At 31.8% G+C, this 53,446-nt stretch overlaps 1 protein-coding gene and 3 long non-coding RNA genes across 4 annotated transcripts; all 4 read right to left on the reverse strand.

Moving 5' to 3' along the window:
- Positions 1-3,798: 3,798 nt before the first annotated feature.
- LOC131172467 (uncharacterized) lies at positions 3,799-5,448 on the reverse strand. The gene is made up of 2 exons (XR_009142939.1): positions 4,686-5,448; positions 3,799-4,107 (listed from the first exon to the last, which is right to left on the reverse strand). It is a non-coding gene; the product is annotated as an uncharacterized LOC131172467 (long non-coding RNA).
- Positions 5,449-12,759: 7,311 nt separating this feature from the next.
- LOC131172466 (uncharacterized) lies at positions 12,760-13,504 on the reverse strand. The gene is made up of 2 exons (XR_009142938.1): positions 13,318-13,504; positions 12,760-13,183 (listed from the first exon to the last, which is right to left on the reverse strand). It is a non-coding gene; the product is annotated as an uncharacterized LOC131172466 (long non-coding RNA).
- A 75-nt stretch (positions 13,505-13,579) lies between these two features.
- Positions 13,580-18,139, reverse strand: LOC131172679 (putative disease resistance RPP13-like protein 1). Its single transcript, XM_058134182.1, has 3 exons — positions 13,792-18,139; positions 13,691-13,693; positions 13,580-13,605 (listed from the first exon to the last, which is right to left on the reverse strand). Exons 1-3 carry the CDS (start codon positions 17,933-17,935, stop codon positions 13,580-13,582), a joined length of 4,173 nt encoding a protein of 1,390 aa, XP_057990165.1. The 5' UTR covers positions 17,936-18,139.
- A 10,499-nt stretch (positions 18,140-28,638) lies between these two features.
- LOC131172465 (uncharacterized) lies at positions 28,639-29,790 on the reverse strand. The gene is made up of 2 exons (XR_009142937.1): positions 29,412-29,790; positions 28,639-28,832 (listed from the first exon to the last, which is right to left on the reverse strand). It is a non-coding gene; the product is annotated as an uncharacterized LOC131172465 (long non-coding RNA).
- Positions 29,791-53,446: the final 23,656 nt, after the last annotated feature.

Consider the following 53,446-nt stretch of genomic DNA (forward strand, 5'->3'; position numbering starts at 1 on the left):
CTGCCCACAATTTAATACTAGCATATTTCATTAATAAACTACATATTCACACACAAATTCATGATTTAATAGGCTGCCAAACATGGCAGTTTGCCAAAGCTTCAAGACCCATATTCAAACCCTTAATTCAAGCACTAACATGCACATCATTGGATATTAACTTACTACCACTTCCATTTAAGTTAATCAACCTTAATTTCCATCCATTAGAGGTAAGAAAAACTCAACTACAATAAACTTTCATGGCTGTCCAAAATTGAATATATCAATAACTCATCGAATCCTTCAAATTTCTTCACCATCCAACTCATCTCAACCTTAATGCAAACTTTAATGAAGCAAGGGATGAAAAACTAGCAATAACCTTTTTTGAGCTTCACCAAAACTTCATCAAATCCTCTTCTTTTTGCTTCTAACATACTGCCCAAGGTGTGTGTGCAAGCTTTAATGTAGGAACTAAGTAGAAATGGTGGCTTGATCATGCACCCATGGAGGTTGCATGTGGGGCATCCATGGTGATTTGCATGGTGAACTTCATTTCTCTTGGCTGGTTATTTCTCAAGGTGGAAGATGATGGTTCTGTTGTCCCAAAAGAATATTTAAGTGTCCCAAATTAAGAGTTAGTGGAGCACTAACTTGGATTTTAATGTTAATTATTCAAAGTTTCATAAATTGGATTTTATCCCCCATTTCTTTCACTATTCTTATAATGTATCACAATTTAATTTTTCATGACATCCTCTAAGTGTAATATCATTTATTTTTAATGGACATTGAGTTCAAAAGGCAACTCTAGGTGTCAAATGACCAAAATGCCCCACTTCAGGTTATATTCTCGATTTTTCGGTAACATCGATTTTTGTCTGTTTCTTGATTTTTTGTTTTTCTTTGTACTAATTTATTAATTTTTCTTTAATAATTCTAGTGTCAATTATATTTCAATAGACCTTTACTTACGTCCCGGAATTAAATTTTGAGGGTTTCCCGCGGTCCTGGGATCGGCAACGGCCTTCCCAGTGCGGTCACCCATCGCTGCGGTGTCGGCTCGTTTAACTTAGCTTCATTTTCTCTCTTTCATTTGTCTTTGATTTTTCTTGCATTTTCTTCTTATTCATTTCATCATTATATGTCTGTTCATTATCACCGAAGTGTAGTTTCAGACATTCCGACTTTCCGGGGCAGACATTAACCGTCGGAACAGTAGAATGTACGAACTACAAAAATGAGGATGTTACACCTGCCGTGTGGATTATCACGATATTATATTGTATTGTTGAGTCATGCATCATTGCAATTCATGGTTTGCATTAGTATCATGTGCATTGATATCTGTGAAGGATGAGGAAGGTATCTAATATCTGGTAGCGCATTTACTATCTGGCCTTTGGTGATTTGGGATATCATCACCCTGGTGTACTGTACCATAAAAATTTTTTTGAATGAATTTCTTTTATATATATATTTTATGAAATTATTTTACTAATGATTTTGATAGCATAAGCATGATTTTATTGAATAGAAAATTTATTGTCAAATTAATCAAGCGTCTGTCTGTTCCTGTTTTGTTGTGTGCTATAATTATCATTCATTAAGCATTAGCTCAAACCACGTTTTCTATGTCTGTTATCTGTTTCAAATCAGTAAAATTCTGCAGCTGATCCAAATATTCAGCCCATTTTTTGGAGAGGGACAATCTTTGATTTGTTCTCATGGTATACCCGAATTCATGTTTTCTTGGGCTAATAATTAATTTAGTTTATTGAACAGTTTAAGTTTTTATTTGAAATCTGTAGAGACTTCGCAGTTTACTTATGTGATATTTATGATGTTTATTCAGTATTTTGTTTATTTGGATTTGATCTATTTTTTTGGGATTAGTAAGTGACAATATATTTATTCAAGATACTCTGATAAGGCTTGCATGATTTAAGAATACTTAAATTATGCGCCGATTACGACACAAAATTTTGGGTCATGACAAAGTTGGTATCAGAGCCCAGTTGAGGTCTAGTAAACTTGCGAAGCATAGGATCCTTAACATATTTTCAGTTTATTATTGCTTTAGATATCTGCGCCTTTCATACTTTTTCACCTGTCTTAATTTGGCTAACATTTTCAGATTTAATACTTGTTTATTAAAATGAATAGGTGCCTGGGTCTATTAAACATAAGAGGAGAGCTAGGGCCAAGGGTTCTAATAGTGCAAACCTTGATCCAACAAGGGAAGTACCACCTCATACTATTGATCAAATATCTGAATAGACGCCTATGGCTAAGACTGGGACACAACCATTCCAATTAGCTACTGCAGCTCAAGCATCTAGAGCTGGTCAGGTTATTGTGGCAGATCTGGCAGCGGGATTGCATGCAGTGAATTATGCTGTTAATACTATAACTGAGTACCTTACAACTCAATCACAGCAACCAATGGTTGGCCCTATTTCAGCACCAGCTCAGGATAGGGCTCGATTCCTTGACTGTACAAACTTTGCCAAGCTAAAACAAAAGGAATTCACTAGAGAGGATGCATTAGCTGATCCCTTATATTTTCTAGATGACATGGAGAGGTGTTATGACACTATGGGTTGCAGTAGTACTAGGATGGTAATGTTGGTAGGAAATCAACTTAAAGGAGTTGCTCATGAGTGGTATCTCTCTAAGAAGAATGGGCGACCCGAAGGTTCTATTCTCTGGCCTGAGTTTCACTCGCTCTTCTTAGAGCGATTTGTCCCTCCTAGTGTTCAAGAGGCTAAGGCTTTGGAGTTTGAAACCTTGAAGCAAGGCAACATGACAGTTACAGAGTATGAGATGAAGTTTACCAAATTATCCCACTTTGGTAAACACTTGATTCCAAATGAGGAGAAGAAGGCTCGCAGGTTTGAAAGGGGCTTACAAGACAGGCTAATTGATCATGTAGCTCCTTTATGACTACCTAAATATGAGGAGGTGGTTGATCGAGCTAGACAGATGGAGATTATGATGATGAACGTTGGGCTCATGAGCAGCGCAAGCGGTTTAAGAAAGATAGTCAAGGTAATCAGTTTAATAGAGGACAGAGTTATCAGGGTTCTTATCAGGGTAATAAGCAGGGTTCTCAGTCTACAGTTGGTAATAGGGCACATCAATCTGGAGTTAGTCAAGGACTTGAGCAGAGGACTCATGCAAGGAATGCTCAGTATAGTCAAATTAGCACTGGGCCCATTTCCACTCCTTGTCAGCATTGTGGTAAGCTGCATAAGGGCACTTGTCATTGGGTCACTGGAGCATGCTTTGGTTATGGATAGCTGGGACACCATAGACAAGACTGTCCTACTAGTGGGACAACTCAGGGTGCTAGTCAGGCAGCACATTCTGCTCCCTCTCAGGTTCAGCCAGTTTCACAGTATAGTGGTAGAAGTCAGGGTTCTGGTGGTTGTGGTCAAGGTGGTAGAGGTTCTGGTGGTAGAGGATCTGCTCAAACTCAGGGATAGACATTTGGTGGTAGAAGTCAAGCCAAGGTTTTTACTTTGACTCAGCAGGATGCTCAAACATCTAATGCAGTAGTGACAAGTACACTTTCTATTTGTTCATTTGATGTTAGAGTACTATTTGATCCCGGTTCCACTCATTCCTTTGTTTCTCCATACTTTTCCATGAGATTTAGCACACCACCTACTTTGTTAGTGTCACGACCCAACCTATGGGCCGGACCGGCACTAGGACCTGGGCCAGCTTAAAGCCCCCGAGGCCCGTAGTAAGCCTAACTATTCCTAAAATCCATAACCAGGCCCACAATTTAGGTCCAATATGCATATAAAATAATTTAAATCAAACTGTTATAATTTCATTTCGAGCCAACTTAGCCCAGAAATTTTCAGAAACTAAAATCAGGGGAGCCCAGCTCAACCCTGTTACCTCATTTACAAACTGTTTAAATACCATACAAATCTTCATTTATTAATCTTAAAAATTTAAGTTCACACAACCTCTACCAAGGTCCACACTATTTCTAACACATGCGGAGTTCTAGATTTTTAATTTAGAAAAGATAGTAAAACAATTAAATAATTGACGTTAAACCTGCGATGAAGAAAACAGGTTGCTCTGTAAAATAACTCCTCCTGTGGCCTGTAAAAATTTTTGAACAGGAGTGAGCGTTCGACTCAGAGAGTAAAATATCAATTTTAACCATAATCTCTATAACTATCTGAAACTAATGCACCCTGTAGAGTGAAATGCAACATACACAACATTTTCACATCATAACATCAAAAAGGTAATTTGGAGCACTCACGCACCCTGTAGCATCAATCATAACATATTGGGATCTGATCCCCTATACAGCTCTCTTAAATCCAACCTGGTGCCAGCGAAGAACTCAAGCCGGACTTTCGCTTAATAAACCAAATCGAGGGTCCCAGCGAAGAACTCAAGCCGTGACTACCCCTCGAAGGATCGGGTTCCCAGCGAAGAACTCAAGCCGTGACTACTCGTCCTATCCATAGTCCACACCACATCACACGCACGCCAACGCACGCACACTGCTCCAAATTACCACAACAACATCATGGCACTTTAACATTTATCAATGCATCATAAATCGTGCCTAGAGTTTAACTACGTAAATATATGCATATAAGTGATGCATGGGCATGCTGAACATATAATAATATCGAAATTTCAATTAAAATTAATATTTTACTCACAGTACACCGATAACTATTGTGGCTGCTGGATGCAGGAAAATAGTTGATCTCGATCACCTAATAATTAAATTATAAATTTATTAGTACTAACTCAAAATAAAACTCTAAAGAGGCAATAGACAGCCTAATTCATGCCGGAAATCCGGCAGAGTTTCCCCTGTACCTGGGACCTACCCAACCTGCAAAGAGGCTCAAATAACACTTCTAAATTATCAATTTCCACAATCACATCTCATTAATATCACATGGCCCCTCCTGGGCCCTCCAAATCAGACTATACTCAAAATTTTAAAAATTACGTTTTAGTCCATATAATTGACATTTTTCAAAAATCCACTCAAACAAGCTCTAAAAATTCTAAAATTTTACCCCGGGGTCCTTAATAATATTATAAGGCTATTGCAAAATGAATTGTAATTTTCTAATCACCCATGAATATTTTATTCAAGAATTTTACTCGATTCCATAAGTTTCCAACAGCTAACATATTCCTAATTCAACCCAATTAAATATTCACATATTTAAACCTCCATCCTCAAGCTTCAATCAATTATATAAAATTTAATTATCTTAATTTCAATTAATCTTATATGCCTACATGCTAAAAATATAACTAAAATCCATCCATATTTCTCAAAAATATTCTACGATCACCCAAAAATTCAACTAACACCATAGAATATCTCCAAATAATTTTACTTTCATCATATATTTTTCTTAGAATTTTTCTCCAATTTTTCCTGTTTAAGAAACACTGTATTTATGCTCCATGCAGAGAAATAATAAAAATTGTCTTACCCAAGTTTATCTCGTGTCTCAAAATTCCAAAATTTATGAGGAAGCCTCGGAAGTTGAACCATCTCCATAGCTCACTGCCATCACGCACCATCACAGACGGGTGGCGCCACCGTCGCCGGCGACATTTGCCGAATCTGATCATACCACCATGTTCCTCTCCTCTTCCTCAGTCCATATGTGGTCTCGGATCGTCGATCCAACGGTCGGATCGTCGTAGATCCGAAAAAAGCTTGAAAACCCAAACTTCTCTCCTCCATATCTCACTCATCCGACCTCCATTTGCTTCAAAATTGGTATCAAAAGAAAGCTCTCGAACAAGCTTTCCAACGCCACCGAATAGCCTCGATCGGACGTCGGACGGTTTAATCGCTACGAAAGCCGCGCCCATCGCGGCGCGTTTCTCTCTCCTCTTCCTCTCTTGCCACCGCTTCGGTGGTCCCGACGCCGCCGAGGGTCGCCGCCGGTGGGGAGCTGCTTGGGACGTCGCCCGCCGGTCACCGGAGAAAGGAAGAAGAAGAAGAAAGGGAAGGAGAGGGAAAGAAGAGAAATGGGGGGGGGGGGTTTTCCTCCTCCCATTTTTGAAATTTTTTTTTTTTTTTTTTTATATATAAAAGGCTGCTGTGACAGTGGGAAACCCACTGTCACACGCCAATCCCATTTTTCAATTTAATTTTTTTTTTTTTTTTTTTTTTTTTTTAAGGGTTGTTACAGTTAGAGTATCCTTTATCTATATCAACACTTATGGGGAATGCAATAGACACTAATATGGTGTATAGGGGATGTATAGTTCACATTGGAGATAGGGAATTAGCTGCAGATCTTGTTTCTTTGGATATGTTTGGGTTTGATGTGATTTTAGGCATAGATTTGTTAGCCACTTATCACATTTCATTGGATTGTCATAATAAAGTTATACTCTTTAAAATTCCTGGGGAGGCAGAATTTCAATTTCAGCTAGATCGCAGTATAGCCTCTAGTAATCTTATCTCAGTAGTGAGTGCTAGCCGATTATTACGAAAGAGGTGTAAGGGGTATCTAGCTTATGTTAGAGACATTTAGGTAGAAGGTGCAGGTTTGGAGAATGTTGCAGTGGTTAAGGAGTTTCCTTATGTGTTTTCAGAAGATTTATCAGGTTTACCCCTGGAGTGAGAGGTAGAGTTTGGTATAGACTTAGTTCCTGGAACTGAGCCCATATCTATGCCACCTTATCTTATGGCACTCGCAGAACTTAAGGAGTTGAAGGAGCAACTACAGGACCTACTAGATAAGGGGTTTATTCGCCCTAGTGTTTCTCCATGGGGTGCTCCTGTGTTATTTGTGCGGAAGAAGGATGGGTCTTTGAGAATGTGCATTCATTATAGGCAATTGAATAAGGTGACTGTGTGTAATAAGTATCCTCTTCCATGCATAGATGACCTGTTTAACCAACTTCAAGGTGCAAAGTGTTTTTCCAATATTGATCTTCGATCTGAGTATCATCAATTGAGGGTCAAGAAAGAAGACATACTCAAGACAGCCTTTAGGACTAGATATGGACACTATGAATTTCTTGTAATGTCTTTTGGTCTTACCAATGCTCCAGCCGCTTTTATGGATCTCATGAATAGAGTTTTCAAGCCTTTCTTAGATCAATTTGTTATAGTGTTCATCGATGACATTCTGGTGTACTCAAAGAGTAAAGAGGAGCAAGAGCAGCATTTGAGAATTGTCCTTCAGACCTTACGAGAATATAAGCTATATGCCAAGTTCTCAAAATGTGAGTTCTGGCTAGATAGTGTGGCTTTCCTAGGCCATACAGTATCTAAGAATGGGGTGTGTGTTGATAAGAAGAAAGTTGAGGTAGTGCTTCATTGGCCTAGACCCATAACTGTGTCAGAAATTTGTAGTTTCTTGGGTTTAGCAGGGTATTATAGATGATTTGTTCAAGACTTCTCTCGTATTGTAGCACCTTTAACTAAGTTGACACAGAAGAATGTGAAATTTCAGTGGTCTGAGGCTTGTGAAAAAAGTTTTCAGGAGCTTAAGACTCATTTAACTACAGCACTAGTGTTAGCCCTTCCGTCTGGATCAGGGGGTTATGCAGTGTATTGTGATGCTTCTAGGATTGGTTTAGGATGTGTTTTGATGCAGCATGGACTGGTTATTGCATATGCTTCTCGTCAGTTGAAAAAGCACCAGCAAAATTATCCAACTCATGATTTGGAAATGGCTACAGTAATTTTTACATTGAAAATCTGGAGGCACTATCTGTATGGTGAGACTTGTGAAATCTTCACTGATCACAAAAGTCTTCAATACATCTTTGACCAACATGATCTTAATCTTAGGCAAAGGAGATGGATAGAATTGCTTAAAGATTATGATTGCACCATACAGTATCATCCTGAAAAAGCTAATGTGGTGGCTGATGCTCTAAGCAGGAAGTCTTCTGGTAGTTTAGCCCATATATCTACCAAGAGGAGGCCTCTGATTGGTGAATTACATAAGTTGTTAGATCAGGGAGTAGAGTTTGAAATCATAGCTGGATCATTTTTAGCACATTTTTTAGTTAGGCCTATCTTGATTGATCAAATTAAGGCTGCTCAGAAGAGGGATTCTCAGCTGTGTGAGATTACAGATAGTATTCATCAAGGCCAAGCTCAAGGGTCATGTTAAATGATGATGGCGTTCTTCGTTATGGCACTAGACTTTGTGTCCCCAATGTTGATGAGTTGAGAAGAGAAGTCATGGAGGAGGCATACCATTCTGCTTACGCAGTACACCTAGGTTCAACTAAGATGTACCGTGATTTAAAGGAGCATTATTGGTGGGGTGGCATGAAGAGGGATGTTGCGGACTTTGTTGCTAAATGTTTGACTTGTCAACAGGTTAAGGTAGAACATCAGAGACCATCTGGGTTACTTCAGCCATTACCTATTCCCGAGTGGAAGTAGAAGCACATTACTATGAACTTTATTGTGGGTTTACCTAGTACACGAGGTGGTTACAATGCAATTTGAGTAATAGTGGATAGATTGACAAAATCTACTCATTTCCTTCCTGTGAAGACTACATATGACTTTGCTAAACTTGCACAGTTGTATATAGACAAGATTGTTAGTCTTCATGGTGTTCCAATTTCCATTATCTCTGATCGTGGTACTCAGTTTACTTCTCGATTTTGGAAGAAATTCCAAGAAGCTTTAGGAACATGAATAGACTTTAGTACTGCTTTTCACCCTCAGACAGATGGATAGTCAGAAAGGAGCATACAGACATTGGAGGACATGCTTCGTGCATGTGTTATGGATTTTAGTGGCTATTGGGATCATCATTTGCCTTTAGTAGAGTTTGCTTATAATAATAGTTATTAGGCAAATATAAAGATGGCTCCATACGAGGCATTATATGGTCGAAGGTCACCAATTTGTTGGGATGAAATTGGAGAAAGAAGGCTTACTAGACCAGAGTTGACACAATTAACTTCAAAGAAGGTTCGACTAATTCGTGATAGACTTTTGACTGCTCAAAGTCGACAGAGAAGTTATGCTGACCCTAAGCGTAAAGATGTAGAGCTTTATGGTTGGTGATCATGTATTTCTGAGAGTTTCACCTATAAAAGGAATCATGGGGTTTGGAAAGAAAGGGAAGCTTAGCCCTCGTTTTGTTGGTCCATTTGAAATTTTGGAAAGAATTGGAGCAGTTGCTTACCATTTAGCCCTTCCACCTGGTTTTGCGCATGTACATCCAGTTTTCTATATTTCTATGCTTAGGAAGTATGTATCAGATCCATCTCATATTTTGCAACCTCAGACCATACAATTTAGGGATGATATGTCATATGAGGAGTAACCAGTAAAGATTTTAGATCGACAAATTAGGAAACTCTGGTCTAAGAAAGTAGCTTTGGTCAAAGTCTTGTGGCATAATCACTCAAGTAGTGAGGCCACATGGGAGGCAGAATCTAAAATACGAGCCAAATATCCTCACTTATTTGATTCTTCAGAAATTCGGGGACTGAATTTCTTTTAAGGGCGGAAGTATGTGGAAACCTAATATTTTATCTATTTATTTATTTATTTTAATTAGCTAACAATAATTTAATATAATTATAAAAAAAAGAATATTTTATTGGATGGCCTACTTATTTATATATATATATATATATATATATATATTATTTTTGAAATTAAATATATATCTGTAATCTAAACAACCCAGTTCAATAATAACTCTTATCTCATTCTACACCTAATGAAACTCTTGAAATATATATACCCTAATAATCTCTTTCTGCTAAACTTTGCTCTCAAAGTCTGTTTATCACCTCCTTTTTTTACCAAATACTCTCAACAGGTATTTTCATCATCTTTCATTATTTTTATATGTGTATGTATATATATATATATATATATATATATATATATATATATATATATATATATATATATATATATATATATATATATTAAAGTTATTTTGTTTTATTATTATCTGATATTTTTCTTTTATATTTTGGGTGTGTAGAAGATTCGAATATTCAATCTGTTAGTTGAAATTGTCTCTCTTCCATTGAAAATAACCATTATCTTGGAGATTCCATGTGAGTGGTAATTATAGTACATGGTATCGTTTTAGTCCATTTTAAAATTTCTTAGCATTAAAATTGTTATTAAATAAAATTTTAAATCAATATTTTAATAATTATTTTACATGTGATTTTCTAGAGTTTTATTTTATTATTGAATTTCATTTCGATTTTGATTAAATAATTGATTTTATCAATTATCTCTGCATTAGAGCCATTAGGATTCTAGGAACAGGCCTTTAATGTCTTTTATATTGATTGATATCTAATTGTGGAATTTATAGATGTGTTACGCGGAATTGATTTGAAATTGATTTGATCTTGTTGACTCTCTGAAATTATTGAAATAAACTATTGGAATTACACTATCAGTTATTGTTTATTATTTGAAATCTTTAGGTTGATTTTGATTGATTTTTGGCAATTGATTTTCTGTTTTGGATTGGTACCTGTACCCAGTATCTGTATCTGCTATCTGGCTCCGCTATATGGACTATCACGGTATTAGGTTGCATTGTTGAGTCATGCATCATTGCAATTCATGGTTTGCATTAGTATCATATGCATTAAAATCTCTAAAGGAGGAGGAAGGTATCTAATATCAGGTAACGCGTTTACCATCTGGCCTTTGGTGATGTGGGGTATCATCACCCTGGTGTACTGTACCATAAAAATTTTATTGAATGAATTTCTTTTATATATATGTTTTATGAAATTATTTTACTAATGATTTTGATAGCATAAGCATGATTTTATTGAATAGAAAATTTATTGTCAAATTAATCAAGCGTCTGCCTGTTCCTGTTCTATTGTGTGCTATAATTATCATTTACTGAGTATTAGCTCAAACTACATTTTCTCTTTCTGTTATCTATTTCAGATCAGTAGAATTCTACCGCTGATCCAAATATTCAGCCCATTTTCTAGAGATGGGCAATTTTTTATTTGTTCTCATGGTATACCCGAATTCATGTTTACTCAGGCTAGTTTATTGAACAGTTTAAGTTTTTATTTGAAATCTGTAGAAACTTCGCAGTTTACTTATGGGATATTCATGATGTTTATTCAGTATTTTGTTTATTTGGATTTTATCTATTTTTTTGGGATTAACAAGTGATAATATATTTATTCAAGATATTCTGATAAGGCTTGCATAATTTAAGAATACTTAAATTATGTGCCGGTCACGATACAAAATTTTGAGTCGTGACACAATTAAGCTCTCACCTGCAAATCCAATGATAAGCAATGTCTTCCTTAAATCTCCAACTTCTTCATTTTCGCTTGCTTTTGCTTCTCTTTCAACTTTGCTATCAACTGTAGTCACTTTCTTTAAATTTCATGATTTATCACGATGGCTATTTGGGAAGTTTAATTTAGTTATTTTAAATTATCTTTTCCAAAATAATTTAAAGTTTAATTTATGCTTAATATAATCTAAAAATTAAAATTTAAGAGTTAGATTTTTTGATTTAAATAAAAAAATTAAAAAGTTTACTTTTTTGGTTTTAGGGTTACATTTATTGCTTTCTTAATTTAAACAAAAAAAAATAAGAATATTGATTTTCTTGAGTTAGGATTAAATTGAGTTTAAATTGAAATTTCTAAATTAATTTAGACAAAAAAATTAAAAAGACGCTAAATTTTGATCTTTCTGGATAGGTGCAATGGTAAAATTAAGTTTTAAGCTTTTATCATAATAGCCAATTCTCTGATTTCGTTTGCCTTCTTAATGTACTCTCTAATGGAAAAAGAAAATATTTTAGCAATTAATTAATTAGTTAATTCCAACATTTTAGCAATAGTTCATTCAAAATCAAGTGCCCAGCTTATACTTCAGGGACCCTTGACTCAACCTAGTCATTAACCTCTACCCTTCAATTCAATTAAGTAATACTTTGATTTCAAATCGAATTTTTAGTGGTGCATAACTTCTTGATGATAAGGATACATATAGGTGGACAACCCGTTAATTTGAAGGGCTAGATTGTGTAAGCTACACAAATGAAGGACATCAAACAGAACAAAATACAAATCAGGTATAGAAAGTTCTCCAGAGGAAATTTCTAGTGTTGCCTCACCAAGAGACTGGTGGGAAAGGTACAATTCCACATCTGAATTTTCTTGATCTTGGCACCGTTTAATAAAGACCTAACAGGTATGAAGTTCACAACTTGATATTCTATATTCTGTGTGCATTTTTTAGTTAAAATGATGAATGGCCTTAGGTGAAAACTTACAACCAAGAAATTATATGATGCCTTTTATTTGCTGGCACCAAATGCCATGATAGCATAGATCTTAAATTTTCGCTGCATGTTCTGCAACTCTGCTGAATTCTTGAATCTGCTTCATCAAAAAACCAGAATAGGCAATGTCTTAAATGCTTAAATCTCCACCTTCTTCATTTATCAGAAATGAATGACAAAATATTAAAAAGTTTATAGTTAGCTATCACTGATAAATAAATATGAAAAATTATTCACTTCAATTATGCACAGAATGCATATTAAAGTTTTTCAAGCATCAATTTTGACTTGGGAGCATTTTGGTGCAGAAGCTGAGGATGTGCGTATAATATCTACCAGTGTTGCGTTGGTGTCTATATGGCAGTATTTAGCAACCTAAGGTAATCTTTACACAATTCCTTATTTTTGACGCTAAAGATAGGATTTGTATACCAATGAACTTAGTGGTACCGGAGACCAATTGAGAGCAAAAGGCACAAATAATTTTACATTGTCATACGAGAAATTTTGTACAAAGCACTGTAGAAAGGAGAAAATTTTGCTTTCAATGAAAGTGATCACTGAGTGTTGAACAGTAGCAAAAGGGTAAACTTCAGCCACAAAAGCGACCAGTGTGACAATACGCTTTGCAGTGGAGCAACAAAGCATGACAGAGGAATCCATATGAATTCAGCAACATATACAATTCACCAGTCTTGATATGGTACTTTTTGATCTATCCATATGACTCTTGATGAGAAGAGATGATGCTGGGATGACTTGTTATTTTCAAGTCTTTGGTCAGGCCTTGAGCTTGCTGGCCCTGGAGTTTGGAGTATCAAAACTCTAAAGCTTTCTTAACTGTGTAGATATGAAAATAACCTTTGGCCAGTCCTTCAATTGGTCTGCACAAAACAAAGGAAAATTTCAGTTAATAATCATGAAAGATTAGACTACATTGCAAACCGAATCACTTTTTGGCTCCATAAGTCCAATGTATGAAAGCTAAATGGTAACTAAGTTGAACAGTACAAAATACCTGGGTCATATGCTGCCATTCTTTGGACTTGAACCTGTTTTCCACTTTTTTCAGCCATTTGTCAGAATCGTGTAAAGATGTTTCTGAGAATTAATATGAACATAGGTGATAAAATCAGATGCAGAAGCTATGTTATTCTGACTTGCATATATGACATTACTGAAATATAAATTGCATATATGACTCGCATATGTGATATCATTGAAACATAAATTGAGTGTTGAGAAATCAAACAATAGTTTACATTTTTCGGTTCCACTTTTTATATGTCAGCCTGTGAGGAGGTACCTGGATTAAGCACAATCCATAAAACCATAATTCCTCATCTTGAATGCAGGATAATCTTTCTTCTTTTTTTTTTTTTTTTAACTACCTTCTGCAACATTAAAGAAATAAATTAAAAAGAAAAATAAAAAAAAGAGGCATACATCATGAAAATAGATAATATAGCTTAAGTTCTTTAAAATTGATTACCTATAATTTCCACAAATGGAATGCGAGCTAATTCCTGCAACTCTCGCCCTTTACCCTTCTGGCAGCTTTGTTGAAGTAGAGGGCAGTTATAGATCTGCAATTGCAAAAGAGAGGGAGGCAGACCATTCTTTGGAAAGGAGGCAAGTTTAGGGCATCTCACGATCCTCATATATTCAAGTGATGTGAGGCTTTTAAAACCCTTGCTGGAAAGGTATTTCAGGTCTTGGAATTCTTCAATGATAAGGCTAGTAAGAGAGGTAGGCAACTTCATATCTATCTCATCCTGTGGAAAGGACAACACACCAGGACATCCGCCTATACTGAGGTTCTTGAGAGAGGTGAGTCTGTGCAAACCCCAAGCAAACAGAGGGGTATAAATCTCGACATTATGAATACAAAGTGATGTCAAGTTGGTGGGGAAGCCTTCTTCTGGAAAGGATATAATGCCTGGACAATGTTGTATAGCTAATTCTTGAAGTGAAGTGAGATTGTGCATATTATCCGGAAGGACTTTGAGCTTATCACAGTGACTTATCTTAATGTGGTGGAGATTGGTGAGCATGTGCAGATTCTTGGGTAAGGATTTAAGATAAGGAAGATATCTGATTTTAATAGATTCAAGAAATGTGTTGTTGTCAAACCTTTCAGCTATTGACTCTATCTTTGCATTTGTGCTGTGAAATGAGAAACAATCCAAAACCAGATATTTAAGAGAAGCAGGTAACTCCCCTAAGAATGTAAGAGAGCTGCAGCCATCAATTTCCAAATTCTGGAGATTAGATAAGTTAGTGTCGCAGCTGATACTATCCTCATCAGTAACCCTAGAAGAGGAATAAGCCTCTCCCACATCCAGCAGCCTCTGCAATTCGGTGCAGCGACTGATCTTTAGCCTTTTTAGAGTTGGAGGCAGCTGATGTCTTCCAATGGAAATCAAAGAATGACAATAATCAATTGTCAACTCTTCAAGACACAAACTGCTGTAAACTACTGCATCTGGCAAAGAAATAAGTCTAAAGCAACCTTCAATAGATAGCTTTCTCAGCGACTTAAAACTGTGAAGCCATGGCAGTAGTCTCTCAAGCCTTTCACAACGATGAAATTGTAAAATTCTTATTTCACTATCAGCGACGCCCTTTTGCAACAACTCTTCAGTTTCAGCGATGCCCTCATCAGGCTCCCAACGTAGATGATTGAAACGTGGGATATAAACATCAGAACCAATAGTTAATGTTTCTAACTTTCTTAAGCCTTGCATCAACTCTTCTGGTCGAAATAAAGATGGTCCCGTTACATTCAAGACGTTTGCCGAGCTAAAGCCTCCACCCAGTTCAACCTTTCTGCATCCATTGATTACTAAGCGTAAGCGAGATATCACCGGAAGGCTTGCAAATGAAACCACCAATTCACAACATTCTATAATATCAAGCTTTTGCAATGAAGACAAATGGCTGGGCAATTTTCCCAACAGTTTGGGACACCTAACAATAGAAAGTTCGCGCAGATGAGGGAATTCATACCCACAAATCTTCCACTCTTCCCATTCATACATGTCCTCAAAGTGCAACGTCTTAAGAGCCGGAAAAGGATTTGAATTGCTCATACCCTCACCATAAAACTCACGATCAACCACTTTTACATTGGGAAACTCTTTGATAACCAAGTACTTGAGAGAGGAAAGCAGCCCAAGTTGCGGCAAGGTTGTGCACTTGAAGCAATTCTCCAACTTTAGGCTCACCAAATTGCTAAATAAAGGATCCCCTACCCACGATGGAAATTGAATACCACCATAACGAATTATGGTGAGCTTTTTCAGATTTCCGTGAGGTTTCATCTTCTCAATTACTTCCCTATGGCAAATTTCATTTGGAATATTTTGAAATTTCAATCCACTCCAAAAATAAAAAATTCCCCAATCCATCACCAAATCGTCCACTTTCTCCTTGTCTAATAGAATGGCTCCCCTTACATCTGAATCATTAGCCACATTCTCCAGCCTTGAAATGCGGAGTGACCCTTGAAGAAATTTTAAATTCGTCAAAGCTGTTATACTGACTTCGTTCCCTTCCCCCACAACAAAATCAGACAATGTCCGAAGACTTTTTAATTCTTCTATTCCCTGTGGCATCCCTTCCACACATGTGTCTTGGATATCAAGATGACGCAGGTTGATCAGATTTTGCATTTCTAAAGGCAATTTCTTGAGATGCCAACAGCCTCTCAGCAGCATAGTCTGTAAGTTGCATAGAAAGGTTGTTGTCTCAGGTAAAGTTCTAACAGAGGTGTATGAAAGGTCAAGATACCTTAGATGCTTCAAGGCACCTATTGAATCTGGTAGTTCAGTGATATTATAACCATGGAAGGATAGCACCCTTAAACACCGTAACATTGATAACAAATAAGAAGGGACACAATTTGCTAAGGAGTTATATGGACAACCATAACGGTGTAGTGATAAAGGCAGGAAGGTTCGCATACACTTGATATTTTCAAACAACTCAAATCTTTCACAGCGATCATAGGGGCTAGGGATGTAAGAAGAGTGGCGAGATTTTTCTTGCTTGCGTGGAGTCACTTTATCCTCCAATCTGAAACATGCATCTCCAGCAACCACTTGTGCTAGGTCATTCACCAGGTCATGCATTATGAATCCACCAGTGCTTGAAGATTGAAAAAATGATCTAGAGAATAGATCTTGAAAATACTCTTCTCCCACATCCTCCATATGTTGACCGTCTCGTTGCTCAATTAGACCTTCTGCCATCCATAGAAGGACTAGCTCTTTCTCTTCAAATACATAATCCTTGGGGAATATTGCACAATAAGCGAAACACCTCTTTAAATGGGAAGGGAGATGATAATAGCTTAATTTTAACACAGGAAGAATGTTGTTGACATCGTCTTGTAAATTCCAGATTTTGCTGTTCATTACATTTTCCCAATCCTCCCATGGTTTTGAGCGTAGAAGGCCACCCAAAGTCCTTGCCGCCAAAGGCAAGCCACCACACTTCTCGATGACCTTGTCGCGGATGACTTCCAATTTTGGATCTGCAACTCTTCTACTAGCAAAGGCATGGTAAAGAAACAATTTCCAGCAATTTTCATCTGAAATACAATTCAAATTGTGAGATTCAATTGTTTCCATCATCCGTGCAATAGCTTCATCACGTGTTGTCACAATCACTCTGCTTCCCGGAGCTCCATGCATCAATGGAGAACACAAGGCATTCCACTCATCATAATTCTTGTTCCAGACATCGTCTAAAACAATCAAAAACTTCTTTCCTTCTAATTTTTCACACAACTCCAGTTGAACTTGATTGAGCTCGTTTAGATAACACGACTGTCGAGTGATCGACTCAAGAATGCTCTTTGTTATCTTCAAAATGTCAAACTCATCAGACACACAAACCCATCCTTTTAGATGAAATTGTTGTTGTGATGACTTATCATTGCAGTTGTAGACAAGCCGGGCGAGCGTTGTTTTACCCACCCCTCCCATCCCAAAAATGGGTATTACTCCAACTTTCACATCACTTGTATTTGAAATCAAATCAAGTATCTTCCTTTTATCTTCATCTCTGCCATACACTTCAGGTTCATTATCCAAACATGTACTGGGCGGTCGCACACATACCTTGCTAGAGGACGTCCCACCAACATTTCTCTTTATCAAATCCAAGTCGTTTTGCTGGTCTACGATCTGCTGAAATCTGATAGTGATCTCCTTCATCTTGAACAACATCGTTGAATTGAACATGACTGCCCCTGGATTGATGGTAATTGACACAGTATGAAAGAGTTTCCGAAGCTTACTTGAACCAGCTTCAGTTTCTCCCTTCAACTGGCGTTGCAAATATTCAGTTTGAAACTCGTCCAAGATGTCCTCCACATCATAAGCCAAATCTTTGAGCTCGTCCAGCCACATCTTCACCGACTGGTTAGACATCTGCTTCTCCTCTGCATCTTCAAGCATGGCTTGGATCGTCCTCAATCTTTTCTCCCACTCGTTAATTTCAGCACTTACTTGCCTCTCACGAGCAAACTTTAGAAACTCAGGGCACTCAATCCTCTCAAACAAGGCCTGAATGAATGATGACAGAGCAGACTCTGCAATGAAAGACACGGCCTGTCCAACAAAAGACATGATTTTTTCTTAGAACAGAGTAACTATGAAAGAGATGGATAGACAGCGAGGACAGATAGGTGTTTCGGGAAGGCGGATTTGCAAAGGGCTAGTCGTGTTTATCAGGACGCTTATGTTCTCCATCAGAGAGAGGAAACTGGAACTGAAAGAGGTGAGAGGCAGGGAGGGAGCAGAAAACACTTTTATGTTTATGCTCACAAATGTAACAACTCTTGTCTCTTAAAATTTTAGTCAACTACTTATAAATATATTAATTAAGAGATTTTTTTATCTTATGATTTATTATTGTAAAGGTTACTTATGATATTAGAATTTTCGAGTTTTAACATAAAAAATATAATCAAATAAAAATTTAAATTTATGAAATGTGAAATAATACAATTAATTTTTTTATCAATTAAAATTTAATAATACAAATTTGTAAATATTAAGAACAATTAAAAAATAAAGTAGTGAAAGTGAAATTTAATATTTAAATTTTATTAATTTTATTATAATAAATTAAATAATTTTTAATAAATTAATAATACTTATAGGAATATAATTATAAATTTATATAATTTTAAAATTAGAAATTGTAATACAATTTTTTACAATAGAATTATTATTCAAAGAAATTTATAATTTTAATTTATATTAATTATAATAATATCATAATTAAATTTTTTTTATAAATTTAGTTTTTTGCATTAATTTCCTTGATAAAAGTCATTTTGATAAAATATCTAAACAGTAAATTTATTTTTAATATTTTATTAGCAGTGAATTTATTTATTGCTAATAGTTTAAAACTAATAGCGAGATGCAAAATATATTCTTAAAGATTTTAGAAGTATTTACTTTAGGAAAAATATAGAAAATATAAATTTTAGAAATTCTATTATTGTCTATCCTAATTAGATAAGGTTCTTAATGAGATTAGGATTCTTCATTTTGTAATTAGGATTGAATTAACTTCCTAAAATTTTAATGTGATTGGGATTCTTAATCCTAGAAATAAGATCTAATTTTTCATTATTAAAAATTTGTTATGATAATTTTACGAGATCAATAAAAATTGAGAATTAGTTCTTTACGGATACTTAATTTTTTTTTTTTTATTCTTTTTTGCTAGAAATTGTTAGTAACAAATTTGTTGTCGTTAAGCTATATTAATAGCGATAAATTTATATATATATATCGTTAAAAAATATTATTTTTAACGGTGTTTTTATAGATAATATAAATAATGAAAAGTGTTTATTGCTAACTTTTTACTAATTTTTCATACATAATATAATATTATCATAACATACTAATTTTTAGTATACTTTATTCTTAATTAAAATTAATTTATATTTTTTAAATTTTATATATTTTATTTAATAATCGTAAATAAAATTGAACTATAATTCCATACTATATTACATGGAGTTATTATTTTATTTTAAAAATAAAATCATATAATTTGAAAAAATTTTATTCAAATATATTTTTTAGTTTTAATATCAAAACTATTATCTTTTCATAAAATAAATAAATAAATAAAACTGTAGGTAAACATCAACATTTTTTTTTCTAGTATTAATTTTATTTTTTATTTTTCATTTTAATTTTTATTCTTATAATTTTAAAAACTAATATCAAACACCTCTTAATTGCTAATAGACAACTTTTTTTTTATTATTGTTAAGGCTAATTACAAGTATGATGAATAAAAACCAGTAAATTAAAGCAATTAATTATCATATATAGTTATTTTTAATGTATAAATTTCATTTATTATATGATAATTCATATGCATTTAATTATAATTGCATAAATATGAAAGGAAACAATTTTATTATGATTAGGACAGTTAATAATATTTTCAATCCAATAAAAAAATATTAATTAGCTAGCATCCTTATTAAATCATCTAATTCGATGCTAAAAATAAAAAAAGTTACTAAAACTTTAATAATTATTTTTCTTCCCAAATTTTATATATCTAAAAATTGATTGTAATCATAGGAAAAAAAAAATCATAATCCTATAAAAAAGACTATTTAATATTTACAATTCTATTTATATATCAAAATCTAATTTTAAAAACAATATTCACACTTCTCTCTCTCTCTCTCTCTCTCTCTCTCTCTCTCTCTCTCTATATATATATATATATATATATTTCAAAATTTATAATTTTATTGGCAATAGGGTATTTTAATTACATTTAAAATTTGAGTAGTATTAGAATTTTTGGGTTTAGGATATTTTTGATAAAATCAATGCCCTTTTACACATTTATATATATAACATAAATTATATATTATAGATTAATTATATTTTTTATAATTAATTTCTTATTTTAATTAATTATTTCGTATAAAATTTATATTTAATTAAAGTTAAATATATTAAGCATTTTAAATTTATATATACATTAAAAATTAATTTAAATAACAAAAATATAATTATAATTAACTTAAAGTTTGAAGTGCATTTTTGAAAAAGCAAATGTTCCCGCTCCCTTCCTACAAATAACACAAGTTACTCTTCTTGAAAACACTTACCAAGTATCATTTTTCATAAGTACTATCGTTTATATTAATTATTATTTAATTTTTTATTTTTCTTTTAATTATCATTATTATTTACAATATTACCTTAACACTTATTATTTACAATATTACCTTAACACTTATGTTTTAAATTATTATTTACCTTAAAATTTAATTTTTAAATAATTAAAACTTTTTGTAATTAAATGTAATATTTAAAAATTATTTATATTATTTTATACCTATTAATTATTATTTAATTTTTTATTTATCTTTTAATTATCGTTATTGTTTACAATATTATCTTAACATTTATGATTTAAATTATTATTTTCTTTAAAATTTGATTTTAAAAATTAATACATTTTATGATTAAATATAATATTTAAAAATTATTTTTATTATTTTTTTATAAATTTATTTATATAAAAATATTATTTGCCATATGTTACCCTTCATAATAGTAATAATAGTTTAAAATAAAAAAAATAAAAGATAATAATAATAATAAGTCATTGATGGCCATTAGTTTAAAAAATTTTGACCATTAATTTGTGATCTCATAATTAATTATCATATAATTTACTCAACCTTAAATTAGTTCATATCTTTAATAAATATTTTTATTACATTACTATATTTTTTATTATTTTTATTATAAAATCATTGTTAAAAAAATTTAAAAGATAAAAAATGTAATATACGTAAGAAGTTATAAAAATAAAATATAGAGATTTGATTTATTTATAATTAATATGTATTATTTTGTATATTAATAATTTAATATTATTTTTATTTCACATTTTTAAAATTAATTAATTCTTATTATTATTATTATCATTATGGTAAACTTATGGCAATTTAATTAAAACGGCCATGAAAATAGAAAATATTTTACTGTATAAAAACTGAATTTGAATATTTTTATTATATTTTTTAATTAAATAATATTTAATTATAAATTATTTTTTTATTTGAATAGTTTTTATTTATTTGTTTATATATAATATGTCATATAAAACATTTGATACATATCAAATACTCTCATTTCGTAAAGTATTTTTATTTCACTTAAATACAGTCAAATCTTTTTTTTATTTGCTCTATTTTTTATTATTTATTTGAAAAGTTATTAGTTATCATTTTAAAATTTTATTTATTTAAATATAATTAATTAATATTTATTTAATTATTAATTTTTTTTATAAATTTATTATTTAATATTTCTTAAACTTTTGAATATCTTATTTCATTATAATTATATGTCAAATGTAATTATAACTAATATTTTGATTATTCATATTTTATTATCATTAATTCTTAATAGAATTATTTTTTATTTTATTTAAATATCTATATTTTTATATATAAATTATCTCCCAATTATATTTTTATATAAGAATAAAATTTCAAAGATAAATTATAAATATAATTACATAAAAAATTTGACTATAAATAAAGATGATTAAAAAAAATTAAAGTTACGATATCAAAATTCTGAAATCTGTCTTTTTAAAATAATATGTATTTTTAATATTTATTATATTAATAAAAAATGATGCTATTTTAAAATTTTAATTTTTATTAAATGTATTTATTTTATATTATAAATTTATGTATGGTGATAACAATTTTTGTCAAATAATTATTTTACAAAATATATATTAGAGTAATGAAAAATTTACACTTAGATATAATATTTTTAAAAAATAATATAATAAAATATTATTTTTAATTAATAATAATATTTTATATTTTCATTATTATTAGAATTAAATAATTCAATTCATTATTAGTAATTTAATATTTTTATTATAAAAATAATAAAAAAATATTATATTTATATAATTTTTGAAATAATATTATTTTCTCATTAATTTAATATATTTTTATAATATATACAAAATAAATCTCGATTTACATAAATTATGAGATAAAATATAAAAATTTCATAAAATTTAAGTTATTTTTTGAACAAGTAATTTTATTACATTTTACACAAAATAAGTATGGAAACTATGCTCTCTCTCTATATATATAACGAATTAAGTAGATATTTTAATTAATTATACTATAAATTAATTAAAAATTTATTATTATAACAAGTAAAATTTTATTCAAATTAAATTAGATAAGAGAGAAATTTTAATTGAAAATTAATTTAATAGTAATAATTTATCATATTTAAAATGTAATTATAAATTAAATTAAAAAATATAAATTATAAAATATTCACGCATAGTATTGACATTATGCTAGTCTATATATATATATATAATAGGGAGATTTTCCCTTGCCACAGTCACGTGACATTTTAAATTTTGATACTATCACATGGCATTATAAAAGCAATAAGATTTTTTTTTACTATTACCATATGACATTTTAAATTTTAGTGTTGTCACGTAGCATTTACCATATATAAATTATTATATTTAATAATTATAGTAATTAATATAAGTAATTATTATCATTACTATTACCATTAAATATCTGTATTATTATCATTGTTATCACAATTTTTATAGCTAATTAAAAATATTATATATTTTTTAATAATTTTATAAATTTCTCATTTAATAATTTTTAAATTTTTAATTATAAAAATTTAAGAATTAAATATCTTAAAATTAATAAAATAATTTAAAATTATATTATAGTCACATGGACTTATATATTTTGTCCTCTCTTTTTTTATATATTTTATAAATTTTAATTTACTTTAAAGTTATTTTATTTTATTTATCTTATTTTAGTATGCATTTAATAAAAACATGTTTTCAATTATATATTGAATGCTATATATATAATAAATTATGAAAAAATAAAATACAAATTTATTTTCATAGCTATTGAAAATAAGAAATTTATATTAATATTTAATTTTCATTATTTTTTTGATATTTTTTATAGTATAATTAATAAATGATTAAATTATTATTTTAGTTAATATTAATCATGTTATTTTTTTATTATTTAGAAAAAATTTTAAATTATATATATATGCCAAGTAATTTCATTAAATTTTCTCTATTTTTCATTAATTAATTTTACAGTTTTTTAAATTATGATTAAGTTATTAATTTTTTAATTATGTATACATAAGTTACAAATTATTTAATTATTACACTTTAATATTATAATAAGTTGCTATTATTATTATTATTATTTAACAATTATAAATGCCTAGAAGCTCAATTTAATTAGAGATACGAATAACTAAGAATTTATCACATTTATACCAAGTGGTAATCTTTAATTGAATTTATCAATGATAATTTTTCCTATATTTCTTACACAATAGTAATATAAAATTATTATATAATTTAATTTTTTAAATAAAATCATTAATTATTTTGATTTTGCAAATTTAAATAATTAAAAAGCATTGATTACATAACATAATTATCATTCATTACGAGGTTTCCTAATTTTTAATTTAAAAATATCAATTACTTCAAAGAAAAGTGAAATATTTTAAAACATATTTATTACAATTAAATTTAATATTTAATTATCGATGATTTAGCAACTTAAGGCATTTAATTTTAAAATTTAATGAATATTATCATGACTATCCAATTATTATCATAACTAAAAGTTTAATTTTCTTTAAAATATTTATTCTAAATTAGAACTAGGCGTATTTAATTTTTGTAAAAAATTAATGATTGACTTTTCTTTTAAATATATCTAATTATTAAAAATAATGTCTATCTATTAATTTTTGATTTTTTTTAAAGAGAAAAGTCAAAATTAAATTTTTTTTCTATATTTTCCAAACTGCTGTAATATATTATTAAATATAATTGTTACATGTTATTATATTTTATAATTTTTAATTTAAAAACATTTATTGTAATAAATTACACAATCAAATATATATATATATATATATATATATATATATATATATATATATATATTTTATACTTTTTTTTTTCAAAGGGTTGACACGTCGCATTGTTCTTCATGGTGTTATCAATTTTTTTTACTCTTCTTTTAAATACATAACAAAATGTTAATATTTAAAATGATAAAAATGTTCATATGATTGAACTAAATTCAAATAATTTTATATTTTTAAGCAATGTTCCTACGTCATTATTATATTTTTATTATGAAATTTTCATTAAAAAATCTGAGAGATAAAAAATTTTATAAAAAATATGAAATAATATTTAATTAATAAATATAAAATACAAAATAATTAATAAAAATGAAGGTATTATTTAATTTTCATATATTAAAATTAAAAATACTTATATAAATTAAGATTATTTATATATTAAAATTATTAATAATAACGTGCATTAACACGAATAATTTCTTAATTATTAACTAATATTAAATGAATTTAAAGATGATTTCTGATCGGATCTAACAATTTAAATTCAAGTTCTTAATTCTCCAATTCCACTAAAAAAACTATGAATCGGTTTAAGTAAAAAAATTTATAAATTTGTTGTCTGATAAAGTTTTCCTAATTCATGCTTGGAAGATCAATAATTGTAGCTAAAAATTAGCTTAGCTAATACTTATCATATTTATTCATTTATTAATTAGAGGCAATATAAAATCTTTTTAATTTGAAAGAGACTTTAACAAAGTACGTAGAAATTGCCAATGACTTGTGCTTTTACATGCCATGTTATCTAAAATAAGTCTTTCCCCACCAACTCCACACAATTTCTCCAATTCGACCTTAATTTAGTCCACAAAAACTTCGGCGGAGTCAAGTCTCCTATGGACCAAAATTGTTTTTTGAATTATTGATGGTGAAATGCAAGACTAAGTCGTTGTTCTATCTTTAAGGGGCAAAAAAAAAAGAGTAAACTAAAAACTAATTTACGGTTGAGGTCAATCAATTTAAATTATAATAAAAAAAATTAAAATTAATAAAAATTAATTTTTTATAAAAGAAATTAAAATCAGTGAATTAACATGAATTTAATATGAAATTTTTTTATATAATAAATTAACAATAATTCAAAATATAATTAATCTCAAATTTATTTTATTCTATTTCCACCTATATGTACCGAGCAAAATAATTACATAAATAATCGATCCATTAATATGAAATATTATCAATTCAAGCCAATAATAGTAGGATTTAAAGTTAAAATTTCTTAATATCAAAGCGTTAATCTCATATATATTTATTTGTTATTAGACAAATGCCTGATTAGTGGTTATATTATATAATAACTAATAATTTTTGCAACCCTATTTAGGGTGAGCAACAAAAACTGTCAAATCGGTATCCGAATTAAAAATATCAAATTGAGTATAAAAAAAAATTTAATAGATTAACTAAATATTACATATTATTTTTGGACAAGTGTAGAAAGCTTGAATATTTTGTTGGCTCATAAAGTAATTTATTAACTAAGGAATAATTAAATATTATTTTTAAATAGACTCACCTCTTGGTCTTTCTTGAAGAAAAATGTAGTTCGTGATGGGATAGAACTGGATTAAGTATTTTTGGATATCCAATTCAATCGAATCCGAATAGAACCATATCAGCAGAGCTAAAATCAAGACTATATCAGGATGATCTGGGTTCTATAGAACTAGTAGATCACATGATCATATCATTTGATCCTTCTTCTCTAGTAGTGTTTGCTGCATTTGAATTTCGGGTTTTAATGTTTGGTTGTGCCACTTTCTTGCTGATTTTTTTTTTTTTTAACTTTCTTTGATTGTGTGAAAAGAAAAGAAAAGAAAAGAAAAAAATATCTCAATTATTTACAACCTACTTTGATATCAAGAGAAATTATAATGGAAAACAATTGTTGATTTGAGAGAAAAACTTATTCTCATCGATTGATTGATAAAAAAGAAACAAAGTTATGCTTGTATATAAAAGAACTAACAGCTTAATCTTCTTCATCAAGCTACAATACATGTGAGCACAAATGGCAGAGTAATTTCAACAAACAATATTTGCTAACACAAACCCTCTCAACATTTTAACAATAATTCCACTATTATGACAGTGTTTGATTTGGCTACAAACAGCTGTTAGCTAAAAATGATTTTCTGTTTTTTCTCTGTAAACTCTTAAATTATGCCTTAACTTTATAACTAATTAATTATATTGAACCTTTTTCACTATATCAATAGTTAAATACTACGTCGTTTTTTACTAAAATTACGTCATTTAAACTCATTTGATTTAAAACTTCTACCATTCACTGCTCAACCTGAAAGCTAAATCAATTTCACAATCTATGATGTGCTTTGCAAACTGCAATTTCCATCGTTTCTTGGATGTTGTAGTTTGTAATTATGGGACTCATTTCAATTCTTGTCCTTCATGATATCCGAACTAGGAGCTTGCTTATTATTAGACAAAAGTATATATACGTCCGCAACCCTGAATGGGCATGTCTTCTCAATAGCAAAAACACTAAATAATTGAAAAAAAAAATGTAAATATTACAGCAATTTCTTACTTCATTTATTATCTTATATTAGTTTGGGATAAGATATTTGTGTTATATCTAAGACTTGATAAATCTCATTCATTGAGCTAACTTTTGGAATACAATTAGACCGATCTATTTTCTCTCTATGATTTCGGAGCTTCAATGTTAGCTGCTTGCAAACTTCATGCTTCCACATTAGTTTGGAATAAAATAATAATGTCATATATAAAATTTAGGCAAATATCCTCCTTTAAGTTAATGCCTATTTCTTCATGAAAGCGACTGAAAATTGTTTTATAAATGTCCAGGTTTACCATATTCGTCAGAATTCGGTGGCGGTCCCAATTAAACAACTAAGAAATCGTTCATTATCATTTTTACAAAGACTGGGCACTTCAACTTTCACTGAAGTCTCCTTTGGATTTTGCAGGGAATGAAAGCTAGTAGCTCCACAACCATTGGGCCAAGATGCTATCATGGAGAAGTTCTTAGGTCTTAACTTCTTCTTGTTATTATTTATTTATTTATTTATTTTTAAATAGGCATCCCCTTTATTTTAATTGTTTAAAGAAAATGCAATAAATATGTTGTTCAAAATGGATGACCCAAGATGAATAAGCTAAAACTATTAAAAAATGACTGCAAATGGAAGAACGACTTTTTATGACAGACTCTATATATATGTATACGTGCTAGTCCGGCATGCATGGCCTGGAATTTTTTATGGGTAACGTATCTAAATTTTATCAATATTAATTCTTTGATTATTATTTTTCAAAAAATAAATTATTTAACTATTTAGTTTATTTGCATCAATAATTAAGCCTTTCTGTACAATTTGAATAGAATACTATAACAAATAATTTATTTATAATCTATAATATATATTAAAATACAAACAAAAGAGCGATAAAAGATACCATCCTCATATATTGATATTTTTTAGAATAAATTATTAACTAAAATAAAAAATAATATAAATTGAAAATTTAATCCTACAACAAATTGTACTACCCTAATAGATTTTTGTTGTAAAAGTTATTCTACGTATACTAGAAATTATGTTATATAACTCTCGATTTAAAAGTAATAGCCTATTAATAAAAAATAATTATATATTGCTCCTAAATCTTTAAAATTGTTCTTTTTGCTGGCTATATATCTCTTTATAATTATAATATATAAATTAAAATGGCTACAATGAAAATTATTATGAAAATTGTATTAAAAATCTAATAAATTCACTTAAAAAAAATGAAGGATTAAAATTATAATATTAAAAAAAATTGTATGAACCTTATACAATGATATTGGAAAAAACAATTCATAGATAATAAGGTAAAATAAATTATATAATGTAATTTAAATTTTTATAAACTTGTATTTCATTGACTTTTTTCAGTTTTTTTAGGAAATTAAAATATTACATGTAATGTTTATATTATAGCAAAAAAAATTGGATTAATATACACAATATATAAATGTTAAAATGTCACGACCCAACCTATGGGCCGGACCGGCACTAGGACCTGGGCCAGCTTAAAGGCCCCGAGGCCCGTAGTAAGCCAAACTATTCCTCAAATCCATAACCAGGCCCACAATTTAGACCCAATATGCATATAAGATAATTTAAATTAAACTGTTATAATTTCATTTTGGGCCAACTTAGCCCAGAACTTTTCAGAAAACTAAAATCAGGGGAGCCCAGCTCAACCCTATTACCTCATTTATAACCATTTAAAACTCATAAAATTTTTTTCTTTTCATTTATTAATATGAAAACTTGAATTCATACAGTCTCTGATAGGCTTAATGCTACTACTAGCACATGCGGAGTCCTAAATTACAAATTTAGAGAATAATAATACAATTAAGTAATCTTTTCATAACCTGAGAGGAAAGGGACAGGTTATTCTGAAAAATGTCTCCTCCTGTAGCCTGGAAAAATATGGTGAACAGGAGTGAGCGTTCGACTCAGAGAGTAAAATATCAATTTTAACCATAATCTCTATAACTATCTAAAACTAATGCACCCTGTAGAGTGAAATGCAACATCAACATCATTTTCACATCATAACATCAAAAAGGTAATTTGGAGCACTCACACACCCTGTAGTATCAATCATAACATATGGGAGCCGATCCCTATCTGACTCTCTTAAATCCAACCTGGTGCCAGCGAATTACTCAAGCTCGGACTTCCACTTAATAACCAAATCGAGGGTCCCAGCGAATTACTCAAGCCGTGACTACCCCTCGAAGGATCGGGTCCCAGCGAATTACTCAAGCCGTGACTACCCCGTCCTATCCATAGTCCACACCACATCACACGCACGCCAACGCACGCACACTGCTCCAAATTACCACAACAACATCCATGGCACATCAACAGTTATGAATGCAACATAAATCGTGCCTAGAGTTTAACTACATAAATATATGCATATAAGTGATGCATGGGCATGCTTGAACATATAATAATATCGAAATTACAATTAAAATTAATATTTTACTCACAGTACACCGTCGACTATTGTGGCTGCTGGATGCAGGAAAATAGTTGATCTCGATCACCTAATAATTAAATTATAAATTTATTAGTACTAACTCAAAATAAAACTCTAAAGAGGCAATAGACAGCCTAATTCATGCCGGAAATCCGGCAGAGTTTCCCCTATACCTGGGACCTACCCAACCTGCAAAGAGGCTCAAATAACACTTCTAAATTCTCAATTTCCACAATCACATCTCATTAATATCACATGGCCCCTCCTGGGCCCTCCAAATCAGACTATACTCAAAATCTTAAAAATTACGTTTTAGTCCCTATAATTGATATTTTTCAAAAACCCACTCAAACAAGCTCTAAAAATTCTAAAATTTTGCCCCGCGGTCCTTAATAATATTACAAAACTATTGCAAAATGAATTGTAATTTTCTAGTCACCCATGAATATTTTATGAATTTTATTCTAAATCGATATTAGTCGAAAATAAGCAACTTGGAGTTCGGGTTTACCTGTGCCAATTCTGACACCTGGAATGCGTCCAAAACGTTTGAAAATGCTAGGATTGACTGTAATATTGACCACGTTCTGAGATGGGCTGCCGGGCAGCCGGATCTGGCTGAAAATGCGGTCCCGACGCCGGTGAGCTATCCTAGATCCGATCGCACCTAAATAAAGTCCAAATTTTGTTAATAATTATCCTAAAATTATTTCTAAATTTTTGGGAATCGAAAAAGTTCGAAAATCTCACCAAGCGATATGGACCGTCCGATTATCGCCTTTTTCAAATGGTGTCCGATCGGAGCGAGACTAGTCCTATCTCGAAGATCTCGTCGTTCTGAGTCCATCGGTGGCCTCGAATTTTCAATCCGATGGTCGGATCGCAAGAAAAACGGCCGGAAAGCCACTGCCATACCCATTTTCTCTCTCTTCTCTCTCTCTCTCTCGTCGGAACTCCATTAAAATAGGCAAAGCTTGCTGCCATCTTCCTCTTTAGACTAACGTGTGTTGAATGCTAGCTGAGACGTGGTCGGAAAGTGGCTAGAATGGCAGAAGGAAGATAAAAGCTTTGGTCCTTCTTCCCTTTGCATCGCCGGAAAGAATGATTCCACCTCTATTCAGCTGCTGTTGGGTGTTGTCCCGAAAGTGCCTCACTAAAATAGCCTGCTAGCTGTTGTCCATGTCCAATTGGTGAGGCTCGTTGGTGCGAGGGTCCCCTTGCTGTGGAAGACGACGCAGAGAGGGAAGGAGCAGTAGCTCCATTTCGGTGGCCATAGTAGGTAGAATCTTGATTTTTTTTTTATTGGTTATGGTATATTATTATTATTATTATTTTTAAACTTTTTTGGGTTGTTACATTCTTCCCCCCTTAAAAAAAATTCGTCCTCGAATTTTCGAATAAACAAGAGATAAGGAAAAGAAGATTATTAGAACAAGTACAATCATTACTCCTCCGGCTATGCAGAGATTGGTAAAACATTTATTCTTCAAACTCCTCGTATATTATATATGACATTCTACTGCTCTCTGATTCTACTATAGTGTCCTATTTGTCATCATCTCTTTCTAGAGATGCTTTTATCTCTTGGCTATTCATTGACCATTTTTCTGACATCTCAAGTATTCACTATACCTCCACTACTCTCGACTTGATATCTGATAACTTTAATCAACTTTGGCACTTATCTCACTTTTATTACGTCCTAACATGTCTCTTAGTGACTTCAGTCCTCATCCCTTTGTTTCAATAATCTCTGTTTCCCCAAAACATGACTTAAGTTCCTTATTCCATGGTATCCTATGAGTAGCTTTCCTGTAGCACCTAATCTAGGCATCTTGTTCGAGATCTTCACTCTTCTTATGACCTCAGTGGTCAATACCTATAAATCTCCTCACTCCCATGATACTTCAAATTTTTAATCTCTTTTGTGTCATTACTAAGGTACTTAGACCAACCTTTATCCATCTTATGTAACTAGTCAGGTAGAGTCTCCTCCAAGGGCCAAGTGTATCATTTATCAACATTGGAAAGTAAACTGGGTCTCTCCTTCTAGGTAACAAAAGTGTTTATATTCCCTGACAACTCAATCCATGCAACTTTATCAATTCTCACTCCTTCTCTGGAATGAAAATATCTAGACTTCTTCCTTTAGCTTTTTAGTATATGGCCTACTTCTGACACATTGGCACTCAGATCGAGGCTCTACTACCCCTTTAATCTATCATCTCATAATAACTTGTTTTAAACAGCTCTTGGTGTGTTCCTAGCATACCTATTCCTCCTTATCCTCATCATTATAACTAGCTCTATCGAGCTTTCTTCCTATCGTTTGAATCTTATCCACTTCCTTTTCCTATTTCTGCTATTGTTGATATCTTTTCGACCTGCTCCACTTATTCCTTAATCTTAATCCTATTTCACCCTTACACCTTTTTCCTTCAAGGATGTCCATCCCATCATCAACTTTAACTTTCATTTTATTTCTTAGTCTTATCTTGATTACTAGTTCTATTACTTCGAGAATTATAACCTTACGATTTACTCCTACCAGCACATTCTTCACCTTATGTAACACTTGTGATTAACCATAGAAAATTTTTTTTTTTTGGTATTCCCTTTTTCCAACTTAACTATCAGAACATTATCATTCCCCACCAGCCTCAGTAGGAAATTGCTCATCCTGGATGGATAGGAGCCCTTGAAACTATAAGTTCCATCTGAACTAACACAGCTGTGGAAAATGTATACCATGCCTTAATTCTAAACAAAATACTTCATGTGTTCATTCTCCTTAATATAATCACATATACTGCATATAGCTTTCTAAACTTCAACCTCAAATTATCCACCAGCAACAATTTCATCTATTGAAACTCATCCATAAATAGTACTTCCTCTAGCTCATAGTTTAAGATGGTGGCAAGCCTTGGTAGCTAACTCCTTTTGACTCCTGTCATTATTCTGATCGTCATTTCATATTTAACACTAGGTACGCATTTCATCATCATTTTCATATCACGAAATTGTATATGAATTGGTGCCTACTAAACTCTCAAATAACTAGGTCTCCTTGACTCAGTCTCTGTTCCTTATATAACCTTTTAGAATCAAAAGCACAAGCTAAACTTGAAAAGAAAGAAAAATATCCTCTTATATTCAACTACGCCCAATTGTCCATATAATAACGTTTAACCTATGTTTCTTAGTCTTTCTCTTCAAATTTCATCATCTCCTAGCACAATTGTGCTCTACCTATAAGGTATCATCTGCATGAACCCTTTACCGTACCATTGTCCTTCCTGACATAATATTTTATAATTTATTAACTTTACTTATACTCGACCTATGATTCATATCTATTATAGTTTATATTGTGCCCTTAACTTTTGTTGATTCCTGAAAGATTTCTCTCACTAATAAATTCTTCCAACACTAATTCCACCCTTATCTATGGTCATTAATTTGATCCTTGAACTTTCTAGTGATTTATAACCACCCAGACTTGTCATTTTTCGTTCTACCCCTACTATTGTCCTGTCGTTATTGCTTCACTACAAAGTGATTCTGTTGATCACACTAAAGACGTTTGCCTGACATTCATAACGAACCTCTAACTACCTTCTCACTATCTCAAAAGTCTAACCTAAAGTCTCTGTGTCATTATCTATCATTCTTTTCCTCTCATCATACCTATTTGATCCCTTAGATTGACTTTTATTCAACTTACTGCTTACTAACTTCTCTTTCTCTGCCTAATTAGATAGTCCGCAATATCATCGCACACCTTCTACTTTTTACTCATTATTATTGTATTCCATACCTCCATCACTATTCTTGCTAATATGGTCCCATTTTGGGTTCTCCATCCTTGTCATTCACCTTGCCAAAAATAACACTTAGCCTACCCTATATCTTAACTTTGTTCCTTTTATTATGCGCCCTTTGAATTGTCCTTTCATTTATTTCCTTTGTCTTACCCAAAATAGAACTTGACTATTCTGTCCCTGGTTCCATTCTTCTTCCTAACATGACAGCTGTACCTGCTAACTATATCTTCCAGAGTCTCTACCACGTTATCACATATCTGTGCTACTCAGATTTGGTCCTTTGATCACTCTAGCTAGTATTCCCACTGGCATTTAAATTATATTGCATCTGCAATCAATTGTCCAAACTTTCATTCTGCACTTTCTTTATCCATTGGCCTTCTATGATTTATCTTCACTAATTTATTACTCTTAATACTATTATAATTAGATTATATTATTGTTTTGAAAAATATGAAGTTAGAAAGGAACTCAGGAAATTGCAGTCATACTTTTATCGTATGATTTCTATTCTTATCCTTTAGCTTACATAATACCCTTACTACCTCGAGAACTGATTCTGCAGTAATTTTATTTATTTGTTATTATTATTATTATTATTATTATTATTATTATTATTATTATTATTTTCCATGTTTACTCAATTTGCCAAAACTTAAGATTCCGGGCACCCAAACCCGTCATCCAATTCAAAGGATTTACATCCATCGTGATCTGATTATATATGATTCCTATAATGAAACTTGTATCCTCTGCGGGATACCCGAGCCAACTACTCTCTACCACACTCTACAGTCCCATCTGGGGCACTATTTGGTTGGTCACCATTATTAGTAATAACTTTCGATCCCTTCTGAAAAGATAGGACTACACCCTAACTTGCTGCAACAAAGGTACTACATTTACCACCTTGCCCAAACCATGTCAAATTAATGACTCTCCTATCATATCATATCTCTGTGAATCATCAATTCACAGTTTTGACCTTCCCTAGGTAGTAGGGTTGCACTTTACACCTTGCTAATACACACAAGGTATCCTATTCTCACTAAGTTCTAAGCAAAACGTCTGTCATTCTGCAAAAATCATCCAAAATTCCATACCGAAGACTAGATGGTCTCACTCTATAGGTGTCACTTTTACTTTGCAACTAGTCCGAAACCTCTGGTCTGATGGCAACTCTTAATGCAACTCTAGCTCATGCTAGGGTAACCGAGTCATTGACTCTAGTTACCACCTAACTGTAACCTTTCGATATTCTAGCTCTAGACTCTTAACCAGGAGTTCCCAACTCCTCTGCAGATATAGAACTCTGTTCTGGTATTGCTGTACCAAAACAGAGGCCATCAGTAAACACCCTCATTATGGAGCACCACGGGGATGCACGCAGCTCTACACAATAATCTCATGTCGGTACTGTAATCTGCAGCTTACAGAGCAGACATTGAGAACATTGTATAGTTACTACGATACGTCCTGACAGACTAGGTCTCCTAATCTCTTATCTCTCTTGAATATTCTATTATCACAAACTTATTCTAACTGGGTCATCCACTGATGACTGCCAGCAGTGGTATCCTCATCCTTATCTAGGGCAATTGTACTTTCAAGACTCACTTTTATGTACTCGTGCCTTGCACGAAATGGGCACACCATTTAAACCCATACTGACAAAAATATAGTATTTATTGGAGTACGTATCCTCATGATGGACCTCACATGTCTACTAACTCTATTTCACCTTTCTATGCACTCCACGAAAATCAAGACACTAACTGAGGCACTTTTATAGTTCCTGAGGTATAACGCAGAATCTAGAAACAAGGAATTACAGAAAAAGACGAAACAGAACCCTATACTCCGCATGTAACATCCTAACAAGACTCTTTTTACACTCCCAATTATATTATTTCCCATGAATCTAGAGCCTAAGCTCTGATACCAACTTTGTCACGACCCAACCTATGGGCCGGACCGGCACTAGGACCTGGGCCAGCTTAAAGCCCCCGAGGCCCGTAATAAGCCTAACTATTCCTCAAATCCATAACCAGGCCCACAATTTAGACCCAATATGCATATAAGATAATTTAAATTAAACTGTTATAATTTCATTTTGGGCCAACTTAGCCCAGAACTTTTGTAAAACTAAAATCGTGAGCCCAGCTCAACCCTATTACCTCATTTATAACCATTTAAAACTCATAAAAAATTTTTCTTTTCATTTATTAATATGAAAACTTGAATTCATACAGTCTCTGATAGGCTTAATGCTACTACTAGCACATGCGGAGTCCTAAATTACAAATTTAGAGAATAATAATACACTTAAGAAATCTTATCATAACCTGATAGGAAAGGGACAGGTTATTCTGAAAATTGTGTCCTCGTGACTCCTGGAAAAATATGGTGAACAGGAGTGAGCGTTCGACTCAGAGTAAAATATCAATTTTAACCATAATCTCTATAACTATCTAAAACTAATGCACCTGTAGAGTGAAATGCAACATCAACATCATTTTCACATCATAACATCAAAAGGTAATTTGGAGCACTCACACACCTGTAGTATCAATCATAACATATGGGAGTGATCCCTATACACTCTCTTAAATCCAACTTGGTGCCGAATTACTCAAGCTCGGACTTCCACTTAATAACCAAATCGAGGGTCCCAGCGAATTACTCAAGCCGTGACTACCCCTCGAAGGATCGGGTCCCAGCGAATTACTCAAGCCGTGACTACCCCGTCCTATCCATAGTCCACACCACATTACACGCACGCCAACGCACGCACACTGCTCCAAATTACCACAACAACATCCATGGCACATCAACAGTTATGAATGCAACATAAATCGTGCCTAGAGTTTAACTACATAAATATATGCATATAAGTGATGCATGGGCATGCTTGAACATATAATAATATCGAAATTACAATTAAAATTAATATTTTACTCACAGTACACCGTCGACTATTGTGGCTGCTGGATGCAGGAAAATAGTTGATCTCGATCACCTAATAATTAAATTATAAATTTATTAGTACTAACTCAAAATAAAACTCTAAAGAGGCAATAGACAGCCTAATTCATGCCGGAAATCCGGCAGAGTTTCCCCTATACCTGGGACCTACCCAACCTGCAAAGAGGCTCAAATAACACTTCTAAATTCTCAATTTCCACAATCACATCTCATTAATATCACATGGCCCCTCCTGGGCCCTCCAAATCAGACTATACTCAAAATCTTAAAAATTACGTTTTAGTCCCTATAATTGATATTTTTCAAAAACCCACTCAAACAAGCTCTAAAAATTCTAAAATTTTGCCCCGCGGTCCTTAATAATATTACAAAACTATTGCAAAATGAATTGTAATTTTCTAGTCACCCATGAATATTTTATGAATTTTATTCTAAATCGATATTAGTCGAAAATAAGCAACTTGGAGTTCGGGTTTACCTGTGCCAATTCTGACACCTGGAATGCGTCCAAAACGTTTGAAAATGCTAGGATTGACTGTAATATTGACCACGTTCTGAGATGGGCTGCCGGATCTGGCTGAAAATGCGATCCCGACGCCGGTGAGCTATCCTAGATCCGATCGCACCTAAATAAAGTCCAAATTTTGTTAATAATTATCCTAAAATTATTTCTAAATTTTTGGGAATCGAAAAAGTTCGAAAATCTCACCAAGCGATATGGACCGTCCGATTATCGCCTTTTTCAAATGGTGTCCGATCGGAGCGGGACCAGTCCTATCTCGAAGATCTCGTCGTTCTGAGTCCATCGGTGGCCTCGAATTTTCAATCCGATGGTCGGATCGCAAGAAAAGTGGCCGGAAAGCCACTGCCATACCCATTTTCTCTCTCTTCTCTCTCTCTCTCTCGTCGGAACTCCATTAAAATAGGCAAAGCTTGCTGCCATCTTCCTCTTTAGACTAAGGTGTGTTGAATGCTAGCTGAGACGTGGTCGGAAAGTGGCTAGAATGGCAGAAGGAAGATAAAAGCTTTGGTCCTTCTTCCCTTTGCATCGCCGGAAAGAATGGAGGATTCCACCTCTATTCAGCTGCTGTTGGGTGTTGTCCCGAAAGTGCCTCACTAAAATAGCCTGCTAGCTGTTGTCCATGTCCAATTGGTGAGGCTCGTTGGTGCGAGGGTCCCCTTGCTGTGGAAGACGACGCAGAGAGGGAAGGAGCAGTAGCTCCATTTCGGTGGCCATAGTAGGTAGAATCTTGATTTTTTTTTTATTGGTTATGGTATATTATTATTATTATTATTATTAAACTTTTTTGGGTTGTTACATAAAATATGTAATTATTATATTTTAAATAATTTATCTAATTTTACAAGGTTGAAATAATTTGATATGAACAACAATGTATATATAAAATAAATTTTAATGTTGGTTATTATAAAAATTTTAATATTTTAATTGAAATAATTAAATAAAAATTTGGGTGTTTTCTCTTTTTCCCACCCAACATCTTCCTTACATTTTGTGTTTATAAATTATTTTCGATTTCAATATTTAATTTAACTAATTATATCTTATTGAATTACATTATTTATTTTAGTTATATTTTAATATATATTCAAATAATTTATAATCTATCCTTATAAATTTATATTATTTAAAAATAAATTAATTGATTTAATTAAAATTTTATTATAAATTTTATTTCAAAAATATTTACTCGTAATATTAATTATTAAAAAGATCACATATGTGAATTTCAGAAATTGCACAAAGATAGTGTTTCTGCTTCCTATAGGAGAAGAATTCTTATTATTCATATATATATTTATCCATATTAATAATTTATTTAAAAAATAAAAATAAGTTTAATAAGTATTCTAAAAGAATACTATTTTAGAATGCTATTTTAATTTATATTTAATATTATTTTAGTTTTGGATTTAATTATTGTTCTATAATATCATATAAAATTTTTTTTCCCATGAGTTTATTTTTTGAGGAGGTGTTTGAAAAATTGATGAATTTATGTTGTTGACAAATAATGATACAGTGCACTCTCAATTAAGATTAATAAATAACATTTAAGGCTGAGTTTATTTTATAAAAAATAATTTATATATAAAAATATATTTTATGAATTTTTTTTTGAAAATAAAAATAATTTTTATTGATTTGTTGTAATGTTAACTTAATGATATGTGATTATATATATATATATATACTTTTATATTTTAATAAAATTATTAAAATTTAAAAAATTACTTTCCTTTTCTAAAAAGAAGACATTTTCTTCAAAATAATTTAATTTTCATTTTTATTATGAAAATATTTTTCATAAAACAAACAGAACTTTAAGTTTAAGAGTATTAGAAAAATAATGAAATCAATAATATAGAGTAATATTTTATTTAAATTAAAATATATTTCCACTTTTTGTATGATTTTATATTGAGGATCAATGCTAGTAATATTATAATTGTTAAAAAATTATACTTTTAGCTCAGTGTTATTTTTAAATTTTTTGTTGATTAAAATTTTATCAAAATTAAATTAAATGTATTTACTTACATATAAAAATTAATTAATTAATTTTTTTTAAAATAAAAAAAATTAAATAATATTTTAAATAATGTGAATATTGAAAATTTTTTAAAAGAAAATAATGAAGTAAATAAAAACGTAAATATCACGGCAATTTCTTGCTCTATGTCTTCATAATATGAAACGAAAGGGACTGAAATTTGTTTTATTTCCTGATTTTACTATATTCGCCAGAATTTGGTGGCAGACTTAATAAAGAAAACTAAGAAATGATTAATTAAATTTTATTTTTATATTTTAAAAAATAAATTATTTAATTTACTTCGTCAATGATAATGTCTCTCCATCAAATTTAAATAAAATATTATGTAATAAATCTGTAAGAAATATAAAGTTAAATTAATATATTAATTTCCAAAAAATTAATTAATGTATTAATTTATAATATATTTCTATTATTTAATGTACATTAAAAAAATAAAGTTAATTAATCTGAAAAATAATTTAACATTATTTAGTTTTAATGAAGTAATATGAGTAATTTAATATTGATGAAGGATATATTAAAAAAGTTAAATATTATTTATTATTTTAAATATATTAATTATATTTTTAAATTATTGAAAAGTAGACAATACGTGCATGAAGTCAACATTGATGGTAGTTGTCGCAGTATGGAAGAGTTTCCAAAACTTACTTGAATCAGCTTCAGTTTCTCCCTTCAACTGGCGCCGCAAGGATTCAGTTTGAAACTCTTCCAAGATGTCCTCCACATCATAAGTCAAATCTCTGTGGTCTTCAAGACAAATCTTGACTGAACCATTAGTGAGCTGCTTCTCCTCTGCATCTTCAAGCACTGCATGGATGTGGGTCAACGTTTCCCTCCACTTGTTAATCTTGGCGATGACTTTATGATTGCGATGAAACTTGGGCAGTTTAGAGAAAGCAATATTTCCAATATTGTTGAAAAGTGATTTGATAAAAGCTGATAGAGCGGCTGTTTCAATGGCAGCAGTCATGGTTTCTTGGCTGAAACAGAGCAGTTAAGGGAAAGAAAAGTAGAATACACTGCTTTGGAGTTGCAGAAGAAGAAAATTAGAACAAAGAGAGAGAGAGAAGGCGACAATGTAGTTTCAAGAATTTGCCAGTAAAGGGAAAGAAGAAATTTGATGTCCCAAAATATGTCCAAGAGGGGGGTGAATTGGACTTTAAAAACAATTTTCGGTTCTTGCTCAAAACCTTTGAAAATTGCAGCTAGGTTCAACTAAATTATCTAATGTGAAAAATGAACAATATAGCTCTATTGACAAGTTGACTCAATGTTAAGCTGTATGCAATCAGTAAATATATCAGTAAACTGAATACGTTTTTATCACAAAGAACTAGAGCAAGTTATACGGATATCCTATCCGCAAGACTGTGATAACCAACAGAATATATCAGATATCAGCAAATTTTGCAGTAAACTATTTTTCTCAGACAGCAGCAAAATCAACAGCATATGATATCAATTTTCATATCAGCAAAAGCATATCATTCATAAAATTAAAATTGCATAAATGTAAAGAGCAAGGGTTGAGAAAATGAACACTGAAATTTTTATAGTGGTTCGGCTTTAACTAGCCTACATCCACTCTCTCAAAGATCACACTTTGAGTCTTCACTCCACTATTCTTCTCTTTTCAAGGCAAGAGACAAAGCCCTTTACAAATCTTCTCAACAAAGCTTTTACAAGTAGCTTCACACTTCTACCAAGTGTTATCCCAAACACTTATCACAACCAAGCTTCAATAGGTGCTTGAATAACCTCTCACAAATGATAATAATGTGTTGAAAAACTCACTCTCACTCAATTACAACAGCAACTATAAAGAAGAGTTGAGTAAATAAGCCAATGATGAGCAATAAATCACTTTGAGCACTTTGAATGAAAGCTTTAAAGATTTTGAACAGTAGAGGGACTTTCATTAAGTGCAAAATGGCCAAAGGAAGGTGTATTTATAGCTTTGGAACGTTTGTTACCGTTGCAGAACCCATTTGAACGTTACAAATACGAATTTCAAGAAAATAGCCGTTATTTTGTCGTTTTCTGCGATGTTGTGCAGAGTTCAAACAGTTAGCGTACTTGAGAAAATAGCAAACCAGTTAGCATACTAAAATCAGTAGCAAACCAGTTAGCATACCAGGAAAACTTTTCTGCATAACTTTCAAAACTATAAAACTTTACACCAAATCATAGTCAAACACTTTTTAGGCGATCGATATTTAAAAAGAAAATCTTTTGAGGGATTAAAGATAAGCATCATTGACTTTTACTCCTCAATTCTTTTCACAAGAAATCCTAAGAAATAAAACTAACTTCTATACTAGATGTACCTTCAAATCTGATTTTCAATGCAGCCTTGGAAGGTAACCTTTTCTTCTTTTATCTCTTTTGCTTCGTCTTGTGTTATCCTTAGAATGTCATCTTTTCTTCATAAGCATGAATCCATCATGAAATCCTTTTGTCCTTTTTCTTTGAAATACACAACACTTAAAAGAATGTTAGTTTGATTCTAGTTGAGTTTTGGTATCATCAAAATCTATGCTCCTTTGAGCTTGTGGGGTCAACAATCTCCCCCTTTTTGATGATGACAAAACTCAATTGAATCACCAAGTAAATGTCAATAAGTGTGAGTATGTGTATGAATGTGTATGTGAGAATAACTCCCCCTATGTATGTGCTTATATCAACAATTAATCACAAATAACTCCCCCTTAATAATTTCAATAAAACATCCATAAGCATTTTCTTAAGGAGTCAAGTGTGACTAAAGATACTAACTAATTATACACAAGTATGCACACTAATCACAAACTGTATACCATTCACAAGTGATATCAACAATATACACAACCATAAAACTATATCAACCATATGCACAAACTATGTTATCCACAAGTAATCACAAACTATATCAAGTATCAAGATTACCATTCATTACTTTTCTCCCCCTTTTTGTCAGCATCAAAAGAATATGGGAGAAATCATGCATGTGTGAATAAGTCAAAATTCAGTTTAAGTGCAGTGAATAAACAGTCAAAATAGTAACTGATATAGCAAACTAATTAAAAGTTCAGAAAAACCGAAAGTAGCAGACTAAGTAGCAAACTAATGCATGATCATAGACAAAATTCAATTAAAATTCAGTTCATCCTTTCAGCCTGGAACTTCTCCTGATTGGTTTTGGAGCACCCATTTTCAACTTTTTGGGGTTGATAGGTTTGTCACTCAAAGTTTGAAGAATTGCAGCAGCCAATTCTGTTCCGGGTGTCAAAGGAACAATAGGCCCAGCTGCTAACTCAGTAGTACCAGACTCAGCTGCAGACTTTTTGCCAGTTTTAGTCTTTTTGCCAGTGGGTTTACCAGTTTCCTCTTCATTTGCTTATGCTTCCTTTTGAGCTGTTTTGCCCTTTCCTTTTGCAGGAGCAGCAGGAGCAGGTGTCTCAGGTTCTGCTTCAGACTCTGAGTCACTCTTATCTTTTCCACTTCCCTCTTTGCTGCCTCCAGTACCATTCTCATCATCAGATTCATCTTCATCTTTTTCTGCTTCAGCTTTTTCCTCTTCTTCCTTTTCTTCCTCTTTCTCTTCTTCTTCTTCAGTTTCTTTCTCTTCCTCTTCTTCTGTTTCTTCTTCCTCTTCCTCTTCTGTTTCTTCTTCTTCTTCTATTTCTTTCTCTTTCTCCTTTTCTTTCACTTTCTCGGCTAGAGGAACAGAACCAGTAGCAACCTTACTGGTTTCTCCAGCCTCAGTGGTTGAGATACCCAAATGGACTTTGATTTTAAACAACTCTTCAACAATCTTGTACATTAGCATCAAAGATCCATCAACCTTGGAGTCAAGAGCATTCATGAGAATAGTTTGAAAACTTCTAAACTTTTGTAGCTCTCCAAGTTCCATCTCAACAAATTCTCTCAAATTGTTCACTTCCTCCAAAATACCTTCAGCATTTAAAGTGCCACTTGCACTATCTTTGGAGCTAGCACCTTGCTCAAATCTAAGCTTTCTACCATCATCATCTTTTTGCAAGCTAGTGATTGGAATCATATTGGTTCTAAGTTTCTCAGATTCCAAAGGTATCCCAAAGTCTCTAAATAGACCATTTAGAAGATGAGCGTAGGGTAGCTTATAAGGTGGCTTCCATCTCATGATTTGTTTCAGCATAAAATAAGCAAGATTAAACTCAATTTGGTTCACTATATGCCAAATTATGCAGAGGTCAAGGGTACTCAAATAATTGGGACTGCCGGTTCTAGGATTCAACACATAAATAATAAAACTATGCAGAATTTTAATGTGTTGATGAGCATGAGTAATGCTTGTCTTATCCTTCACTTCTCCTTTAAACACTTCACCCTCAAAATCCCTTTTGTTGAACCCACCAACAGCAAAAACATCTTTGTGGGAGCAGATTTTGTTTCCACTATTTGGAATTCCTAGGGCTTTAGCTAATCTAGCTACTGTCACTTCATAAATTGTCCCTTTCATTTTCACCTTAAAGGACTCATCTTTTTCAGAATCATCAACCCTCAAATTTTGATAGAATTCTTGCACTAAGTCCACATACACTCCTTCAGTATCAGAACACAGTTTATCCCATTTTTGATACTCAAATAAAGATTGCAAAGGAACGGAAATTTCAACAAAGGCAGGCCAGTGAATATACCTTGGCTCATGAATAGCCCTCTCCATACGCACAACTGGAGCTTTTGAAGTCTTCTTCTTTTTAGATCCTTTTTCTGGGACTGGCTCACTGGTTCTTTTCTTTGATGTTTCTTTTGGCTTACCAATTACCAGAGGAGCATCCTTTTGTGGAGGTGGTGACGCAGGGACACTGGCGTCAGTTGAGTCTGAGGATGAATATGTGGTGATTTTGGCTTTCCCTTTTCCTTTGTCTCGTGCCATAACCAATCTTAGAAATAAATTAGGCCGAAATGACAGAGAGAACTGAGATTGTAAAATAAGTGATGTGAGCAGCAAATATATATATATATATATATATATATATATATATATATATATATATATATATATATATATATATATAATCAATTTAAGCATATCAACATTCATTTTTCACAACAGAGCGCAATGACAAAATAGAACAGACAGCAAAAAAAAATTAGAGTTCTTATAAATCCATAGCTGTCGAGTTAATATTATGTATCATATTTTACGAAACGTTAATGCCCAAAAATTAACAACAGAGCGCTAGAACAAAACAAACGACCGAGAGCAATAAAAAATTATCAGCATATTACAAAAGCAGAGTAAACAGACAAGAGCAAATCAAAATATCAACCTATTACGAAGGCAGAACACACAGGCATAGACGAATATGGAACACGATTCCATTAAAGGTTTAAGCTTTATACCTGAAATATCTTTGAAGCAGAGTGCGAATCGTCAAAGAAAAATAACCAAAGCCAAATGATTTCTTTCGGCAGATTTAACGGAAACGAAAAACTTTGGGGATTTTCTTTCTGTAAATAATCGATTTAATCGATTCACTGTCAAAGGTTTTCGGAAGAGTTTACGAACGATGAAGAGAGACGAACGCTTGAAGTGGTGCGACCGAAACGGGTTAGCAGGTGAAAAGAAAAACGAAGCCGTTCGGAGTTCGGGAAGCGACGGAAAGAAGGGTTTTGAATTTTAAAACTTGAAAGGACACAACTGTAGGTTTTGCAGGGAATAGGTAGCGTGTAGCAGAGGAAGGACGGCGAGAAGACTGATGGTTCAGAAGAAAAAATTTAATCCCGCGCAAATCAAAGTGTTAAAAAGTCCATTTTGCCCTTAAATACATAATGATGCAATACTTTAAGTAGAGGGGTATTTAAGTAAAATGAGCTTTAAACATGCAGAATAGGCGCTTGAGAAAAAAAAAATTTTGAGTTTTAGAGCAATCAGACCTGATTCTCAGTTTGCCAGCGAAAAAGTAGGAGCAGTGGTAAAGCGTTTAGCAAACAAGAAAATTAGCAGACAGATTAGTATGCCACTGAGAGCAAATTCTGCAGACATCGCTCATATCCGATATAATCTAATTTTTCAAATTACACCAAAAATATCAGAATGCATTTTCAACACTGCAAATCAACATATATCACTTCATTTTCATATGGAAACATGAGAATACATCAAAATTTAATCAAAAGCATCAATCATACCAAGTTCTCTTCTTATTTTGCAAAAAGTTTCCTCACTAAGTGGCTTTGTGAAAATGTCAGCAAGCTGTTTTTCAGAAGGGACAAATTCGATTTGAATATCACCATTTTGAACATGATCCCTAATGAAATGATGTCTAATTTCAATATGCTTGCTTCTAGAGTGTTGAACAGGATTTTTTGATAGGTTTATAGCACTAGTATTGTCACATCTTATGGGAATGTGATCAAATTTAATTTCAAAGTCTTCAAGCTGTTGTTTCATCCACAAAATTTGTGCAACACAACTTCCAGTACCAATATATTCAACCTGCAGAGAAAGTGCAACAGAAGTTTGCTTTTTACTGTGCCATGAAACTAATGCATGACCTAAAAATTGACAAGTTCCAGAAGTGCTTTTTCTATCCAATCTACTACCAGCAAAATCTGAATCACTATAACCAATAAGATCAAATGATTCACATTTTGGATACCACAAGCCAATATTGTGAGTGCCAATGAGGTATTTAAAAATTCTCTTAACTGCTATAAGATGAGATTCTTTTGGACATGATTGAAATCTTGCACATAAACATACACTAAAATGAATATCTGGTCTAGATGCTGTTAAGTAAAGTAAAGAACCAATCATACCTCTATAAAATTTGTTATCTACCTCTTTACCTTTTTCATCTTTCTCCAATTTAATTGTTGAGCTCATGGGAGTTCCAACACTTTTCATATCCTCCATTTTGAACTTCTTCAGCATATCCTTTATATACTTGGACTGATTTATAAAAATTCCATCTTTCATTTGCTTAATTTGCAATCCAAGAAAGAAAGTAAGTTCACCCATCATACTCATTTCAAATTCACTTTTCATCATGTTGGAAAATTTCTTACAAAGAGAATGGTTAGTAGCACCAAAAATAATATCATCTACATAAATTTGCACAATAAGCATGTCTTTTCCAATTTTCTTAATGAAAAGAGTAGTATCCACTTTTCCTCTTTTAAAATCATTTTGAAGCAAGAATTTACTAAGTCTCTCATACCATGCTCTAGGAGCTTGCTTTAAACCATAGAGAGCTTTAGTAAGCTTATAAACATGATTTGGAAAGTGAGGGTCTTCAAAACCAGGAGGTTGAGCTACATAAACTTCTTCATCAATATATCCATTTAAAAATGCACTTTTAACATCCATTTGATAAAGCATGAAATTCTTAAAACATGCAAATGCACATAACATTCTAATAGCTTCAATTCTAGCAACCGGAGCAAAGGTTTCATCAAAATCAATACCTTCCTCTTGGTTGTATCCTTGAGCTACTAGTCTAGCTTTATTTCTAACTACATGTCCTTTTTCATCCATTTTATTCCTAAATACCCATTTAGTTCCAATAACAGTATGCTTTTTAGGTTTAGGAACAAGTGTCCAAACTTTATTTCTTTCAAATTGATTTAATTCCTCTTGCATAGCAAAAAGCCAATTTTCATCATTTTGAGCATCATCATATGTTTTGGGTTCAAATTGAGAAACAAAAGCAACATTACCAAAGTATCTTCTAAGTTGAGCTCTTGTCATCATTCTTTGTGATGGACTATCAAGAATGTCATCTTTGGAATGATTTCTATGATACCTCCATTCTTGTGGAATATCTTGATGTTGAGGTTCCTCAATTTGTAGTTCTTCCACATTTGGTTGGGAGTCATCTTGAATTTCAATATTTGTGGAGCAAGGAAGTTCTTCTTCTTTGTCATTTTGATCATCCTCCACTTGTTCTTTTGATTCAAGCTCATCATTATTCGACTTCTTTGAATTTAGAATCTGCTCAAATTCATCATCACAAGAATTTCTCCTTTGCAAGGAAGTGTTAGCATCATCAAAAAGTATATGCATTGATTCTTCCATGGTCAATGTTTTTCTATTGAAGATCCTATATGCTTTGCTATTTGTTGAATACCCTAGAAATATTCCTTCACAAGATTTAGCATCAAATTTCTTGAGATTGCTGTCTTTGTTATTCAAAATGTAACATTTGCAACCAAAGACATGAAAATATGCAATATTGGGTTTTCTTCCTTTCCATAGTTCATAAGGAGTTTTCTTTAAAATAGCTCTAATGGAAACTCTGTTCAAAATATAGCATGTCAGATTTACATTTACGCCTGTAAATATTTTGGTAAACTGTTTTCATTCAGCATTGTTCTTGCCATTTCTTGCAAAGATCTATTTTTCCTTTCAACAACTCCATTTTGTTGTGGAGTTCTAGGAGCTGAAAATGTATGATAAATACCATTTTGAGAGCAGAAATTTTCAAACAAATTATTCTCAAATTCTTTTCCATGATCACTCCTCAAAGATGTAATGCAATATCCTTTTTCATTTTGAGTTCTTTTGCAAAAGGCTTCAAATATATCAAAGGTTTCATCTTTATGAGCAAGAAAGAAAGTCCATGTGAATCTTGAAAAATCATCAACAATTACAAATGCATATGCCTTGCCTCCTAGACTTCTAGGTGTGATTGGACCAAAAAGATCAAGATGCAACAATTCCAATGGTCTAGACGTAGTTACAACATTTTTTGATTTAAAAGATGATTTTGTATGCTTACCAAGTGCACAAGCTTTACATTGAAATTCTTTTTCAAATCTTAGCTTTGGAAGTCCTCTAACAAGGTTCTTTCTAGAGAGTTTAGCAAGAGTACTCATGCTAGCATGTCCTAATTTTCTATGCCATAACCATGCACTATCATGTGAAGTCATAAAGCATGTTTCACAATTTTCTTCAAGGCTTGTTAAATCAAGTAGGTAAATATTATCTATTCTAGCACCAGCAAACATAACATTATTTCCATGAATCTCACAATGTGTAGAAGTAAAAACCACTTTAAAACCATTATCACATAGTTGACTAACACTTAAAAGATTATACTTTAATCCTTGAACTAATGCAACATTCTCAATGCAAGGATTTTTACCAATAGTTCCACATCCAACAATTTTAGCTTTGCTTTTATCACCAAATTTCACATAACCTTCTTCTTTCAAGGTAAGAGAGGAAAACTTGCCTTTATTTCCTGTCATGTGCCTAGAGCAGCCACTATCAATGTACCAATGTTCTGCTTTCCAAAGATACTCCTTAGCGGACACAAATCGCTTAATCGTTTCTTAGGTACCCAAGCAACTTTGGGTCCTTGGATGTTAGTAACATTAGGTAGGGTTCCTTTGGGCACCCATACTTTCTTTGCCTTAAAGGTTCCTTTCCTAATAGGACAAGCATTAATCATATGACCATTGTGATTGCAATAAAAGCATGTAATACTTGGTTGAGAAAAGGATGTAGCTTTAACAAAAAATTGTTTGTATTTTCCATACTTCATAAATCCATCATATCCAATTCTAGATTTTTCATTTGTAAATCTTTGATTCCCAAGAAGTATATCAAGTGTTTCTTTTCCTTTTGTAAATTTAGATAAATCTCTTGTCAAAGATTCAACTTTTTCCTCAAGAATTCTGTTTTTCTCAAGAAGTTGTTCACATACTTCTTTTGATCTTTGAAGCTCATCATTAACTTCCTTAAATAATTTCATTTGAGATTTATAAAATTCATTTTCCTTTGAAACCATACTTAATGAAATATTTTCTGATCTTAAAGCACAATTTTCATGAACTAAAATTTTGCATTTCTTTTTAAAAGTTCTATACTTATCATATGTCTTCACAAATGCAAGTTCTAATTCATCAACATTAGAAAGTTCAAGATTTACCTCATTTTCACTATCTTAGATGTGTGAGCTTTCACCTTTTTCTTCAATTGCCATCATACAAGTGTTTGCAGCCTCTTTGTCACTTGTTTCATCATTTGATGAAGAATCACTGTCACTCCAAGTTGCTGCCATTGCCTTTTTGCTTTTGTCCTTTCTGAACTTATTTTTCTTCTTCAAAGTAGGACATTTTGGCTTAATGTGGCCTGGTTTGTTACACTCATAACAAACTATTTCACTTGAATGATTTGGAGTCTTTGGAGCATATTTCTTTGTGAACTTCTTGTATTTGCTTCCACCTTTTCTAAATGCTCTTTTGAATCTTTTGACTATCATAGCCATATCTTCATCATCATCACTTGAAGCACTTGAATCATCACTTGAATTAGCTTTAAGAGCAACATTTTTCTTTTTCTCATCTACTTTTTCGGATATGAAAGCTATCCCTTTCTTTTTCTTTTGATCACCTTCATTCTCATCTTTCTTATAAATCATCTCATGTGCAATGAGAGAACCAATCAGCTCATCATAGGTGTATTTTCTGAAATCCTTGGTGTCTTGAATAACAGTAGTTTTTGCTTCCCACGTCTTTGGAAGAGACCTCAGAATTTTCTTTACAAGTTCTTGTTCTTCAAATCTCTTTCCAAGAGCTTTAAGTAGATTAACAAGGTTAGTAAATCTGGTACTCATTTCAGCAATGGTTTCACCAGATTTCATCTCAAATAATTCATAATCTCGGATGAGGAGGTTTGCCTTTGACTCTTTTACCACATCAGTTCCTTCATATGTGACTTCTAGTTTGTCCCATATTTCTTTTGCAGTTTGACATCCTGAAACACGATTATACTCATTAATATCAAGAGCACAATGAAGAATATTAATAGCCTTGGCATTTGTAGAAATTTTCTTCCAATCATTATCATCAAATTCAACTTCAGCTTTAGGAATTTGTACAGTTCCTTCACTGGTTTTATAAGGAATATAAGGACCATCTTTAACTATTCTCCAAGCATCAATGTCAACAGATTGTATAAAGTTTCTCATTCTAGTTTTCCAAAAGGAGTAATTTGTGCCATTAAAAGTGGTGGTCTAGTGATGGAATAACCTTCACTAAGGTGTATACCAGTAATTTCTAGATGAACTAGCCATGTGTGTGGATCACTCTAAGGGGTTTAATCCTCAAGCAAGAGAGACAAGCTCTGATACCAAATTGATGTCCCAAAATATGTCCAAGAGGGGGGTGAATTGGACTTTAAAAACAATTTTCGGTTCTTGCTCAAAACCTTTGAAAATTGCAGCTAGGTTCAACTAAATTATCTAATGTGAAAAATGAACAATATAGCTCTATTGACAAGTTGACTCAATGTTAAGTCAGTATGCAATCAAGAAATATATCAAGAACCGAATACGCTTTTATCACAAAGAACTAGAGCAAAGATACGGATATCCTATCCGACAAAGACAACAGATAACCAATGAATATATCGATATCAGAAATTTTGCAAAGAAACTATTTTTCTCGCATAAAGAAAATCAACAAAGATATGATATCAATTTTCATATCAAGAAAAGCATATCATTCATAAAATTAAAATTGCATAAATGTAAAGAGCAAGGGTTGAGAAAATGTACATTGAATTTTTTTTTGTGGTTCGGCTTTAACTAGCCTACATCCACTCTCTCAAAGATCACACTTTGAGTCTTCACTCCACTATTCTTCTCTTTTCAAGGCAAGAGACAAAGCCCTTTACAAATCTTCTCAACAAAGCTTTTACAAGTAGCTTCACACTTCTACCAAGTGTTATCCCAAACACTTATCACAACCAAGCTTCAATAGGTGCTTGAATAACCTCTCACAAATGATAATAATGTGTTGAAAAACTCACTCACTTAATTACAACAAAGAACTATAAAGAAGAGTTGAGTAAATAAGCCAATGATGAGCAATAAATCACTTTGAGCACTTTGAATGAAAGCTTTAAAGATTTTGAACAGTAGAGGGACTTTCATTAAGTGCAAAATGGCCAAAGGAAGGTGTATTTATAGCTTTGGAACGTTTGTTACCGTTGCAGAACCCATTTGAACGTTACAAATACGAATTTCAAGAAAATAGCCGTTATTTTGTCGTTTTCTGCGATGTTGTGCAGAGTTCAAACAGTTAGCGTACTTGAGAAAATAGCAAACCAGTTAGCATACTAAAATCAGTAGCAAACCAGTTAGCATACCAGGAAAACTTTTCTGCATAACTTTCAAAACTATAAAACTTTACACCAAATCATAGTCAAACACTTTTTAGGCCAGAACTGATATTTAAAAAGAAAATCTTTTGAGGGATTAAAGATAAGCATCATTGACTTTTACTCCTCAATTCTTTTCACAAGAAATCCTAAGAAATAAAACTAACTTCTATACTAGATGTACCTTCAAATCTGATTTTCAATGCAGCCTTGGAAGGTAACCTTTTCTTCTTTTATCTCTTTTGCTTCGTCTTGTGTTATCCTTAGAATGTCATCTTTTCTTCATAAGCATGAATCCATCATGAAATCCTTTTGTCCTTTTTCTTTGAAATACACAACACTTAAAAGAATGTTAGTTTGATTCTAGTTGAGTTTTGGTATCATCAAAATCTATGCTCCTTTGAGCTTGTGGGGTCAACAAAATTGATCAGAAAAAGTCAATGATCCTTGAGTACATATGATTTTACATTGCTTTAGCTAAAGTTGATGAAGAAAATCCTTTGAAAGTCGCTTTAAAAAAGAGTATTATGGAAATTGGAACTAATCATATTATGATGAAATTGGAAAACTAAGCGTGGAAAATACTAAAAATTCCTGAGGGCAAAAGTAATATAGAGATTGAAATCATTTTAACCGGCAAAGACGAGGAGCAATTCTTTTGTGGAAAGTACACTTTGCTTTGCTTTTTCTCCCAGCCTTTCTTTCCATACTCTTTTCTTTTTGTAATTAAAAAAAAAAAAATCCTCTTTATTATATACCAAAAATCTTTAGTAAGAGAAAAACCAAGAGAGTTGAAAATACTTTTAAAGGTAAAGGGGAAATGTGAAGTTTATTTCTTGGAAAGCTCACAGCACTTTACTTCCTTTCTTTCACATTTTTTTCTTATGCCATTTTTTTTTTCATTTTTTTTCTTATGCTATTTTATATATTTTTTGGAATGTAAAGAGAGATCAAATTAAATCTGTGTAAACTCTAGATGAGTTAGTCTCTGATTGTTTCTTGCTATCAAACACTCTTACTATCACTAATCTTTAATGACATCTCAAATTAAGGCGGAAAAATCATAAATTGTGTTTTAAAACTATGTTAAAAATTGTATCGAAGAAATAGAATGTGATTGCAGTGGAAATTTAATATTTTATTTATTTATTTTAATTAGTTAATAATAATTTAATATAATTATATAAAAAAATATTTTATTGAATAATTTGCTTATTTATTTATATATATATATTATTTTTGAAATTAAAAATATATATATATGTAATCTGAATAACCCAATTCAATAATAACTCTTATCACATTCTACACCTAATGAAATTATTAAAATATATATACCCTAATAATCTGTTTCTATTAAACTTTGCTTTCAAAACCTGTTTATCACCTCATTTTGCTACCAAATACTCTCAACAGGTATTTTCATCATCTTATATATATATATATATTAAAGTTATTTTGTTTTATTATTATCTGATATTTTTCTTTTATATTTTTTGAGTGTATAGAAGATTTGAATATTCAATCTGTCAGTTGAAATTGTCTATTTTCTATTGAAAATAAACATTGTCTTGGAGAGTCCAAATGAGTGGTAATTATAGTACATGGCAACGTTTTAGTCCCTTTTAAAATTTCTTAACATTAAAATTGTTATTAAATGAAATTTTAAATCAATATTTTAACAATTATTTTATATGTGATTTTCTAGAGTTTTATTTTATTATTGAATTTTATTCCGATTTTAATTAAATAATTAATTTTGTCAATTATCTCTGCATTAGAGTCATTAGGATTATGGGAACAGGCCTTTAATGTCTTTTATATTGATTAATATCTAATTATGGAATTTATAGATGTATTACGCGGAATTGATTTAAGATTGATTTGATCTTGTTGACTATCTGAAATTGTTGAAATAAACTATTGGAATTACACTATCAGTTATTGTTCATTATCTGAAATCTTTGGGTTGATTTAGATTGATTTTTAGAAATTGATTTTCCATTTTGGATTGGTACCTCTACCCAGTATCTATATCTGCTATCTGGCCCCGCCGTGTGGATTATCACGGTATTAGATTATATTGTTGAGTCATATATCATTGCAATTCATGGTTTGCATTAGTATCATGTACATTGATATCTGTGAAGGATGAGGAAGGTATCTAATATCTGGTAGCGAGTTTACTATCTGGCCTTTGGTGAGTGGGGTATCATCACCCTGGTGTATTGTACCATAAAAATTTTATTGAATGAATTTCTTTTATATATATGTTTTATGAAATTATTTTACTAATGATTTTGATAGCATAAGCATGATTTTATTGAATAGAAAATTTATTGTCAAATTAATCAAGCGTCTACCTATTCCTGTTTTATTGTGTACTATAATTATCATTCACTGAGCATTAGCTCAAACCACGTTTTCTCTGTCTGTTATTTGTTTCATATCAGTAAAATTCTGCAGCTGATCCAAATATTCAGCCCATTTTCTAGAGAGGGATAATCTTTGA

The sequence above is a fragment of the Hevea brasiliensis genome, chromosome 14, assembly GCF_030052815.1.
Source record: "Hevea brasiliensis isolate MT/VB/25A 57/8 chromosome 14, ASM3005281v1, whole genome shotgun sequence".
NCBI classification, from domain to species: Eukaryota; Viridiplantae; Streptophyta; class Magnoliopsida; order Malpighiales; family Euphorbiaceae; genus Hevea; species Hevea brasiliensis.

Excerpts from the sequence above, each read along its gene's own strand:
- LOC131172679 (XM_058134182.1), bottom strand. The coding sequence starts at position 17,935 with ATGTCTTTTGTTGGACAGGCCGTGTCTTTCATTGCAGAGTCTGCTCTG.